At 42.9% G+C, this 72,089-nt stretch overlaps 1 protein-coding gene across 1 annotated transcript; it reads left to right on the forward strand.

The window, feature by feature from the left end:
• The first annotated feature begins 14,159 nt into the window (after nt 1-14,159).
• On the forward strand, nt 14,160-37,593 carry ISX (intestine specific homeobox). Its single transcript, XM_066549888.1, has 5 exons — nt 14,160-14,439; nt 21,947-22,183; nt 32,560-32,711; nt 36,560-36,682; nt 37,357-37,593. Exons 1-5 carry the CDS (start codon nt 14,160-14,162, stop codon nt 37,591-37,593), a joined length of 1,029 nt encoding a protein of 342 aa, XP_066405985.1.
• Nucleotides 37,594-72,089: the final 34,496 nt, after the last annotated feature.

Raw genomic sequence — 72,089 nt, forward strand, 5'->3', positions numbered from 1 at the left:
AATATGAATGCTTTTACAGGGGACAAAAGTCCAAAAAATCTTGTTCACTATTCTGTTCCCATCTTCTTCTAGGGGAGGTGGATGAAGAAAAATGAACTGAAGGCCATGAAAAGGTATAGCTGATAAACAGGAAGCCCAGGATCCTGCCAGGGTAGCCCACTTCAGCTGAGAACTTACCTACTGTAACTCAGAGCTCAGTGCTTTTGTTAGCATGCTGCTGACTCAGGGTAGACTAGCTGTGTCTGTAGAGTGCAGAGTCAGAAACACTGAAAAAGAAGTTGCTTTCTAGTTTATTCTTCACTTGCTCAGAGAGAGGGCACTGAGAACAAGGGGTTTCATCTCCCTCACTCTGGGCAGCACTATGTGTCGAAACAAAAGCCAGTGCTGAAAAAAAATAACCATCTTCTCAGGCTCACACCCAAGGACTAAATCACTTGTTTGGCAGTCTGCGTTAAAAGAAAGTTCCACAGTAGAAGCAGCATCATGGTACAGCAAAGTCCAGCACAATTCTACTTGGAGAAACCAGCATGTTTGAAACCATTCTGTACATCTCTGAACTGCATGATGCTAACATGCCCTATGCACATAGAAAAAAGTTCAGATACAAATATTGAAAGTACAGCCATGGTTTAGCTCATCTCAGTTCAGCCCAATTCCACAAATGGCAGTGTGAAGACATAATAAGATTTCTGTAGTTTTTTCCCCTTAAGATCACTGCATTAACTGGACACTTCTCATCTTACACAGAGAAGTGTTTCCTAGTTCTATTCTTTTCCAGTATCTAGCACAAGGAGGTTCTTAGGTGTTAAAAGAGAGTGAGCTGCAAACTCCGTCTAGTGCCTTGAGAAGCCCATCTGGAAGCTACATTTTGGAGCATTGAACAAGCACAGAACACAAAATCAATGAATAATATGACTACAGTATCCACAATAAAAAAATGCATCAGATCGAAGCATATTTCCAAGCAAACAGCTTCCAACTTTACTCATGTTTGCAGGCTATTGGTCTAAAAGACACACACCTGAACTGCATGGAAAGGACCCACTGTAAGGCTGAATGCAGTCATGATGTGCAGCAGTGACTGGGAAGACACAGAGCCATTCCCTTTTCCTCTGACCTAGCACGTATAGTATTTGGCCTGGGGAAAACTTCAGGTGCCAAATGAGGCATTAAATCAACCTCAATTGGAAAGCTTTGTTAACAGTTGCAATTCCAAGCCAAAAAGCAAAATCCTAACCTGATCAATATTCCAGGCCAGCCAACACCTGAATCATGTACATTGCACAATTTATAAACGTAAACTCTTTTTATCTGTTTTCCTCCAACTGATGCCACTGCACTTCAATAGTGTGATCCAAAACCGAGTGCTTTTTTCAGCCATGAACTAAGTCCATATGAGGAATGCAGAAAGGCATTAATCTTATTTCCTCCACGTGTAAAGGTCTTTAGTGCCCTTGAAATCTAGTACTTGAGCTGTGTGTGGTCCACGGATACTCAGCCATCATCCCAGGCAGGAAGCCTGACTGCATGGATCATAAAAATCACACAGATCATTTGTTCTCTGTGTTTTGTCATGCAGAGGGTGGCTAAGCATACCATGGAATCATAGAATGGTTTGGGTTGAAAGGGACCTCAAAGATCATCTAATTCCAGTCCCCCTGCCACGGGCAAGGACACCTACCAGACCAGGTTGCTCAAATCCCCAACCAGCTTGGCTTGTAACAAAAAATTACTTGTTATCACTCTCTTTATCTCTCACAAAGCAAATAAAAATACTCTCAAACTGCATTTATCGCAGTTTCTTCAAGACAGACTCAAGGCTGTGCAAGTTGTCTTTCTCTGTCTTTAAAACACACTCTCTGTATTTGGTCTTCTTAAGTGTTACCAGGAAGACTCATCAACAATTGCTTGTGGAGACAATAGCGGGAGGAGAAGCTGACCATTAGCACTGAAAAGCAACGGCAAATTGGGTAGGGATGAGCCAGGTTAAGTAACCAGCTTGTACTTAAGGTTTAGCATGTTGTTTCCTCATCTTTCTCCCTGCTGCAGCTGCAAATAGAAGAGACGTGCAAGCTAGTTTAACCTTTCTTATTAAAAAAATGGGAGTCTGTCAGGGTCCACACACTAAGGACCCAGGCGATCTCTTTGGCTTGAAGTATTCTGGATTTGATTAGCTCAGTAACAGATGGTGAAAAGTTCCTAGTAAAAAGATTTTTGTGTAAGGCAGGGACTATCCTTTTTGAAGATGAAGGTAATAAAAAGATTATGATGCAGCTCTTCTTGATTTTCTGTATGTCCATTATCCATAGGCTGGATATTAACTGTGCAGTCACCTGTGGATGCTCCACACAAACCACTATGCTATTTCCACATACAAAGGGAACATCAGCATGGTGCTACAGTGTCCCAAGTGGGGCTTTGGTTCTGCTGGACATAAGCTTCAACATGTCTGCACTGACAAGGTCCCTCACCACATCCGTTTTTCTACTGTCTCCTCCCTGCATGTTTTCCACACTATTTCAAATGCATTCAGTGCCAGCTGTCTTACTCCTTTTTGTGAATTGTGTTATGCCTTTCTGTATCACTATTACCTTGCATTACCAAGAGAAAAAAGTCCTTGCCTATGTATGACTGTTTATGTGTGTGTAATTATTTTACTGCTGTGTAGCTGTGTTGTATGAAGGTGATGCCAACTGAATATTTAGTGATTTAGCTTGTTACGCCTGAGGTGAATTTTTATTGAAATGTGGTATTTCTATTATGAGCTATAAGCCCCAAGTCCAAAATATGCATCTTCAGAACTCTTCTCAGAATATTCTCAGAAAATTAATTTCAGATGTATTTGGTAGTTGTAACACTTCTGTAATGATGATAAAACACAGATATGCTGCAAGCTTGATCCAACCAGCATTTCAATCAAAGGAACATTTTATTTTACATTTATGGCAGTCAAGGCGGGTCCATAACTTTTTAAAAATATTTAAGTGAAACTGGAGGTCTTCATGTATAACCAGGAGGATGTTTGAACACAGCATTCAAATTACTTAGCACTACACTTTGGTTTACGTAGCACAATTTCTAAATAACCATTGCCAGAACATGAAGTGGGATCTAGAGATACTTCCCATGTCACTATTGTTAGTCAAGTGACATTACATGTGTGGTTAACTGAGCACTGAACTAAATGTGACAGATTTGGATGTGTAAAAATAATGTGATTTTGCTCTCCATTTTCATCTTAGTTCATCAAAGAAGTAACAGAAACTTATTCTTTAAAACAGAAGGTGATAGGTAATAACAAGCTGATTCTTAACCACATCTCACTCCTATCATTAGTGTACTATCCTGTAAAAAAATTTAGAGAGTATTTACCCAAAAAAACCCTACCAAAGCTGGCAGTGACTGCCTTGTGTATCCAGTACAGATAGGGATGCCAATTAGTATGTAGTCTGCAGGGAAGATCCAGTGGATAGAGCACAAGGCTGTACCTGCCTTTGCAGATCCAGAGGAACAAATCTACTTGATGCCCAGGACAGATTAATGCACAGGAGTGTGCCTGGGGCTCCAGCTCTGCTTTGATGTCAACAACATTTGTGTTTTCCTTATTAAGAAATGCTTTTAGCCCTGCTGGCCATGAAGGAAAGCTGGAAATGACAACCTGTGTGTCATGGATAGAGCAACATCTGCTTGAATCTGCTGTCAGCGTCCAGCAGAGAGAAGGGCTGTATCTAAAGCTAAAAGGAAATCACAGGGACTTTTTTTTCCCTAAATAAAGAAGATTTTTCATTTTTAAAAATTCCATTTTCATGGATTCCATAACAAGAGCACTGACAATCTGAAAATATCTTCATTTTTCAAAGCTTACTCCCATAATAAGGTAACTAAATGGAATATTTCAGACAATTGTTGGGGGTTTTTTTGGCAATCTAAACTGCAAATAAGCTTCAGTGTTCAGCCAGAAAGGAAATTAACTGTCCTCTTACATTACCACTATTGTAGGCAGGAGTGGGGGGGAGAGGGAGACCCTGCACAAGCTGCCCCAAGCAACCCTCACCAATCTGTGCCCAGATTTCTCTCTGGCTGTGCAGGGGCTCCTCAGTGCCTTGTCCCGGCCATGCAGAGCTCAGTTCCCCTCTGCTATGTTGATGTGTGGTGGGGATAAATTTTCACTTTCTCCTCGGGATAGGCTGTGGAAATACTTACTGGATCATAAAATAACACAACTCTCGTAGTCCTTTTCAGCGTCTCACCAGTGACTGAGAGCTCATCAGCAAAGGAGGCTGAATGAGTCAGGAAAAAACCACAGGGAGGGGTGATCTATCAAGCAGCTCTTGTCTTTTGCTTTCTGAGCTGAGAAAATGCCCTTTCATCCCCTCACAAGTTGTCTCGACCAGAAAATTCTCACCTGCTTCCTCCTCTTCCTCCCCTTTCTCCACCTGTGGCAGTGCCATAGTGTGTGTCACAGCCGCGGTGGTTTTAGCACCTACTGGCACTTGCTGAGGACACAGACAATGGACCAAAACGAGCACAGGGAAGGGGGCTGGGGCCACCGCTGAGGAAGAAAGAGTTCATGCAAATGAATCACTTTTCAGGCGATTCATCAGTCCTGCCTGTGAGACAGATCATCCCACCTTCTGCAGAGACTCTGGCCATTTATAAAAGCTTTTAGTATGTCCTAATGCATCTGCCCCTTAATGTATGAGCAGAAGCAATCTCAAGTCTGGCATTGCCTTAGCTTTCCAGTACTTGACTCTGCAGCCTCAGCTAATAATGTTCTTTAGACAGACCTTCTGGTGTGTGATGTTATGGATAAAAAGCAGACAGTTCACTTGAAGAGAGGCTGGGTTGGCACAGAGCTACAGAAATGTTGCTTTCCTGTAACAAACTGCAAAAAAAGAAAAAGAAAAAAGTCCAACTATATATAGCCCAAACAATTTTCATAGCCTGTGCCAATGGCACATCAGAAAATACAGAAATATGTTTGAAATGTCTGTGGTTATAAAAACATGAGATGGCTTCTTGCAGAAAATTTATTTGAAGTGCATGAAAGTGGCTGTGTTAGATGTCACCCAGAGGAACCAAACTAGGGCTTTTCTGCCTCAAAGGCATAGACAGCTTTAGCAGCTGGATCTAAACTTCGGCTCAAGTGTGTGCAGTTCGTGGGCAGATCCACAGAAGGATCTGCAGTTAGCTGCAGGTCAGAAGTGCCCATTTCTCTAAAGTTTGAGTTCTGGTGCCACTACCTGAGTGGAAACACCATGATTCAAAGAGCAACTTCAGGAGAAAAACCATGCAAACCACACATTTGCCCTGTAATCGGACAGTTTACTTTGGTATGCAACTCAATTTCCCAGCAGACCCCCATGGGCCCATCCAAACCCTAACAGTGACTTGCTGCTCTCCTCCAAAGATCCTTGAGTCACAAGAGCCTCTTTCTACCCCTGCTTCTGCCACTTCAGCACTTGGCCTTTCTCTGGAAGGATGCAGCAAGGAAGCTCTTAATGGGTCCCTGTGGGGCATCACAAGAAGTCCAGGAGTGAGGAAGAACATCAGGCACATAATTCATGACCTGCCTCAGGCAAAAGGGGGCAAACAACAACAAAAAAGCTCTTCCCTCCAGAGTAGAGTAATAGGAGCTCCCACAGGAGCCCATTAAACAAAGCAAAATGCTGAGAGCCTAGGAATATTGTGCACTTCATCATTTTCTCAGGATCCCCATGGATAGGACAGGAAAAGTTGCAATGCTGTCTAAGTGGAGGGAAGGAACCTGGGAGGTGTGTGGGCTCTGCCAGGCAAGAGAGATTTGTACCTCCTTGGCAAGTGGAAGAATGTCTCTTTTGTGTGCCTGCAGGTGATATTTTTCCTTCTCTAGTCTGTACATGGATATCTTGTGCTCTCCCAAGATTTTTGCAGTCCCTCAGTGGACTGTTTGCTTGTTCTGCCATTTTGCCATCTGGCCAGCCTAACACAACTGTCCCTGGTAGAGGTTGAAATTTTGATGTTTTGTCTAAATTTGGAAGTGACATTTTCCTCAGGTTTTGTAATTAGAACTAATGAATTGCTACAGTGCAATCTGTTTTACTTTCTCTTCATGGAGTTTGACCTGAATTTTAGCACTGACAAAGATGATGTGTTGACAGGACAGGCTGCAAGAGTGATATCTCCAGTCTGCTCTGCAGATGTGTCTTGCTCCTGCCCAGAATCTTCTGCTATTAAGACTTCATTATCTATTGCTCTCACTCCTCTGTCAGAAAAGATTTTATTCTCCTCTTGAGACTACATTTGTTATGACTCTGAGGACATATCTTCATACCCTCCTGCCATTCCTATTCAGGACCTGTAAAGAAATTAGTACAAACCATCCCAGCTCATCCTGAAATAATACTTAAGGTCTTGTCAGGCAAGAGGATTCAGGATCACTTCACTCCCTTCACTTTGTGAGATAAGTATGGTTTGGGGTATTTGACAGACAAAATCACAAATTATTTTAATCTTCCCACTATAAACTTCTTAAAAATTGCATGTATAGGTGCTGCAAAGACTGAAGTTTAAAGAAGACAGGGAAACTCTCAGCATCTCTTGTGATTTCTAGAATAAGTCACCTGAAAAACAGGTTTTAGCAACCAGTCTTTAACTGATTTTAAGTTACTGGGTTTCCTTATAGATATTGGATGCTCTGTGAAGTTTCCTGAAGAGAGGAAGTGGAGAAGAAGGTGCTGATCTCTTCACCCTGGTATCCAGTGCTAGGCTGTGTAGGAATAATTCAAAGCTGAGCCAGGGAAGGTTTAGACTGAACATTAGGGAGCATTTATTCACTGAGAGGGTGGTCAAACATTGGAACAGTCTCCCTAGAGAAGTGGTTGATGCTCCAGTGTTTAAGAGGCATTTGGATAATTCCCTAAATAACATGCTTTAATTTGGTCAGCCCTGAGTTGGTCAGGCAGTTGGTCTGGATGATCACTGTATGTCCTTTCCATCCAAAACAGTCTATTCTATTCTATTCTATTCTATTCTATTCTATTCTATTCTATTCTATTCTATTCCATTCTATTCCTAAAATTCTTTCCCACCCCAAAAAACTGCAGAAACCCTTTTATGCATAAAATCAAGGTTCCTCTTGGCTTATAAATCACAGGCTTTACTGCTGTATAAAGTAACTGGAGGAGAATCCTAGCATGCAAATCAGATGGGTAAGACTACCACTTCTCATTCTGTGATATCTTTTCATCATGGGAATGTCTCGACCTAAAGTGGAAGATGAGGATGTAAGACAATTTTCACTTCCCCACTTGGTCTGTCACAGCCCTGGTGTGCTTATCCCACAGGCCATGCTGCCCTCTCCTGCTTGGCTTTGAGAGGCAGAAACAGTTCAAGCAGTGATTCCCTGATGCTGGCTCTGTCAGCCTGAACATTGAATTAATTAGTGGTAACTAAAGCACTGTTTCACAACACTGTTTGCAAAGCCCATCATGTGAAAGGTGGTTAAAATCCATGTAGGGTGTCAGAGCCAGTTGGGAACTTTATGACATGGTACTGCTTTTTCCTTGTGGAAATCACAGCAGTTTTAGAGAAAGGTAAGGTTGGCAAATCCATACAAGCTGAAATCTGTGACCATCCCAGAAATATAAAAACCCTCTTACGCATGCAGTATAGAATTTTTTTATTCCCACATAAATTATCTATGCAGTAACTGTTTTCCAGGATACCTCCCAGAGTGGACTGCTGAATTTGAGAAAAAATATCTACAAAAAAAGTGGGCTTAACAATATAATATGATAGTTAACTATGCATCCTGTTAATCAGGACAGACAGCACTCTTAGGAAAAACATACATAATACAACTTTCCCTAAATGTTTTTTTTTCTTTGCATCTATGAGACTAGGAAACTGGGTCAGCTGCAAAAATGTGCATTTGCTCTGCACACACAGAGCTCTGCACTACCAGGCTGGGGTTGTTTGGATTCACTGTTCATTAAAATAAAATATATTTTAAAAATTCTTCATGCTCTTGAAACATGCTCTTCCAATAGACTTTAAAAGGTCATTTTGCCATGTTCAAGATTACTGCTTTATTTAAAAATTAATTGATTACAGTGGAAAAGTAATTGAAAGTTCAACAGCAAGACAAAACATTTTATTATGATCAAAATGAAATGTTTTTATTGAACTGAGACTAATAGACTGAAAAAAAAAAGCTAACCCAAAACAAAAATTACATTCTTTTTTGAGTCTATCAGAGTTTGACTTTTTGTTCTGGCTTGGTGTGGGAGCTTACAATCTCAAAATCTTCCCAGCATGGGAAGGCTGCTTCCTATGAAACTGTACCCAGGCTGTGAATTACTCCTAGACCAGGCTTCACAGGAATGAGACAACAGATGCCAGCTCCACCCCGTTACTGTAACATGAACATTTCCCTCACAGCCAACACACTGATGGCCAGCTAAACCAGCAAAAGGCTGACTTCTGCCTAAGTACTCACTTGGTCTGTCTGTGCTTTTTTTTTCATGCAAACACACTGAAAAAAGCCCACCTGGTTAAGAACACAGAACAAAAAATAACTTAGTCTCACACTCCCAATCTGTGCATTGAATGGTTCGTTTGGGAGTGGGGGATGTATGTACTGTACTCCAGGCATGTAACTTTTAGACAATTAATCTACACTACTTCTTGAGGCTTTTTCTCTTGAAAATATAGGAAGAGAAATGCATCCTGAGGGGTGTTAGGTACATTTCCCTCAGACGTTTGCCTAAGGATACCTTTAATTGCCCATTGGCAGAGCCAGACTCCTCCATGGGTGCCAATAAGAGAGTTTGCCATGCCACTGTTTCAAAGAGTACCTTCTGCTGGCATCTCCTTAATGGATTAGGCTTTAACTGCAGGTACCACTGCAGGACAACAGCAGCTCAACACAGCACCAGTGATTCCTAGTAGCATTCAGTGCCTTCTCCTTGTCTTCATCACCTGGATGATGAAGAACCATTCCAGGTCACCAAGTTCATTTCCATGTATCACCACAGACATATATTCACTACCAAGCCACAACCCATTTGAAATAATGAGCTACATGTCATGGACTTTATGTTTTACTCTGTTATTGATTCCTTGGGGTTTTCCCTCCCCTTTTTTCTCTGGAGAATTGGTTTCATTTCTGTACATATGGATTCTGTAGCCTTCTTCAGTAGGTGGGGAGAGAACTGTTGTTCTCCCCCATGTTTGCGAGGATGGACCTCATTAAGCATGTTCCTTCTTTATTTTTAGCTTTCCATCAGGCAAACAGCAAAAACATCAAAGCTTGTTTATAGCCATGCTGGACAGTTCTCCATGTCAATTGCTGCCCCATGGCCTGAATTGTTATGAAAAGGACAATCTTTCATCTCTCCAACCCTTTCAACATATAACAGCTCCTGCTCCATTCAAAGCAAATTGTTCCCTATCATGGACTAACTAAAGATTTTTGATAGAAAAACCTCTGCAAAGGGCTATGGGGGGCTGGCAGTGGAGAAGAAGCATTATGAAATACAAGAATGGATTAAACAGAGGGTGAAGTTGTTAAAAAACACCTCTAAATTATGTAATCAGTGACCTGGGCTCAAACTGTTTGTGTCCTTCCTCTCTTGCAATCCTGCTGCTGCTGTTATAGGTTTTGGCTTGGGAGAAATATTTTTCTGAATCTGTTTCACCTTGATGGATTATGATGCTATTTTAAATGTCAATTGATAATAACTGTGCCATTAAAAATCACAAATGTTATCTGTTTAAACCTACAGTGTCCCTTTTAATATTATTTCTAATTTATGGGCATTTTGAGGAATCTACAGAGACCACAGGGCTAATAAATCCGAGGTGAAAGGGGCTCCAGAAGCAGGCTGTGTGAGCTTTCCACTAGATCACTGCCAGTTGTTGAACTTTGAGGAGATCAGAGCAGCTAAAGTGTCCCTGGGGAGATTGATAGAGTCCAGTAAGGCATAAAGGATGGAAGACAACCTGCAAGGACATGAGGCTTCAGAGGTGGTGTGGGCAATTTGCAGGTGCAGGTGTGTCTCTGGCTGCCTGAGCTGGCTGACTTGCTCTGAACAGCTGAGTGAGCACAGGCCCTGGGAGAGGAGCTGCTGTGAGCTGCAGCATCCACGCTGTGCATAAACACTGGACAGCTCTGACTCTTGAGTCTCATTTGTGAACAGAGTTTAAAGGAGATGCTTCAGAGGCATTGGGAGGAATATCATCCCATTACTGCCTTCATCCAGTGGAAGAGATCAGTGGGCCAGGAACAGTCCTTTTTCATGACTGACAGGGTAAACACAATTCTTCTTCCTCCTTGAGATAGCCAGTATAGGACAAAAAATTCCAAAGTATTGATCTCAAGTAGATTTTAAATCTATGCATCCAGAATTTTCCACTTTCTGAAATTCTTTAATTTATAAACCTCAGGGGCTGTGTGGACCTCTAGATTTGCCTGGCACTGAGAGGATGAGTTGAGAAAATCAACACGGCACAATTTTGTTCTAGACAGCCGCCTTCTGCTGTAAAGGGTTTCCTTCAGAGCTCAGCAATCCCAGAGGAAGATGTGTTTCCTGCCTCAAGGAATTTATAGACTAAATTAGATGGGTAGCACAATAATTGTAACAAATGAGAGTCATCTGCATTTCCAGGTCAAGCAGAAATATAAAAATATCCCTAAACTACCCTGCAAAAACCGGCATATTAGAACTTGGCAGAAAAATAACTTCTTCATTTTCCGGTAATTTAAAAGTAAATAATTTCTTGTTTTGAACTTAAATAATTTGTTACATTTCAGCAACTCAATCATTTGAGAAAGGGGGTCAACTGAACTATTTTAATTTGCAAAATGTTCATTTGCATTTCAAGGGTCTATTTTTTGCCACTCATCTTTATTTTAATATAATACAAAGCAAGGAAATTCTGGGTGAGCAGTCATTCCAAGGGCAGTATTTAATCTTTTTTTTAATTAATGAAATTGCATTTATCACTATTTTCCCACTTCTGTGTTAAAAATAGTAAAATGTTCAAGTCTTTTGGTGCTACTTAAACATTTTGATATCAAACCTGCCTTTTTTTCTGAAGAAACTTTTGTACACAAAACATGGGATTTATGCATCATTACACTGCTGCTTTCTAATCCCCTTTCAAGAGTTGTCACTTATTTATCCTATTTCCTACTTTGTGCTTGTTTTGTTTTCAAATATAGAAGAACAAAAGTATATTTCTCAGTTGACATTGCCTTCAGTTTCAATAAAAAAGTACAATACAATCAGACAGAACAAAAATAAAGCCTTCACAAGGACACTTTCAAGTTGTAAATTTGCATGTGAGCATCTAATTTAAGCACACACAGAAAATCAACTTGTCACTGCAAGCAGCAGGGAGGTTTAAAGTTGCAGGCTGAGACAGACTAGTTATACAAACATGCACAATTTGATTTTGTGACATGGGACTACAGAATCATCTCAGCAGGTGCCTGCACGGAGCGAGCTGGTGGCAGTGGAGACAGGCAGTGCAGGCACTCTGAGTATGGGGTAATGCTGAATTCACTCATGGCCATAGAATAAGTATTTATTCTATTCTGAGATGGAAACTTGGAGTCTGCCTGTCTCAACTCTCTTTACTTCAGAATTTTTTTAACATGAATGCACATGTACTTCTGCCAGAAGGCTACGTTTCTCCCTTTCAAAACTGTGTGCGTTTAACACAGCAAAAATGGAGCTGGGGCAAGGACCAGGGATAGGAGGTATATTTTTTGCCCTGAGAGTCTCTAGGCTAATTTACTCAGCTATTTTACCCAAATATTTGGATTCTCTCATGAGGAGTACTGGGATCTATCAGACTTTCCTGTGAAATCCTCCTCTTCCTCCTCCTCCTGCTCCTGCAGCAAGATATGAGCTCCTTGAACACTTAGGTTTTAATAACAAAACAAAGTTTTCCATTGCAAATGAAAATGTGGCTTTGCTTCATTTAATAATTGAAGCAGACAAATCCATAGGCTTCACTCCTGCACCAATATAGATCCTTTAGAAAAATGGACAGCAGTGGAGGCTTAAAACACAGACATCCCTAGATCTGATTTTCCTGTGCCTGAAACGTACAGTAAAAGGTAGCACAGTAAACATCAGAGAGTTCAGACAATGTAATATATACTAAATTAATACAATGAAGGCTGGGTCAAGGACTCTCAACTTGAGGCATCTGGGAAGTAAGATTTGAAGCCATTGCTGTATAGGAAGCCAGAAAGGAATAAAAGTGGCCCCCTTTTTAGTGTCTCAGGCAAACAGAGTAGGGAAAATAGGGTGTCTGTAAAAGAATGTACTAGGTTTCTCCTTGTGATTTTTCTTGGGTTTTGAATCAGGAATCACAAGGAAAAAAAGCGAAACTCTCTTATTAAATAGGCAGTTTTAATCCAGGATATGGATTCAGAGCACCTTTCTTTCCTTTCTCTCTGCACACACACAGCACGCTCACCTGTTCTCAGCCCATAAATTACCCACTCTCTCTCTAAGCAAAGAAGGGGGACACATCCCTCTTTGTGTGCCCAGCCGGGATCACAGACTCTGGCAGCAAAGCTGGAGAGGACAAAGCTTGGCTAGAGAGACGTTCCTCCAGTGCAGGGATTGAAACAGGAGGATGTTCCCTGCTTCATGGAGAGGGCCGCAAGAACTTTTGCACCCACACAACAGCTGCCACCTCATCACAGAACCAGGAAGGCACAAGATCCTCCTTTATAGAAACAGCAGAGGGATGCGAAGGGAACAAATGAAAACACTTCCCACTCTAGGGCACATGTGTTGTCAGTGTGAAAGACGCTCACTGGTCTATCCTGTCGCCTGGGGAGAAGTTTGATTCATAAAATCAGATAATTAAATGTTCTTCATCACAACTGGCTGCATCATTTTGAACCTCTTCCATTGTTCTTTTCCTCATCAGCCCCCACCGTTTTTCCAGTATCTAGAATCTGGAAAAAGCCGAAAGCCTTTCATCTTATCAGGTGTGTTTTATTGCCCCCTGGTTACACAGTAATTTTGGTCTCTGCTCCATGTAAAGGTCATATGATGGGATATCAGCTCAAGAATTGTCAGTTCGCTGGACAAATAAGGCAGGGACTGCCAATACAATTATAAGAGCCTGATAAGGAAGGCACAGAGAAGAACCAGCAGGAAAGGGAGAAACGACCATAGTAATTTAAAAGGTGAGGGGCAATCCCAGAAGAAGGCAAGAAATGCCCCTGGGGGGAGGGAGAGAGAAGGAACGGGACTGTATCTAACCACATTCTTCCCAAAATAAAAATTAACAAGAAGATAGAAGTGGCTCAGGAGAGGAATCACAGGTATTCGCCCTCATTAACCGGGAAATCTCCCGCTGTGCTGGATGCCTAATTGGGAGGCTTAAGCAACTGGTAGGATGATTATCAAGCTAGCTTGCCTCATAGCTCAGGATGGAAAGAAAATAATGTCTTCTCTTTACAAGTATAGGTGGGGGGTAGAAGGCACTAATTCCTGTTCCTACACGTGTTGCAAGGGCCATCTCTTTTTCTCTTGTGACTGATAAGATGGGATGATGTTGAAAAGCACCTGCTTGGAAAGTTCAAAGGGTTTTCACAATAGAAGAAAAGAGAATCTGAACCAAAGCTGAAGGCTAGGAGGGATGGCTGAAGGAAAACCTGGGAACTGCTGGTGAGGAAGCTTTTCATATGTGACACCTCCTTGTATGTGAGAGAAGTTTACAGGTTGTCTTTCTTGCTAGTAAATGGCCCGAGGGTCAAGTCTTTGTCCTGCCAATTATTTTCTTAACTCCATAATGGTACAAATCCAGTGGGCTTTCTGCAGGTTTCAGCCTGAAAGCAGAAAAGGAAGATAACTACCCCACAAACAGGATTTACCAACAAGAGGCAACCCTTCCCAGGGCATTTTTCTCCTGGTTCTGCAAGGAGCACACCTCCTCCTGGAATAGCCATAGAGTGTTCAGAGCTCCGTAAACACGGAGCAGGGGGAATGCTCCGCAGTGGGTGGGGTTGGGAAGACTTTCAACCCCCACTTCACTTGTAAGCCCGCAGGTGCTGGTCCCGGGGCGATCGGTAGCGAGGAGCAGGCGTGTGCGCTGAGTCGCGGGTGGCCTCTTTCTCCTCCCAGCGCTGCCGCGGTGACCCGGGCATGGGTGGGGAGGGACAGGCTCCATCCCAGCCGCGCGTCCCGCGGCCTGCTCCGCCACCCAGGGCAGCACGGCAGCGCTCTGCGGCCCACGGCCGCTGGGGCAGGAATATGACGGACCCCCGCGGGTCTGCTGGACAGAGGAAGCCCAGCCTGTCCTTTTCCATTGAGGAAATCCTAAAGAAACCTTCTGCCAGCACTGTCCCGAGCAGTGACACCAGGAACAGAAGCAGCTACGCTGAGAGACCTCCGTCCCTAAAATCAGGGTCACCGGTGGCCTTCGGTAAGTACCAGTCATAAAAGTGAATGAAAATGTTTCTTGCTTTTTGGTCTCGAAGGCTGTCAGGTTCAGTCACCTAGAATTTTAATTCTTTAACTTTTATAGGAATTTGGGATTTCCCTTATCAGGTACAAATCGTTCATTATATACGCGGAAATAATATTTTAAAAATAATTTGCTTTCAACCTCGCAGTAGCTTGAACTCTGGGGTTTGGTACATTTTAAAGCCTGGATGTCATTGGACACGTGAGTATGCAACCTGAAAAGTTATTTCAGGTAGCTCTCTTCAGTGAGAAGTGCTTATTGTAAAAAATACAGCAGCTTTCCTTTTAAAAAACATACTCTTGTTATCTAGTATGGGGGGAAAGACAAATAAATGTGTGCCATAAGGACAGGTATTCAGACTCAGGAAGTGAGCCTAAGACTGCTGCAACTTAACAAAATTTTTTGAGTTTCACTTATACCAGGAGTTGACTATTGTCTGGAATTACAGCCAAATCTTATATCAGCATCCTTTTCTGATAAATTTGACCACTCACCCTCAAGCAGGAGAAATTATCTGTAAGGGTAATGGTAGCTACCAGAGTGTTAGAACCCAGTTGCTGGAATAAGAAAAGAGAAAGCATATATGTTTAATAATTTCTTTTTATCATCATGGACACTAAGTTCTTTCATGAAGTAAATGAAAACATCTAGGAGAAAAACTTGTATGACTTTGATCGTAGCAAACCAGCAAGTGCATTAGACTTTTTGACTTCAGTTTTCACAATTTAGTTACTCTGGCCTTGAGTGAACTTTTACCCCCACAGAAATTGTCTCCTTCTTTCATTAAACAAAGAACAACATCCAGCATTTTCTGGATTAAATATTTTTTAATCTTTTTCAATCTGCATTTTCCATAAAAAATAGATACAAGCAGATCCACTTAAACAAAAAATGACCTGTACTTTTGGCACAAAATTTTCACTCACCTGTCACTCAACTTCTTTCAATAAAGTTTATTTTTCATAATATAGAGCGATATTTTCATGGATCAGGACTCCATTTCCCAGGACACTGGATGAGCCACCCTTTAGTAAGGGAGAGAGTCTTTTTCCAAATCCTGTCAGTCCAAGAAACCATTGCCTATTTACATAGAAAGCCAACAAGACCTAAAGGTGAGGGGAACTACTCACTACTGTAACTTGAGTTACTGGGGTTGAACTCAAGTACCCTAACACTGACTCTTAGTCATGCTTTGCACAAGATTTGGACTTCTTTTTGTTCATCTGTGACACGGGATAACTCATCTCACTGTATGCCTCACCTCACAGCACTGGGGCTGAACGTACCACTGCTGCCTTTGTGCCGGTAACTGTAACTTTCCATGGAAACTTGTGTTTGGGAAAGAGAGCATTTTGCTGCTTTTTCCCAGAACCATAGGATAACTGGGGTTTGGGGGGACCTCTCCAAGTCATCTTCTCAAAGAAAAAGCTGTTCCAAAGACAAAATGAGGTTGATGAAGGCTTTGGCAAATGTTGCTTGCCTGTTTTTCCACTGGTACTATTGGAGGACTGGAACATTTGGAGGTTTCCTTGAGCTGCTTTTGCCAACTGGAACTGGACAACCAGTCCTGTAAGAAGCAAGACCTTGGTAGTTTGTAGAGGTGGACAACGACGTGGCTGAGGCTCCTGCTGGTGGAGTAGGGCCCATGTGCCAAGGGTTGTGAAGGGGGAGAAATGCTGCTGTGAGCTGTGGCAGTGTGGTTTTGTGAGCCAAAAGTCCTTTCCTGAGGGCCCGTGGCAGTCACTTTGTGCCACTGGATCCAAAGTGAGACAAATAACACCACTGAAAATTCAGTCAGTGCTTGTTCACAGTATGGGCCACAGAACTGCATTTCAACAACATGAGAGTGTTCTCTGGGAACACAGACAGGACCTTTTTGTATTAAACCTTTTTGACAGTCAATATGTTGAAGCCCAGTTTCACTGTGTCTCAGCTAAGTGTGTCTTGGCCACTGCAAGTATGAGGGTCTGACAAGTGCAGGACGTGGTGGGTTCCTGCACTGCTGCCCTGCCAGTGCAGCCTCAGCCCACATCACTCCACCTGAGCACACAGTCAGTTTTCCATCTTGAAAGCAATGCAGGCAGAACCATCAGGCCTTGCCTTTGGCTTTTCTTCACCACCTTCACACCAGAGAGTCTGTAGCTGTGGCAGGAGAATATAGTGACTCTTCTCTCCCCTGCTAGAAAGCAAGGCTGGGTTCATAAACTTAAGGGAAGGTAGAATATTAACTAATGAAAACAGTATATATATATGAAGGTTCATTTAATTGTTGCTGGAAGTGGGAGAACAGGAAAGCTGTAGAAATCTTCCAAAATGTTTTTGTACTTTGTTTTTGCAATTGATCAAGGAATTAAAAAAAAAAAAGAAAAAAGAAAACAAAACCTTCTCACTATTTGTTTCTTACCTAAGAATGTGGTACCTAAATTTATTACCCTTTGCTTTCCGAGCAGAACTGTGATTTATTCAGATAAATTATATTTATTTCAGAAGTGCAGTACCCTGGGCTGTACATCTTGGGATAATTGTTGTATTCCATATAAGTCATTCAGCTTCATGCCATATTACACTGTCATTAAAAAAATTGTGTAAATAATCAGCCACATCTAGTATGGCTCAGTGCTGGCCAAGGTCAGGGAACTGAAATGAGCTAGGGAACTTGCTGGAAATTCCAGGATGGTACACAAATCCAGCTGCTCTCTCATAACAGTTCAGCAGCAGCAAAGAAGGAAGTACTACAGGTCAGGGGTTAGTTATATCTTACTAAGGTTTTAAGAACATTCCCCACAATCCTCTGTGGAATTTTTCTGACCAGAGCTATGATTCATTTGTGAGACAGGAAGATCCATATGGCACCACATAGGCTACTGTAAAGTAAATACTGAGGCCAGAAATTACTATCTGATGTCGACATCTCAGTACCAAGATCACACTTGTCCTGGAGTCTAAATCTAGTTATCAGCTGAGGAGATGAGTAGGACCAGGGGAGCAGAAGATGGAGAATGTCAGAAATGGTTGGACTTGGTGGTCTAATGTTTGGACTCAATTATTTTAAAGGTCTTTTCCAACCTATGATTCTAAATGAGGGGTGCAGACCAAGATCCCAAGAAAACTCATGGGTGCTGGATCAGATGACTTCTAGAAGTTGCTTCTAACAAATTATTCTGAGTCTTTGACAAAAAGGACATTGCGATGTACAGTGCAAGCCTCTCACAGAGTGGTATGGGAAGATCTCTAGGCCTGACTCCTGAGTTCATATGTTTTTGTGAGTGTAATTCCAGTGGGACTTGGAATAAGGAGTGTGCAGCGTTCTCTGAAGCATTTGGCTTTCCAGTTGCAGTGTTAGTCATAGCAGAGTTCACTGCACAAACACAACAGCTAGAGGACCTGGAGCTTCAGTTATTGAAGCTGTTGAAATACTTTAAAGACTCTTACCAAATTAAAAAAAAAACAATGGACAAGAAGCCATTTTAGTATGCAATCTGTGCTTTTCCTCTCAATGTTTTGTCACAATGCTTAGAAAGGGTAACCATGGCCTTTGCAAGAAACACAATTAAACACCCAGTGAGTGCTGATCTCCTCCCTTGTGCCAACTCTTTCATTTAAAACACAGAAGAATATCAGACCTATTTCAGAAAAAAAGATTGTTCTGAAATTCCTGAGAACCTGATTTTAATGTACTTGAAATTACATCTGAACTGATTGTTCATTACTCCCCTGTTTTCTGCCAGTGAGGTTTCACCAACAGGAGATCCTTTATCAAGTCAGGGAAAACTTGGGATGAGTGTTACACCTGGGAAATTAATAGTGAATGCAGTAACAGATATGGTAATTTCATCATTCTGCCTGTGTTATGCTCCATCATGTTAAGGATATGCAAATTAATAGGAATACAACCACCACTTCACACACAAATGTCAATATGGTGATTGTTCACCTTTAGCAATACTCCACCCATCTTTACCACTAAAGAGGAAACAAACTGAAGGAATCTAACTGAACAGATACCATCTGGCCAATAAGACCAATTCACCCCACCTATTGCAAAGAAAACCAATAAATCTGGAAAGCAAAAAAATAGGAAAGAAAGAAAAATATGTAAAGGAAATAGAAAAAAACCCACAATACAAATATGCTTCCATTTAGACTTTTCCCTGTTCACAGCCTTAGTAAGACCCTAAAATCATAAACCTTGTGCCCTCTCAGGTCTGTCTCCAGTGATTGCACAACAAGGCTTAAATGGAACTTAGATCATCTGAAATAACCTCTGCTTTCAAAGTGAAACCCTACTACCTTGCCTGAAATTGTCCATCCTTTCCTATGCAACTGCAAGTCAAGAAAAAAGACCATTTTGAGCAACAAGTCAAAGTAATTTCTGTGCATGACAGTAACAAGTATCTCATGTTGTGCTGGGCTGAAATGTCATTGCTTCTCTGGGAGCAAAAAAAACCAAAAGAAAACTAGATTCTCTGGAGGAAGTTTTGCCCCATGTCAGTTTATAGCTGCTTTTCAGAGCTCTTGCTGGAGTCACATGAATGTGTACCAAAAAAATTCAAGCTGACCTTAAGAGCAGTGACTTCAGGCAGGCTTTTTACTTGGTCAGAACAACAAACACCAGAGAAGGTTGCAATGCAAACAGGATTGGGGCTCCTAACTCTCAGCTATGTGCTGTAAACTCAGTATTATTAAACTCTGCCTTCAATCTTGTCCTCCTGAAAAACTCCTTGATTAATTCAGAGGCTCATACTTTGAGGTTCATACTTCTTTGATCTCAAACAACAGATCCTCCCACTCCTTTTCGCCAGTTCAGAGACATTGGCATTTTCCAATCTGCCTAGGACTGTCTTCCATTTCCTCCCTCTTCTTTCTACTTCAGTCGGTAATTGCTCTGTCCGTGCTTGTACATAACTTGTGCTCATCACTGGGGTGTGTGAGCATCTCAGGAAAAATACTGGGGAGGAAAGTTGTAAATAAAGAATAAAGACATGTGAAAAGTCTTCTATAATTTAGGAAATGCTATGTCATTCTTTAAAAGTTTTAATCACTCCCCATAAGAACACCTTGCTTAGGTACCCTCACATTTTTCATTACTGTAGGATATAAGCATCATCACTTTTGTAACATATGAATTTTCACAGCATCATATCTAGCAAAGGAATGCAACTAGTCCTTAATTTAGGGTTGGGAGACCAAGATAGAAGTCCTGGGCTAGGAACCTATGCCAGTACTGATATCGTCTGATCATCTGTTATTTAACCCCTGCCTCATGCTAGTGACTATTCCCAGGTCTATCCTTCTCCTTTATCCCACAAATATTATTCAAAACCTCACCTGTTTTCTCTCCAGAAAACTCAAAGTTAATTGATACTTAAGGAATAAAATTAGTTCCATTTTGCACAAATGCAGAGGTAGGCCAGGTTTTTACGGTCCACATGACTGTACACATGTAATTTTGTTTAGAAGGTTACTCAGATGGGTGATATTTTAGATAGCATTTGAACAATTATTCTTTATTGAAATTAGGCTTTGGCTAATTTTTGGAGCTCTTAAAACTTCGTTTTCTTCATGTAAGTGTCAACCCTCTATAAAACTCCTATTGTGTGAGCCCTTAGTGAGGGCAGAATCAGAATTAGGTACTTTGTCTCCAGATGTTACAATTATCATTGCTCCAATGCTGCTTTCAAATAGAACTTGTTTGTTTGAGAAAATAAATCTCTAACAAGTCTAAAAAGTTAGATATTTTGCCAATGCCAGACATGACAACTATATATATATATATATATATATATATATATATATATATATATATATATATACACACATAAAATGTATATTAAAAAGTGGAGTCTCTTCAAGTACAGCCTGTAGTGGTTCACACCTGCTGCCATTTAGATATGAGAAGGGAGAGAGGACCACCCACAGGTGCAGCAAACTTCAGAGTCCAGATGTGGGAGATTGCTCAGGAGTGCAGTCCACTATTGCATTAGGAGTTTAACGTTCTTTGGCAACAATAGCAGACAAACCTGTACTGTCATATTTGCTCCCAGGCCATTCAAACCATGAAACCTAAATTCCACAATGGGTACATTATGTTTATGTGTTGCTTTTTACTCTGGCTTTCCCAGCAAAAATCCAGGTGGGGAGGAGAACTAGAGCAAATTCTGGGTTTGCCATTAAAGTAGCACAGACACAGATGTCTTGTCTCTGAAGAGACAACTGGGCCATGATTTCAGTTATCAAAGGCAGCACATCAAACATTCAGCATCAGGGTTTATGGCTAGGCTGTAATACAGAAAAGGGAGGTGGGGAGTGGGGTATTTGGTGTAACTCTCTTGGGATGCTGACAGCCACAGACAACCCACTGCTGTAAACCTCGAGGCTTCCCAGCGTGTTATGTTTCAGTGCATGGCTTTGCAAGGTCTGCTTACGTTCATAAGGAGGAGTAAGAACTCATAGTACATTCATGAGGGAAGAGAAGCCATCTGGAAGATCTTTGTGGTGCCTCTAGTACACAATTGAGGTAATAAGGCAACACCATGGCTGAAGAAAGATTGTGGCTTCTGGGGCCAATTTCCTCAGCACTTGGGGTCAGGTGTCCTACCACATGACATCACTGGTTGCTGCTGAGGTTACTGCAGTTTGTTTATAATGTCCATGCTCAAATCTAAGTTAATGTTACAGCTGCACTTAGTGAAAATAGGCCAACACACACTTCTACTGTTTGTCCTGTCAACAAGAGCGTGCAGGTGATTTCACAAAGATGAGCTGGCTGTCAGTACCTTTCTAGATATCACCAGCATCACTTGTCACAAAGGCAGAGGGGAAATGTTGACAGCCTGGGCAGAGGCTGCCTTTAGAACTGTCCAATGCCTAAATCAGAGGAGCAGGCAGCCCAGATGGAGAAACAAGGACAGAGGAACCTGAATTGGGGAAGACACTGACTTTTAGCCTATTCATTGGCCCATTTTCCTATAGGGTAGATGTACATACAGGGACATTTAAGAAAGGAGCAGACTTTTAAAAGCATTTGGCAGCCAGCAAATTCCATGGCAATCTTGTTGACAGATTTTCAGAGCAGCTCAATATCCACTTTGCTTCCAAGTTCTTCCAAAAAAGTAGCCACTAATTTGGATACTGACAGGGAAGCTGAAATTTCTTGATCTTTTGGTTATGTCTCCTTATTTTTTATAGTCCTTTTTTAAAAATCTCTTTTTAAGGACAATTGAAAGTTTTAAAGTGGAAAGAAGCAGAAAACAGGCAAGATTTGGGGGTCAAATTCACCAAGATCCTGTGTCTGCAACATGGGGTAATCTTGGCATTGAAGTACAGCACAGAAGGATTAGGGCCATTTTAAATACGACCAGGTTTGAATGGTACAATATCCAGACCACTTTTTTCACACAAACTGGAAGGTGTACTGAATGGTGGCTGCTTTATTCAAAGCTGTCTTGTGCTGTGTCCTTCACAGATTACAGCAGCCAGAGTCAGTCTGACTGTGACTTATCTTCAGCCAAAATGCTTCTTCCCACCACGTGTGCTACAGCCATGGCCAAAGCAAGGAGAGTGCAGGCAACTCACTGCAGAAGACCTACTGCCAACCCAGTGTCCTTCCTGGGTGAGGACACGGGACGTGAACGTCTGGAGGGCAAAAGAAAACATGAGAAAGATCAGCAATGTGGTTTCCCAGTGGACCATCCCCTTCATGGTGAGTGCCTCTGTATCCAGACTTTCACCTTCAATGCCCCAAAACACAGCTGTTATCTTATAATTATGTATATGGTGATACCAAGCAACAGACAGCACAAGTGTTTCCATTGGCTGAGTCACAGTAGTTGGTCATAGCTCTTGGATGAGTCACAGAGACAGTTCTTCATTCTTGCCATCAAAAGCCACTATTTGAGCCAAAGTTCCAGCTCAGTCCTACCAACTCTACCAATGTTAGTGGTAGGCACTGTTTTGGGTGTTTATTGCCCTCCTGCTTGGGGTGTGAGGAGTTGCCACGTTCTGAGTCTCAGTGCCAGGGTTGTGCAACGCCCATTTCCTGAAAATGTGCGTTGCACAATGCGGGGAGAGAGGCTGGTGAATAAGCTGAGTCAGCTCACTGTGTTCTGTACACCTTGGACCCACTGTAGAGGTGATGAAGAGGTCATCAGCATGCACACAGGCAAACTGGCGACAGGCAATAGATCTGGCAGGATGGGTCAGGCACAATTTTCAATGCTGGCCATGTTGGTGAATCTGCTAATTTAATTAGTTGTGAGCATTGGTAAATAGTGGTCTATCTCCTAGCCAAAGCACTGGACAATAAAAATATTCTTTTCCAATATGTTGCACAGAAACTTCAGGCTAAGCAGGATATGTGGTACCTGAACAAGACAAGTTCCTAAGAGACAGACAGCAATTAATTAGCAGCATATGACAGAAATTTCTCTAAGTTCTTTGTGTTTGAGGAAAAGTAAATACAGACATTCATACTACACTCCAGAAAACAGGTTTGCAGCAGCAGCAGAAAGGTGTTTTTGCACAGTCTGTTATTATTTACTCCAGGGAAAAGAAGGCATTTCATTTAAGTCCATTGAAGAGGGCAGATACGGGGTTACTCAGCTGGCTTTTCTGAGATTCACACATCATCCTTGCTCCATACTCTGCAAGCTGGCAGGAGAAGCAACACTTTCTGTGAAATACATTTGAAAGAAAATCCTTGTTTCTGCCACTGCTGCCATGGTATACATGAGTCTTGTGACAAGTTGCTGTCACCTCCTCCTCCTGCACGAGACAGCCATCAGTCTTGATGCAGGAAGAAGCCTTGTAAGATAACTGGAAATTTTAGCTTTTCTCTGCCTTGTAAGCTGCACACAGCTCATGACAGCAGGGCTAAATCATGTGGCCTCCTCATAGAAGAGCCAGGGCTGTATGCATCTGGCTCTCAAGAGTTGCCTCTGAGTATAAAAGTAGAATATTCACATATTCTCTGTATGAGGGAGTCTCCAGCCAGGAGGAGATCACACCGTAGCTGGGAGGTGGCTATCCTGACTTGGCACTTAGCTTCCTTGACTAGCACCATGGTGGATACCAGTCTCATAAGTAAAGCAGGGGAGGAAGCATGCAATTATCTGCACAAAACAGAGCCAACATGAGCAGCCCCCTTCAATGGCAGCGTGTATTTTAAAGGAATTTTAAACAAAATCCCTCTGTTCCCTGGTCACAGTGAGGTTTTGAAGCCAAGCAGAGGTTTAATGATCTGCCATTTCCTAGGCTACTGGTTCCTGCAGTTGCTGAGCCTTTGATAGAAGCTGGCTGGAGAAGGAGGGAGAATCCTAAAGCACAGGATTGACGTTTTCCCTCTAGTGTGCAAACAATGATGTTTCGGATCCTGTTCATACACTATGTCATTCCTAGCAGAGAGCTGGAGGCCTGGGTTTAAAATACTTTCCTGTATCTCAAGTTTCAGCCTCCTTCTTCCACTTGACATTACAGGGAAGAGCTGGCGGCTCTTTTTCACCTGCTTCTGGCTGTGGCAGGTATCACCTTTCTCAGACAAAGCCGCAACAACACCTGCAGGAAGGATGGACTGCATCATCCCTGGAAGCAGTCTGTAGTCCAGCTGGTAGCAAATTAACTTCTGTTTGCACCTGTCAGCTGTGGGCAGCTTCAGACCTGCTTTTGGCATGGCAGCTACAGGTCAGTTACGGGCCCTCTGACAAGGCACCTTGGCAGTCCCAAATGCCCATAGTGTATCCATGGAGGTGTCCCCAGGACCTCCCTCAAACCCACACCAGCAATGCCTGTAAGCACTCAGAGGAACATCACCAACCTCAGCAGCAGGAGACCTTTCTGATGTGAAAAGACATCAGAAACCCTTAGTGGGGTATTCCCTCACCTCTCTCTCTTAGTGCACATCTATTGATAGTTTGTGAGGAAGGGCCCTGGACTCTGTCTAGACACACACATCTGTTTAGTTGTCATGGAATAGAAGAAATCAGGTGTGCTATACAATCACCTTGGAGGCAGGAGAGCTGGGCTTTGGTGCTATTTTGTATGGGAGGAGAAAGGTGAGGAGGCTTCAATGACAGCCTCCTTCATGGGCTTGTGGTCTGAGATAACAAGAGCACCCCAACTGTGACCCTGAGTATGGGATTTGGAGCATATTTCCAGGAAACTCTGTAACAATTCCCTAATTTTTTTCTTTTCCCCACAAAATGGCTTCTGCCACTAAGCGGTTTAGAAATGCAGTGTCATTTAAGCTAAATAGATTTATGTCCTTATCACAAACCACTTGCAGGAAGCAATGCCTCTTGTACTTTGAACTTAGAGGCTGCTCTGTAAGCAAAAAAAGAAGAGGCCTCATATGCTAGAGACATGCTGACACTGGCATTTAGTTTTGCTAAACCCTTATTTGAATTTGGGTGCCTTCATTCAGAATGCTGTATGCTGTCACCTGTGGCCTTCTGCATGGAAAGCTCAGCAGAGCCTTTTCAGAAAACCTGGATTCTTGGAAAGCAGCATTGATAAAGCCCATTTTAGAAGGAAAAGCAGCTTTGATAAAATCTGTTTTAGAAGGACATAATTTGAAAGAAGGCCTTACTTTGAAGCTGCAGGTACAGACTCTGCTTGGGCCAGCTTCTGTGAGATGAGTCATTGCAGCCCCTTTGCCATGTGCAACCAGCATCGCTGCCGTGGTATTCAAATCACCAGAGCAAGCAGGGCAAACTCTTGTGGTTGTTGGTCACCCTGTCAGCACCTGTCTATGTAAACACCCAAATCCTGAGCTCCCACTTTCTTTTGCTTCTCTTTGCTCTAACCTCCCTGGGACTCAGCTTGATGGACCAGAAGAGTTGAGCACTGGAGCCTGAGAGGATAACATAGCCCCATGCCTGCCTGACCTGCCTGCCTGCAGCAGCTCCTGGTGGAGATTGCCAAGTACAAGATCCCAGCCTAGTTTGGATCCTCCTAGACAATCATTTTGCAATGAGTCTTTTACACATGCTGGGTTTGATTGTATACATTGGGCAGGTGTGCACTGTAACTACATCCAGAGGCAGTGTTTGAGTGTGCCCTGCATTGCACACAGATAATGGTTCCAGTCTTCTGCTCAAGCAAAGGAGCAGCTGCTGCCTTGGAGAAGCCAGGTAGCAGCATCACCTTCAGACACAGGTGGATGTCTGGTCCTGTGGGATTTCTTCTCTGGGCAGTAATTCAAGGTCTGCATAGATCATGCTTCAATAAACAGAGCTGGCTCCTAATTCCACCAGAAACTGAGGGCTTCAGGCTGTGAACCACATATGGTTCAGAGGTTCATGTTATTTCCTGCAGTTCATGTCTTCATTATTTGCTGTAGAGGAGGCTGCCCTAATGAGTCAACATCAACCAAGTATTTCCATAGGAAAAATCTTCTGCACATTGCTGACTGTGAGCTCAGGGATCTTTTTATTAATCTAATTGTTTTATTGTTATGATAGCATCTGTGATGCCATCATACCCAAAGCATATTGATGAATTCTGGTGGCAATTTTCATAAAGGCAACAGAAAGTATAGAGATAATCTCAGTTCTGGAGGAAGTCCAGTATAAGTCATGTTCCCTCTGTACTGATGCCAGTTGCAGACATCCTTAGCTCAATGTTTATGTTTTCTCTGAAGTCATAAATTCACTTGTACTGTTCATTTGTGGACAATATGGTCAAATCCCTGTACCTCTTTGAAACAGCATGGTTTATCTCTCATGGAACAGTCTTTTCCCCAATATGCTGATTTACCTTAATGCATTTCTGAAACACCCAAGAGACAATGAAGCACTGTGCAATCACAATCCCAGATAAATATCAGCTGCCCAGACTACACCAATGGGACTGTGAGAAAGGGCACAAGCATCTCATTGTCCTGCGGAACAAAAGGAAACAATTTTAAATGAAAAGGAAAAGCAGGAGGAAATAAAAAGAAATGCCCATATATATAATTTGGCTGCCATTAGCTGTCTTACCAGCCTTTTGTTTATCTGTGTAAATGGTCCCTGCAGCCCTGTGTCTCTAAAGTGCAGTGTTCCTCTATATACACTTGGAAATGCCCCCGACCATTGACTTTGTTTTGGTGGGTTTACTTGAGGTATTGTTGCAGGCTTATTCTTTGTTTTCTCCCTTTTTGAAGATTGACTGTTTATAATGACACCCTTTATAATGATATTAAATGAAAACCTGAATCTTTTACTCTCACCGTTCAAACTCCGTTCACTGGTACAAGTAAGCATTGAATAAAGCAAACCTGCCAGCAGCTGGGGACTATCATAAACTCCTTTTGTGTTCTTTCTTCATGGGTTTTGGGTTTTGAGTTTTATTTATTTAAAGCAAATGTTAACATTCAATGCTTTCCTCAAGCAGTCCCTTCTTCTCAGGGAATTTTGGATACAAAGGGTACATTACACAGGACCCAGAGGTTAATTTGTTCCTTCTAGTCGAATCTGTATAGTGTGACCACTTGTAAAGCTGATGGCACATCATGATTAGTTTATTTCAAAGGCCTTAATGAGTATTTATTGGCTTCTCCAAAATTGTCCTAGAACTTTTTATTAAAGCCCTGGGATATGATACTGTTTATTACTGTTCTTTGAAATTGAGGGTAGGTCTTTTACCTACTCTTTTAACAAGCCTTTTATGCTTAAAGGAGAAACAGTAGAGGCAGGGATGTAAATAAACATTCCTGATTGGTGTCTAGATGTTTGCAGGTACAAATAATCACAAGGAGCAGGAATATAGAAAAAAGCAGGCTGTCTGTGCAACCTGCAATAAACTCAGGTTTCTCCCTGTTGCAAATGACTGGTTTCTTACAAGGGTTTTGGACCAGAGAGTGGTGGGGAACTTGTTTTCTTTGGTGAGAACCATTATTGGTTTAGGCTGGCCACTGCTTTTAAGGTGAGATTTGACTATGGCAAAGTTTCACTGAAATGAATGTATCAAGTGTCAAGCTTGAGATTTAGCTGCATGAGGAGCCTATACATGCATCTGCCCCAAATCCACATTGGCCTGAAGGAGTACATGAAGGTGCTGGCCCTTTGGCCTAGGTACAGATCTGATGGTTTGCTTCATCCTTCAGATCCTGTGCTGACCATTGGCTGTGCCAGAGCTATGCATACCATCATTTCAGGCAGCAGCATTTGTAAACACTGTCATTACTTTTCTGGCAGACAGGAAAGGTTAAATTCACCAGGGGCTCAAGGCTGATGGTGAGCACGACCCTCCACAACAAGCTGTCCACATGAATGGTTTCATACAGGCTGTCTACTCCTTGCCAACTCCTCTGACAAGCAGACTTAAGAAACTCCCCTGACCACCACTGTACAGCCTACTTAAACAGGTTTCTAGCCTAGTATTTTTGGCTCACACCCCTTGATGTCTGTACATCTCTGCAGTCTTGATGTCAGGTGATTGGGTGCAGTACTCATTAGGGTAGAAGCAACTCTATATGAAGGAGTTTTGGACTGAAGGGAGGAGGTCAAGACTTTAAAAGTTCGAATTGTGCTTCTCTGAATTAACTTTGGCAATGCCTGAACAGGCAGCAGCTTGATGCTATATGCTGTTTCACTAGCAGGAGGCTCTATCTGGAGCACATTGTACCCATCCAATTAGGATCAGTCTCACTGGCTATGCCAGTCCTTCTTAGGCTGAAAAACCACTTTAATAAAGATTAGCCACACTGCAATACTCATGCCTAAGTATTGCAGCACAAACTCTTTTGAAAACCATGAGCCACCTCTTCAACTAGGAGAGGGACTGCCATGGGCACATCCCTTTATACAGACAAGCAGGTTTTGTCCTGGTGCCATCAGCACTCTGTAATAACTGTAGGTTTTTGCTGTGGGGCTGTCTGCCGTGAGCAGAATCTCACCACACAAAAACAATATTCAGAAAAGCCACAAGAAGGAACTGGCTGGAGGAGCCACATATCTGAATTACGAAGAAGAGAGAGAGAGAGAGAGAGGAACTTCTCTGAAAAAGGCAAAAAAGGATGAAAGAGAAATTAACCAGACATAATGAGGCTCTTTTTCAACACACCTGAGTTTCTTTCTGAGAAAAAAATGAGACAGTCAACTTTGTTACCCAGAGAAAAATACATTTCTGAGGATATATAGCTAAAGCCACTTGCTTATGTAACTGCTTTCGCCTTATGAAAGATGCAGAATCTTTGAATCTGTCTGTTGCATACTGTGAGAGGCTGTCTGTCCAGAAATGACAAAGAGGATTGCAGCGAGATAAACTGATCCTACCAGTTTTCATCTCCCTGGATTACCTACCTCAAGGCAAATACGTGCTAGTAGTGATTTCCAGCCCTTCTCCTGTGTTTTTAATTTCTTGTCCCTCCAGTGTATGGCCAAAGTAGGCTTGATACAATCCTAGCTGCTACTGGGGTAAGTGTAAATGGGGGGTGCAGTTGCAGAGATCTCCCTGAGGCAGCATTTTTCTAACTGGTTCAGATATGCAACTAAGAAACAGGAGTGCAAGGTGTACCACAGGCTATTTGCCTACTACAAAATGTAGTCCAGAAGAAATTTGCCCCAAGTATAGCATTATTGCAGCTGTGTAGCTTTTACTTTAAAAACTGCAAATGTTAACAAACTTTTACAAGTAGTTATCAGTATTGATTTGCTCATATCTCAGATTTCTTGAAACTGTGTTATACTGGACAGTGGAAATAAGCTGCAATATGCTAAGCTAAAGCTGTGTAATAAGCAATTGCAAATCAGATGCTTTGAGCTGTGCTTAGTTTAAGGCCTTAATGCCCTAAGCTCCCTTAATTTTTAGGGAAGGAATGATGGGGGCCTTTACTTCATATGGTTATTTGGAGGTCAGAGATTACATAACAAAATAGGTTGTGAGAGGCCTCTGGAGACTGTCTTGTCCAACCCCAAATCTAAGAAGGGCCAGCTTAAATCAGTTGGCTTAGGCTTTTGACCAGTCAAATTCAGAGCATATGCAAGGACTGAAACTTCACAGCCTCTCCTGGCCCCCACATCAGACTACCCTCATTATGAAAACATTTTTTTACCTATTATGTAACCAGAATTTCCCTTGCTGCACCTTGCAGTCATTGATCTCATCCTTCCACTGCGCACCTTCAAGAAGAATCTCTATTTCTCCAAAGTTCATATGTTCCAACTTGCTTCAAGCCTGACCTAATAACAAAGCAGATCTGCAAAGAACAAATGAGCCTGATACCAAATTTAAAGGAGCTATCCTGCTTTATCAGTGTGGAGAATCTGGCCCTTCCAATGTCAACAGTAAGGCAATGTACAGACAGCTGTATCTCTAAGCATCTGAAAATGCTGACACGTTTAGCTGTCTCGTATTTTCAGGCTTGGTTTCAACAGCCAGCTAACCTGCAAATGACTTTCATGGAGCATAAAAGCACACTTGAATATCCCCAGCTTTTACATAAAAAATAGCTCAGGAAACTCATACAGAGTCTTATTTCCCCAGAGACTCTAGAGCCACATTTGAAAAGCCAAAGTTACACTTCCAACACTTCCTAGTCTTACATCTTCCACCCACATTCTTTATTAGACTGTAATTCTGAATGCTGTTGTTTGCTATGGGATCTCTAAGCTGAGGTCCCAAGGCAAAGGGAACTATCAAAGCTACAGTCAGAGAAAGTTTCATCTTACAAGAGAAAATGTTAACACAGAGTCCCAGATTTTTTGCATTTCTTAATAGTTTTTTTTAAAAATTAGAAATAGAATGACTGATTACTTATTGAAAAAATACAGTTTTCTATATTCCCTACTGGCAAAAGTCTTGATTAGTTCACAGGAGTCTATTTTGTTAGCAATTTAATTTCATATATCGTCAAAATCAAAGTTTGTCCTTCAGTCCCAAAATACAAACTGTATTTTGTTCAATGTGATGAAGTTTCAGCTTTGCAAAGTTTGGTTTCAGTAGGATTGGTACTTCTCAGCACTGTGCAGATCCTCCCCTTACATAAGAGTCTTGTCTATAATACAGTTCACCTTTCCAGAAGGAAAAATGTGGAGGGTTTAGAGTGGACTGATAGGGAGTGTCTTTTGTTCATCACCAAGTTATAAGGGTCATTTTCATATCCAAGAAGCTGGTATGAGACACCAGAAACTCACGTGTCTCTCTGAAGTGATGTTCTCTAGTCCTGGACATTTCTCAGGTGCCAGCAGGCCAGAATATAGTAAGTCAAATATTAAATAGGAGGTGAAAATCTTCCAAACAAGAAACAGCATTATGAACTGTCTTATCTACAGGAGATGTAGTGTCCTAATATTTCTACTGTCAGAACTGATATTTCCCTTTTCTTGCATATAGCAATAAACCCTCTTTGCAGTAATCTTTTGAGAAGGTTCAAGTAAATGTAATCAGAGCTTCTTAGGAGAAGGTGCCCTTTATACCTTCAGCATAAACACACACAAATATTTCTCATTTCAAATCTCTGCCCCCATAGTGCCAGCAAGATTCAGTGGAAATAACATTTTTCTTCTGAGACTGAAGCCAGTGCTGCAGTTTAATGAGTAGTACTTTGATAGGCTGGTGGAAAGTCTAATGATACAGATTTAACTGTGTTGGACATCAGCTTTATTAGGCTGTTTCTGAGACATGGTAGTATTGACAGTCATGATAAATGACACTCCTCAGTTATTCCTGCATGACTGGTTTCCTTTCAAAGTCCCCAAAAGGGTTAGAAAAGATGAAATATTCACAGTGGTATTGTGTCCAGGCTCCTTCCTACCAAGCTGATGAACAGAATATTTTAATGCTTATTTTCTGTGTCAACAGAGCCACAATGAGGTTTTGATTACAGAATGAAAAATGTCATTTTCTGGTTGGCACAGGGCTCACTTTATATTGGCCTAGGTGTTTAGTTACCTTTTCACTGTGTTAGCCCTCCAAAGGATGCTAACGGCTGAACAAAAGAGGGGAAAGGTACCAAGTCTCTTTGAGGGGCTAAGCTAACCTTGTGTGGGTAATTGTTCCCATTAGAAAGAGTATGCCTCTAGTTACATAGTATGAATTGTTAGTTGTCATCAGACCGTGGAAGACCACAAGCAGCCATGCAGAATAGCAATTTTTTATAACAACATGGTTTCATTGAGAATTACTTCAGGTCATTGAGTAGCAAGCTCATCACAGTCAGTAAAATAATATTAGAATTTTTATGCACCCATCAGATGCAGCTTTCTGAGCTCAATAGAAAAAAACCCTGTGGTTCATAATGCTTGGGGTATGGCTTTTTGTGCTGGTCACTCAGTGTCAGCTGGAAGACACTCCATTTGTGCATCAGAGAAGATTCCAGCTTTGGGATGAGGCTGAACTCCACATTCTGCAGCTGCTTCTTCCTCTTCCTTGCAAGACCTTCAGCATCATTTCAGAGCTACTGAGACTTCATTCTAACTTACATGAAGTGCTATACAGAGTTCACGATCTAAATAAAATATGCTGGTGTAGGAGGGCCTTTTCAAAACACTTGTAGGAGTGTTTAGGGAAGCACTTTTTGTGATCACACCACAACAGGTGAAGCAATGGAGCATTGGAATTCACAGCACCTAAACTTCTGCATGGGCTTTAAGGCCTTATTCTTAAGTTCTCTAGGTTAAGCTTGTTTAGAAAGTCCCCACACCACAATGGTACAGTCAGAAAAATACCTTTTCTTTGCAACAGCAGAGTTAAACTGCCGGCTATCCCTGCTGCTCTAAGAATGGTATGGGAAGAGAATAGCAGCCAATCAGGGGTCAATGGCTGGTCCAACACTGAAGGACTTTGGTGACAAATTCATTGCAGGGCTAGTATGCTAAAATACATAGGCGTTTGTAGCTGTTGACATGCAGTGGATCCTTGGAATTAGCAGTACAAATGGACACTTTTGACTCATTCCTTTCATGATAAAGGAGTGCATTCATGTTGTCTGCTAGAGAATACCAGGAGCCAGTCACCTATGATAAGTACACGTCTAGAAGGAGTTGTAGGTGCCATCCCAACTGCAGAGCAATTAACAGAAATTGCTGCATCTCTGAATCTTCTTGTGGTCCTGTAGCTTTTTCCTGTAAAAAGTAATACATCTTTCCTTGTTTTTCACAGCTGAGAGGAAAGGGAAACGAAGAATCCGGACAACATTCACAACTGAGCAGCTCCAGGAACTGGAGAAAATTTTCCAAGTGACTCACTACCCGGATGTTCATATTCGCAATCAACTGGCAGCAAAGATAAACCTCCCAGAAGCCAGAGTTCAGGTACAGTGTGTCTCCAAAAGGCTATATTCACTGCAATTCATTCATTATTTGGAAGGCATTCTTAATAGTTTATGCCTGGGTGGCAATGTTAATGAGATACGTGACCTCTCTTTTACCCTACAGACAGGGCCACTGTCACTGATCTCTTTTTACAAATAGGGAAAGAAGTATTTTTCACCCAGCTGTGACTAACCACGTGGAATTAATCAAAGGGTTAACAGAAGCTCTAAGCATACTAAATGCATAGCAAATAAGAGTTAGAGATGGTTATGAGTAACCTGTTGGACTCTGTAGCGACAGAGCAGCCATTTATGAAAATATTTATTGATCATTTATCAACCATTTATAGGTTAATATTCATCTAATACAAACTGTCATCCACATCCATCTTCCACAGGGTCTCAAAACACATGAAAATAGTTGCCAAAATGGAAGTGCTTCTTAGTGTTCTGTATTTCGATAGGACAGGCTATAAATGCCCTGGCCATAATTTCAGTGCACAGAAATTAATCTGGTTTCCCCCAGTTGTAATATAATGTTGCTGACTGAGCTAAAATTGACCCCAAATTCTAACTGCATAGGAAATCTGCTACATTAAAATATACATACCACCCTGTATTGGCATTTGTGTTGCCTACCAGGCACTGTAGTGATGATTTTTGCTTGAGGCAGTTTCTGCACTTGCTGCAATGCTATCTATAGTCATTGGTGTACTTCTTTGCATATGTCCCTCTCTAACAATCAAAGTTCAACACAGAGCTGTTTATTGACTATGACATGCCTGGGACTATTGACTAGCCATGATTATATTGCTTCATCGTTAGGTGACAGGGAGAATTAGACCTGCATTGCCACAATACGCCCATCAGTACTCAACAATGCATTTCCAACAGCATAAAAGACAAGCTGAGCTGCCAGTCAGTGCTCTCCACAGAACAATGAATCACATGAAAGAATAAGGTATTTTTCTGTTAAAAAAGAATTGTTTATAATCTGTATAGGGAAAAATAAAAATGAGTTATTACAGGAAACATCAACCTGAGATATAAATGAAAGAAGTAAAAAGTCCCTCATGTATGAAGTGCAGATTGCAAATTCCCAATTCAGACAGTGTTATACATGACACAGGAAATTCTGTCTTTGACCTCATTCTGGCTGATAAAGGGAAATCAGCCACAGAACTAAAAATTAGCAGTAACTTAGGTTCAAGTTACAAGTTATAGTTTCAATTGACTGCATTTGTCACACAAATCAAACAGCACACAGAGAATTTGCATATGCTTTTGCTACTTTGAAATAGTTTTCACAAAGCTTTGTGTAAGTTAAATCACCTCAGAAATATAACTTAACTATAAAAAAATTAAGTGAACAACCAACCATTTGGTAACCAAATGAAACCTTTCATAACTGTGAAAAATCTTGTTTCCTCCAATCAAGAAAAAAAAGTTATGATTGCTGTGAAACATCTTAAAGGTATAGATGAAACTGTATAACTGCATGTGTTACACATAAAAAGTTAAGAATCCTGTATAAGTAAACATGAGAAACAAGAAATTATAAAAAATAAATTAGCAAAGCAGGAGGGTGCAGGCCAAAGCTTTGGTCAGAAAAATTAAAGATCAAAAACTCAATAAAAGTCGATTAAGAACAAAAAAAAAGCCCAAAGTAATCAATTATATTGATCTGTTACTTTGTAGAAACAGTAGGACTGTCAAGGATAATGGATAAATGGCAAAGATGTTCAGTCATAATTTCTGCTCTATCCTTGGAAATACGTCAGGGAGCACTTTCTAAAAGGATAATGTTGAACAGCAGCTGCTACAGACAGGTATTTTTTAATCTACACATCTAAGTAACTTACCTCCAGTGGTTCTGAAAAAGCTGCTTGAGATGTAGTTTAGGTCATCAGTGTTGATATTTAATCAGTTCTGGAGCATGAGAGACATTCCATTCCAGGGGTCTTGAAGAAATCTAATGGGTCAGTATTTAAAGGGTAAACAGGACAACCAGATAATGACTGGCCTGTCAGACAAACATTGGTTTTTGGCAAAAACTGTGAAAAGAAGTGCATATTTTGTTAATGGAGAGTTAAAGAAAAGATAACATATTTAATGCTTATCAGCACTGGTTCATGAAAATAGACACTGCCAAACTCATCTTTTTTATGGTGAGATTATTAGTGACAGTTTTAAACTGAAAGAAGGTAGATTTACTTTGTGTATGAGAAAGAAATTCTTTGTGGTGAGATTGGCAAGACACTGGAACAGATTGCCCAGAGAAATTGTGGGTGTCCCATCACTGAAAGTGTTCAAAGTCAGGCTGAATGGGACTTATGAGCAACCTGGTCTAGTGAAATATGCCCCTGCCCACAGCAGAAGTGTTGGAACTAGATTTTCTTTAAAAGATGCATTCCAACCAAGAGTAGTCTATGGTTCTGTGCATTTGGTTGATAAATGTAGACAGAGCATGAGGAATAGGTTTAAAAGACAATTGAAAGGACTCATGCTGCGTATGGAGAAATCATTTTAGATGTAAGGGTGCTGGAGAGCTGGTTGGGAAAAAAGAGCAGTTTGGTCTGAGAAGTGTTAAAATCTTTGCCTTTAGTTAAATAAAGTAAGTCCATGAAGTGAGAACTTTATCCCATGTGCAGATTTTAGAAGGAGCTCTTCAGAGACTGAATGTTGGCTGGAGTGCCCCCTTTGCCCTCTATCACACTGTGAGTGTTAAATGCTGCTGTTTCACCATATAACTGCTGCATGGTAGAAAGAGAATGGAAAAGTTCATACAGACTAAGCAGTTTCCAGACACATGCAAACACAGATAAACAAAACTGTCCGTTCAGTAACGCCAGGTACTTCTAGCTATCAGCAATATAGCAGCTAACTATCAGCAATATAGCAAAGGGCTCCTGACATTCCCATTACTTCTTGGGTGAGAGATGCAGAAATAACTGAGCTGCTCATTATTTGGCTTAAAATACATATCTATTTACATCCAGTAGCACCTGTCTTCAATAACCAACACTTTGTGTTCATGTGAACCACTTGCTTACATTCAAACAGCAAGTCCCTTAGCAAGCTACAAACTACAATTGAAGGGGGCTTCAACTTTTCACAGCAGTGCAGCAAGATGCACAACTGCAGCTGCACAATAAATGCATTTATGCTTCTGCCAGAAGGCAGACTGGTCAAATCAGCTGACAGATGAAAGGAACTCCCCAGAGAAAATTAGTTGTTTGCTTTCCAGTGCAAATGAAACAGCTGACAGCATACTCAGATTGCTGAGTGATCCCCTTGGGTCTTTCACTTAGGTCCCTTATGTGAATTTCCAAATGCTACAAGCTAAACATAGGCAGAACCTTTTACTACATCTCCACTGGTGACACACTTTTATTGCAGCCCAGCAAAACATCTAGGTGGATCTTTTCTCAGTCTATTCACTTGGAAACAGGGTGGAAGAGCTCTGTCATGAGATGTCACACCTTCTAGGGAAAACAGAATGCTGTGTGCATTGACTACTGCACAGCTTTGTTCACAGAAGGATCTGCTCTCCCCAGAGAGCCCTGGGAAACCTGCAATACTGTCTTTCCTTGAACAGGGTGATCCTGTTTCTTCTGTGAGCCACAATAGAAAACAAGGTATCATGGTCCAGAATTCCCACATGCTATGTAAAGTGTGAAAAGTGCTCTGTCAAACCCAGTGGTTTACTTTAGATTCAGCCCCTGGTTCTGCTGAGCTGAACGTCAATGTTTTCTGATGCTCAGAGTTTAGGGAAAGTAGTTGGCTGTGAGAAGTTCTTCCTTCATCTTCTGTTAATTTCTGTACCTTTTCTTTCTTGCCTTTATCCAGATCTGGTTTCAGAATCAGCGAGCAAAGTGGAGGAAACATGAGAAGTTCAGCAACTTTGGTGCCCTTCAGTATCTGACAGAAGCAGAAGTTGATCTCATTCCTGCTCCCAAGTCAGATATCACAGTGAGTATTGGACACTTTGTGTCAAAGCCAGTGAGGGAGAGCCAGCTATCCTTCACCAGGTAGTCACTTCACCAGTAGTGCCACGGGACTATCCCAGAAAAGGAGCACTGGAAAAGACAAAACAAGCAATATGACAGAAAATCCCACCATCAATCCACTGATCAAATAACACATTTCTTCATAGAATTAAACCTGTTTCGTTAATATTCTGTGAGGTGTCTCTTGTAGGGTCCTTCCCCATTTTGCTTCTAAATCACTTCCCTGTAAATCATACTTTGATTCAGAATGTCTTTATAATCAGAAATTTCCTAGAGAGGAAGACCTAAGACATTTGCAGACACAAAGCCATGTCCATTTAGAGACAGAATCTCTTTACAACATCCAGCCTTGGTTAGGCTGACCAGTACCTTGACCTATGCTTTAGCAGTCCAGGACTGTTATTTTTTAGGCTGCCACACAGGCTCTTTCCCTGACAGGAGTTTTTTCAGTCTAGAAAAGAGTGTTTTGCTTTGTGTCCTGGGTGACAACACACCACTGGGGTTTAGGAAGTCTGTTTTTCTAAACTTTTCTTCTTAATTACTGATCACCAGGGAAACAAATAAGGTTGATTGTTAATTTCATCTAAGTAGAAGTCCATATTGATTCACCTGAGACTATGCTTTTATTCTTGAAAGGCTCCTAGCTTGATGCCAAGAAAGCTCTCTGCTTCCTATCCTGCCGTGGGATACTACTCACCGCTGCAAGGACAGCTGACAACTGCCTGGCTGCCCAGCACGCTCTCCTTTGCTCCCCACCACGTGGAGCTGCTGCCCTTCCCAAAGCCATACTTGCTCTTCAATGTCCTGCCCCCTTACAGTTCGCTGCTACCCCACAAGCTGGAAAGGAGCAGTATCTGTGCCAGCTCCTCATAGAGCAGGACACGGGGCAGGGGGGGCTTTGGAGATGCCTTTCTCTTCATGTCCTCCGTGGAGTTGTGCGGTTCCTCTCCTTGAACAAACCTGCTGGGATGATGGGTGGCACAGGTGCCATGTCACCATGCTGGAGGAGGGGTGCCACAGCCCAATGGATGAGGGCAAGAGGCACCAAGGATGAGAAAGGAGCTTCTCATCTCCCTGAGGAGCAGCATGCTCCGTGGAAACCCAACCCTTCAACCAAGAGCCTCTCCCCAGGGGGACAGTGCACCAAGCAGCCCTGTGAAAGGATTTTCTGGGATTTTACTCAGCCATGAGACATTGGATGACCCTATTGCACCGATGGCTGGAGGCAGGAAAGACGCTGGGGATAAAGCGTACATAGGCCTAAGGGCCAGCCAAAAGTGCTTTTCTCTGCAGGTTTTGGTGACTTTGCTCATACATTCTGGTCTTCATGTACTGGGCTGCTGCAAAGAACACGTTTAGGTCAAAAATCAAACTTTCAAGATACTTTTTTTTTCCAAGTAGTCAAATGGGGGGGGAGGAGGGTTGATTTGCTGTCTGTGTTTTTGACTTGAATAAGGGGGAACAAACAGAATCTGAGCTGAAATATTACAGTCTGAGCTCTGGATTTGGTACTTCAAGTCTCTGGGGGCAAGAGAATTCTTCAGCTGGTTAATTAAAATGCTTATGAGGAAGCCTCTCATTTTTTGACCTAAATTAAGAAAGCTCCAAAACTCCCCCAGAAACAATAACAAAAAGAGACAGCCTGAGTTTAATCTGCAAGGTCTAATAGGATGATATGACCCCACAGTTAATTTAATTGTAGATAAATAATGAGATCGGCCTGCCCATTTACAAAATGTCTCTATCCCTGTTATTTACATAATACTCATCCCCTTCCAACATATGGTGCTTTTCTCTCCCCTGCTTATTCAGGGTCCAATCCTGCTTCCACTAAGGTCTGCACTGTATATACTGTATCTGTTCTCTTACGGGTCTTCCACAAGACCTTTCCTCATGCCTGCTTGGATCTGAATTCTCTATCATCTTCATCCCTGTCATCTTATCAGTCACCTGAAGGACACTCAGGTCAGACACGGGGCTAAACTTCAGCTCCAGCAAAGAGCTTCAACACCTAACTGATTAGAATCAACACAAATTAGTTCTGGTGTTCGCCTCATGCAAGTTCAGATGACTACATTGTAGCAACACACACACACACTCAAGTTAAGGACCTTGAGTTTACTTAAAAGAAGAAAAAAGTGATCACACTAAAGTTTCTGAATTAGGTGCAGGTCACTCATTAGTGCAGTTTCCAGAATGTGAATTCTCCTTACTCAATGATTATCTGAAATATAGGCATCATAATCATCTAAAGCTAAGGGGACACAACTCTGCACAATAGCCCAGGACTCAGGCCAGCACCTGCATTGAGATAGCTCTTCCTGCATGAATATTTCATAGCCTAGAGGAAGATTCTGGGATGATCACAACATGACCATTTTCCTTGGTCAGGATATGGAGGTAAGAAGCTTAGGGTGCTACTTTTACATTGTTTCATACTCTGATATTTCCACATAATGCCGGGTTGGACACACCAGTCCATGGGACATCCTCAACTCTGCAGTTCTTCAGACACACAGGTTGGGTTTGGCAAACATGTCTTAAACCTGACAAAGAGTTGCTTGAGGGAGAAGTCATCCAAGGAGGCTGACCACACAAGACATGAGTATGGAAATGTAGTCACAGTTTCATCCTAGCCTTCTTCACCTGACATCAAGTGATTCAAGTGACAGGGTTTACAGGCCCCCTGGGGGGGACTCCTGCAGTCTCACAGCTCTCCATGACATTCCACTTGCATTTTCCATATGACAGCTTCAACCTTTAATCTTCCCTAAAACCCCTTGTGACCTAAACAATTTCTTCCCCTGGCTTATGGCCTTGATTTCCATTTTCACATTGACTTTTTGGTAAAAGAAAGAGAGTAAGAGCTAGAAAGCTTTCCTTTTATGGTTGCTGCTGTTTGTTTTTTGGGGGTGGCTAGAAAAGACAGCTGGGGTTTTGAGGGGGTTGTCTACTTTTAAAGGTTTCTCTTCTTCTTGTCATGTGTTTACCATATGTTTTGATCACAGTCAAAAAGAGAGCATGCAAAGAGGGTGATGCCTGCTCTGCAATTCCATGCAGGTACACACTAGACCTTGGGTCAAAAAAAGCTGTGATTCAAAGCAGCCAAATGTCTGGTTCCTCATGCTTTTTGATCAAGCTCTACGTCTCCTTCCTACTCTATGCTCTGACCTGACTTTGCTGAGTGATTGTAAAATACCCTTTCTCTCTTCCTTAACATCTCCCCTTAGCCTGGACAATGGGTCTCACCTAATGGCCTACTCCTGTTTTCTTGCCCTGCTCACATTTTGCTCTGTGTAGTTTGATTTGGCTTTGATATGAGAAAACAGTATCACTTCTAGCTCAGAAACCATCAAATGAAGCAATGTCTGTTCATCTCAGGGAATTAACCCAAAAGACTTGGCGTAAATAAGGGCTTAATTCAAAATAAAATGGTCACCAAATTAATTCAGATGGGCTTTTATCCAGCCAGGAGAGTTTGGCTCTTCCAAAGGTCTTCTGTGACACTTCCTCCCTGCTTGTGTCCTTATGCAAACCTGCTCTCTTCTGGGACAGCATTACCCCACTTCCAGGACTTGTTCTTGCTTCTGCTGGAATTCGTAATTTACAGTGTCTATGCAAAGATACCAGCACAGAATGATTTTATTTTCAATTGGCTAACAATAAAAACTCACCTCCTGACCACATGAAGAATGGAGAGGGTAGGAAGGGAAAATGCCTTTCATTGCAGGTCTTCAGGGCTGGAGCTTCTGAAAGGACTCTGGAGTTTGATCAAAAATGAACCTGATGTCAAAGCCACGAGATGGGTTTAGATTAAATACTTTAAAAGGAAACCCAAACAGGTTTGGTTTTCAATAAGCTAAAAAAAAAAAAGAAATCTGTGTCTCAAAGTAGCAAGTGATTCATTATTCCAACAGCTATTAGATATATATTATCTGTCATGGGCATTTCAAGGAGAGGATGTCCCCTCATGGGACAGCTTGCATTGGCTCTCTGACCCTTCCTGGAGCCATCATATCAAGCGGTACATGTTGGCCACCTGAAAGATCTGAAACCTGTTTAAGAATGGAAAGAGTACCAGCCAGCAGCCACATGCCAGGAATCTGTAGTAGCTGTCCCTTTCTCTGCATTTCAAAACACTCATAGTCATGTTCTTTGCCATCACGTTACTCGTCTTTGTCACATGGCTGATGTTGAGCTTACAGGACAGAAATTCACTGAATCCTTCATCATCTTTGATTAAATATGGATGCTGCTATTTGCAGCATTGCAGAACCTGGGCCTTGTCGGCTGTAAATGCATTCTAATGCTTCCAGTAGCAGAAAAGAGACACTTTGTCTGTCCTTCCATAATAGGATAAGCCAATTTAACTCTTTCTTTCTCTGCAGGAAGCACATTCCTGACTGTAGGGTGACCTTTCCTCTGCTTTTGACTACTGAAGCTAGGAAAACTTATGGCTCTCAGCAATACCAGCCTTGTCTATCCCTAATCTTCCCCTCTCAGAAGCCTTGCTATTCCCTGCCTTCTTTCTTTTGTCTCCCACACACATTGACAGGACTAATGCCCTTGCTACTTTTGCTTTATTCCCTCCACTAATATCTTTTTGCTGTTCTGAATTTACAGCTGTCCCATACCACACTGCCAGGATTTCCCAAGCAGAAGTAGGTACACACTCTTTTAGGGGTGTCTGGCAGGGTAAACACCTCCTGAGAAAGGACTACCATGAAAATCTTGCTGGTATAAGGACCTACTCAGAAGGGCCTTTTTCCTTTGTTTTCATGGAGCAGAAGTAAATAGATGTCTGGTGTTCAGGGGCTATCATATGAATCCCAAGATTATCTTCCTTATAGTTACAGAAAAAGCAGGTCCCCACCAAGGGGTCTTAAAGCTGAGCCTGCATCACAGGTGTTAGTAATCTTTTATTGATTGCATTTTACAGCACTCCACAGTGCAATCTGGCTGCTCTGAGACACTTGGAATTTCAAAAAATTTTAACTTTCAAATTTTGACATTTTTCTGTGTTATCTGTCTGCCTCAGGCCAATGTCTTAAATCTAAGCAATTCAGTCCCTGAGGCTGGGGAAATTGTGCTTTTTAACTCAGGGTGACAAAATTTTGGTGCCCTTTTGAAAACAGCACTTGGAGCAGGAGCTTGAAATCTGCCACAGAGGTGGCCTTTTCTGTTAATTTTGCTCTTTGCCATCACTGTCACCAACTACTGTTATCTGGCCAAAGTATTAGTCTTTGAAAAGTATTGGTTTGCACAGGTTTATTCTGTATCCTTTAGATGAGAGCAATTGCATTCCTTACGGAGTTGATGCTCCCTAGGAGTGTTTACTCTGATGGCTCAGCACAGTCACCCCCCACAAGTTCAGTTCTTGGCTTGCTGTGAACAACACGTGGCCCAGACTCTCATGAAAGCCAGCAGGGCCCTTTCCCCTTGCTTCTTGAATGCCCCGCTGCCTCCATCACAGGATCAGGCTGGTGGAGCAATCTGCTCAAGCCTAACAGTGAAACACATGAAATAAATAATTTCCTATGAACACTTGCAAAATATGTGGGGTGCTATGGGGCAAACACTTTTGATCTTTACCTTGCAAAAATCTGCTGTTCAGCTCTCTGTAACTGGGGCCCAGGAATGTCTCCAGGAAGGATGTAGGAGTCTGGTTCAGTCTTTGTTGTTACCAACAGGAAGATGTCAATCTACCTTGGCAGAACCAGAGATTGGTGTGTGCTGGGAAAAAACACCTCTAACACACATACTCACTAGAGAAAACTGCAGTCAGAGGCCTGTTTATGTTGCACAGGGAGTTATTCAAATGCAGACCAGCATTAGCATAGCATTCCAGGAGTTAATATAATTCCAGGCAATTCAGTGCTCTCCAGTATTAAAGCTGCTGTCCTGACGAAAACAACAGCATGCGGTAGTATCTTATGTTTTCTGTGGTTAGCTGAGCTACTTCAGACAAGCTGTTTTAATAAAGTCAGATTTGTGCTTCTGTTATAGTGAATGATAATGCTGAAGGAGCTATGAAGACTAGAAACTCCTCTTCTGGGAAGCCAAGTCTTCTCAGCTCGTGTAGGATCTGTTGCAGCACACAGCACTAGCCCAGGAAATGTTTTATCATACTGTCATAAAATAACTGCTTCTTAGTGTAAATGTTTACTAGGAACAAAATTAATCTTGTGCCTTCATTTTCCACGGGGAGGATGGGATCAGGTAGAATATTCCTAGTCCTGCTTCTCCCAGCAGATCAGTAGATCCTACTTGGGCTCTTTGATTGCTCTCCTGGCCCCACAGCCTTTGCATTCCTGCCTGCACCATGCCTGAAAAGGGATCGCCCTCTTTGCCCATACCAACCAGAGCTGTGCATCCCATCTTCCTCAAGGCAGAGAAAACTGAGGGTGCACATCCTGGTGAGTAGAAGCTGTGATCAATAGGTCTTGGGTCCAGCTGTAGCTTTTGGCCTGGGAATAGCAGCAGTGGGATCACACCCTCAATATACTAGTGGTAGCAGATTCCCTCAACAATGCTGGCTGTTCCCACCTCTGAGAAGAATTATTTTGAAGTGATAGGGGCTTTTGAACTTCAAATATGCCTAAATCTCTCCACAGAGTCTGCCTAATTCAGGCAGTCTGGATGCGGCCACAAAACTATGGCTCTGCAATGCCTACCTGTATCAGGCACGGTCTGGATACTGTCCTTAATGTAAGGTAAATATCTTAACAATACTCCTTTTCTTAGAAGGCTGTCTTCACCATCCAGCATGGGAAATAAGGGATGCAACACTATGTGTACTCATTCAGACTCACAGAACACCTGCTCCTGAACCACACGTAAAGAAAGAGGGAGAAAAAAATCTTAAGAAAATTAAAAATCAGATGAGGATAGCTTAATTAAAACATAAACACAAATGAAATCACAACAATCAATGGTAGTTCAACTCTAATTGAATTTTATCATCAGCAGAGCTGCTGTTGTTTTTCCCTTCCTCCCAAAATGAGAAGCTCTGGAAAGGAAATGTCCCACATCAAATTTCACATTCAGTTGAATTAGTCTGGAAATCTTTTAATAAAATTTTAAAAAAGAAACCTTGCCAGAAAACTTTAATTCCAGCCAAGGCCCTTAAACCAACCACCTTGTGCCAGAAAGTTCAGTGACAGAACTGGGGGTGTCAGCACTAATCATCTGCCCCTGTTTTCTGAGGGTAAATTCAGCATCTGTCTCCAAGCTGGAGAGAAGAGGCCCTGGAGTCCTCGAAGGAATTGGCTTGTAATTCTGATGTGATGGCATCAGCTAATTAGCAGCTCTAACAAACCTCACCTCCAGCCCCCCAGCCCTCTCTGGATTTTTCTTCAATTATGGCTAAGAGTGCAGCTTGCAAGGAGGGGAGCTACTGAAGGTTAGACAACTGCATAGAATAAAAATGACTGCAGAATTTAATGACACTCCTGTTTAATTCTGACAAACAGGAGTATTAACATCCTGCAAATAGGGACAAATTAACATGGAGGATACTGAGCAGAGACAAGCCCCAAAGCCCTTTCTCTGGCCCTTTGCACAGAACTAAATTTTACCAATGCCAATTTTTACCAATTTTAGGGACCTGTCAGCCTTTGAACATGATTACTCCTTCACATATTGGTGTGACTATAAATACATAATTTCCTTGAGGTTCTGCTTTATTAAAATTATTAACTGTAGGGGTTTTCTTGCTGCACTCTTTTCTCATACATATCATACAAAACAGCAAATACTGTTTACCACAAGAAAAATAATCACTTACAAAGGCAGAAAACACTTTAAGTGCTGTCCTCAAAAGAGTTTTCTGTTATGCTCAGAAAGTTTGGCTGGTTCTTTTATCCCTCGGTGGCATTGGAAAATTTTCCCACTGAAACCAGTGTAGTCCATTTTTCATTGAAATCCCAGCATTTCCCAACTGCCATAAAATGACATTATTTTAGAAATGCCATAAAATCACAAAGAATTTTACGAACACCATAAATGTGGCCATGGAAAGAGTGAAAAATGTTCAAAGTGTGGTTCCATCTCTCCCAAATAACTGTGACACACCTGTCACAGTACAAAGCTTTGGAACAGTTATATCGCCACACATAGCAATGTAAAGCACAGATGATGACACAAAACAAATGCTCAGTGCTGACACTTAAAAGAGCAGCTGTAAAAAATAGCAGTCCATGATAAAAAGCACAGCATCAGCCAGTGACTTTATGCAAAATATTATTTACTGTACAAACATACTGGGCTGCAAAATATAGCTAATAAAATAAGTGATTTCCCTGCCTGCTGCTTCCAAAATCACTCACAGTCTCCAGCAGGCACAGTTCCCTAGGGGTGATGGAAAATATTTTCTAGCAGTTGACAAGAAACTCTTGATGAATTTTTTTCTGTTTTGCTGGCAGTGAAGAGCCACCCTTGACAATCTGATTTTAACTCACTAAACTCATTACATCTCATTACAAGTCCCAAGGTTTAATTTTTAAAAAATTAAAAGCAGACACTCAGTTGCTAAATAAATCAGATTGCACCTCCCAGAGACAGGACCTGTTCCTCCAGCTCCACAGTAGCCAAATGGTGTGCCAACATTTTCATGCAACACAGAGAACTGGCATGGGTCATGCTAAATGTCACCTCAGAGCAAAGTGACATGACAGCTGAGGTGTTCTGAGTTTTGGCCAATGCAGAGCAATAATGTGGTGAGACACCAACCAGGTTCAGCCTGCAAGTTACTTAGGGACACCTACCCAGGAGCTGCACCACAGTAAAGTCCCCTTGGTGGGGAGGAGCAGATGGAGAATCCTCAGGTATCCCACAGGTGGCTCCCTGGGCACTGAATGCCTCTGTCACACATACATCCTTTCTTATCCCCATCTCACCTGCACTTGGAATGAATAAAATCTCTCTCTGCATGGGCCGTCAATTTTGAGACATATGTGCCAATAAAGATCAACTTGAAAAAGCCCTGGGAAGATCAGGCAGGCCTCACAATTTCTCTACTGACAATGATGGGTTTTGCTACCCAAACACAAAACAAGAAGAAAACCTTCTGGTGATGCAGGCCATGTGACTGAACAGAAATAGAAATCCTTTTCCTTGGCTGATTGCCAAATGATCTTGTTTCTTCTTAACAGGTTTGTATTCACTTTCATTTCCCCCCCTGTTCAAGGAAGCCTTTCACCAGAGAGCCAGGCTCCAGAACAGGAGAGGGAGAGATGTTAGGAAGAGTTTCTTCCCACCAGCTCTTTGCTACAGAAAAGCAGTCTGCATTCACCAACTACACAAATTGGAAGCATTTTACACAATTTGGATTCTCAATTCCTTCCACAGTGATTTCACTCTGGCATCACTATATGGGCACAGATCCCTCAAAATGGGGGACAGCTTAGGCAAACACCTGGACTCGCCACAGACGCACAGCGTGTCAGATGTGGACTGCCACTCACTGCTCCAACTCAGCTTTTCTCTACAGAGAGCTGCCTCACTTGGGAAAGTAATCAAAGAATCACAGCATCGTAGGATGGTTTGAGTTGGAAGGGACCTTAAAGATCATCCAGTTCCAACTCCCCTGCCATGTGCAGGGACATCTTCCACTAGACCAGATTTCTCAGAGCCCCATCCAACCTGCCCTTAAACACTCCCAGGAATGGAGCATCTACAACTTCTCTGGGCAAGAATCAAAATATGTGAAACACACACTGAGGTGGTTCATGGTTTCCTACAAAGGCTCACAGAATTTTCCTGGTGTAAATTAACTCTGACATTTCAGGCAGAGTCTCCTGGGAGCACCAAGAAGTGAGCACAGAATGAGGGGACAACAAAGCTTGAAAAATCCAATCGAAAACAAAGCAATATCCTTTCTGGGTAGTCTTTCTCAGACAAACTCCATTTTTTCCACTTGGGAGTTTCCTTGTTAGTTGTTTTTTTGTTTTTTACTCTCCTTGTTTTAAAATCCTGACACATTGACAGATGCTTCCCATATATTTCCATCCTGTAGTGTATTAAATCTTGATGCTGAAACAGCTACAAGTCATTTCAAGGGATTATTTTTTTTCATTGTTACACCTGGGTCATCTGAAAATCTAAGGGGGAAAAGACACATTCTCCACTGGCTCTGTGTTTAAAATTATTTATCTTGCTACATCTTGCAGCATCACAATGAGCAGAATACCACCACCCTGTGTGGTACAAACTCCTGCACAAGACTCTGCTAATGGTTTCTTTTTCCCAAGCAGGAATGGCTTCAAACCCCCAGAGTTTTCTCCTTAGGCTGGAAAAATACCTGAGCCAAACTCAGATGGAATCAACACACTAGGTAGGAGCTATATTAAAAACTCAGAGCAACTTTTTTTCTCTCTTATTAGCTGGGCAGTGCAAAGGCAGCCTGGGCTGATGACAGCAGGAATGTGTTCATTAACCAAAGGCATCACGGTTGCCTTCCTATTGCTGAGCTCTGCAACTCCTACCCACAATCAATGCTGCTTCAGTAGCAGAGTTTAATCTAAGCTTTGCCCCATTTATCCTAATAAAGACTAAAGATTTATCTCACTTTTTATGTTACTTTTCTTTTCTTTGTGGCAAAATTCAGCTAAAAATCCTGATTGCTTTATCACTTGCTCTAAGCAATGGTTGCATTGTGGGCAATGCCCACATGCCAAAAATGCCATGGAGAAATAAAATCACAGTTTTCTGGTTGATGGAATTTTCCTTTGCAAAGGAAATATTTTGTTGCCCCACATCTTGGGTTTCCTGCCATGTGAAAGGCCGTTCAGCCTGATATTTGGCCCTCAGCATTTGCAGAAATTGTATGCAATACATCTCTGTCTCCCCACATACCAAGAAACACATGCCAAACACAGTCTGGCCCAGAATCATCCTACTTCTTGACAGATGCTGTTCCTAAATACCTCCTCTGGAAAGGCAAAATGCTTAGAGGGGACTGGCAGTCATCAGGGAATTTTGGTGCAAGGTCACACACAGTGAGCATTGTCAATAACAGTACCAGGTATGACACACATCTCCCCCAGTCCTTTCTTTCATGTTCCCTGAGCAGCACCACGCACTAGCTGTGATCCTGCCTCAGAGCCTGGCTTCACTTCTGCCACTTTTTGCCATTTCCCTATACTGAAAGAGGTACCTACACAGGCCAGTGCATGGAACTGGACAGCTGCTTGTCTCTGCTTCCCAGGTATTGTCTGCTCCTGTAGCTGATAGCACCACCCTGCTCTGCCCATTTGGTGAAAAAAGGAGGAATAGGAAGCTCATTTCATCAAATGATGAATGCTGATAGCATAGGTTTTACTACCTGGGACCAGCTCAGGAGAATCACAGCTCCCCCTGGGCCCAGCTGGCAGAGTGGGTGCTCATGAGAAAGTGCAGTTTAGCAGTGACCTGCAGGTACCACACACTCCACTTGGAGTTGCACTTAAAGCTCCTCAGTAGTGCCAGGGTATGAAGAAATAAAGTTGAAAAATAGAATTATTGTGGATTTACACAGAGGCTGGGGACCATCACGAGGCTGGAGGGAGTACCTGACAACCATATCCCCCTCCTGAAGGAAAGCACCTCCCAAACCCTCTGAGAAGACCCAAACTATTCAAAAGCTCCAGAAAGCCGCTGAGCCCCATAGACTGGAAACTGGTATCTGACAGACTGGGCAGGCCAGCAGCATTTGCATTTACTTTTTTTAATCAGCCACCTGCTACATGACCCCAGTTCTGCACTGTACACGTGAGATGGGAGCAGAAAGACCTTCCTGCTGTCTGCATGAGACAATCAAGTCACTTAGCAGCAATTAGCCTCCCAACCAGCTTAGCTCATTTACAATTGTACTATGGTTCCTGACAGCTCTGGACTTCAAGATGTTGTTTGAGGGAGGTCATAAACCAGTCTGGGTTTTGGTGGTGCTGAAATGGAGCATGGAGCTAAATAAGGGAATATAATGTGGCCCATAAAAAGGTTTAACCCTCAAGTGCCACAATGGAATCCATTGTGCCATTTTAGGGACAAGCGAGAAACAACCACCCTTTCCAATCAAGTGATATAGCGTGAGGAGCTAACCAATGTTTCCAACTTCTGCTTCTGTGTCTACACAGAAAATAGGAAAAATCTTCTTGTCTTCCTTCATAAAGAAAGGCATCATTTTTTTCAATTTCCTGAGAAGCAGTGCTGTATAGTGCATCCTTGCCATTTGCTGTAAGTGTGATGTTATTTGCATTCATCTCTCTGGTATTTTTAATGTATTGAGATACCAGGACCCCTGATGGTGCTGTGGCTGGCACTTAACCTCATGTATTAGGTACAAATTCATGTTCTTTCTACAGGTCAGGCAAAGACATGAGCCCCACTTCAGTTGCTCTAAACCACCTCATGCAGAGTCTTTCCTGATTGCAGGGGGAGCTAATTTTTTTAGGTTAAACTGACCCACTGCAAATCCACCACAAAAAGCCCTGAAGATGCAGGGATTCAGTATCTGCTCTCTGAACCATAATGTTTTCTTGTTTTCCCCTTGCCAGTGTTTTGTCCCCCTTGTCTGACATCTGTCATGCTAGGAATTAAAACCCCACCAAGCCCTAACAACAACATCAGTAGCCCTGGTTCTCATCACTGATCTCCACCTGCAGGTTCTGATGCCCAAGGTGGTATGAGCTACTGCTGGGCTGATAAGTTCTGATCTCTTGTGCTGTCAACAGCTTGCTCACTGACTCATGATGTCCTGGGGGACAGGAGGATGTGGATAAAATTCTGCAGCCAGTTGTTAATCTGCTTCAGTCAATGCTAAATTTGTACTATAAACATTTGCCCTGAGTGCGTGAGCCATTGTGCATGCAGTGCTTTTTGTGCCCATTTGTGAAGCTGAAGAAATTGTTTTGTCCCAGTTGCCTCATGCAGTAGTGGAGCTGTTCATTTGAAGAAATGAGGCTCCCTGGGGATCCCTGGAGGATGCAAACTCTAGATGGTTTTGCTTGTCTTCTGCTCCCAGGGTCCAGTCTTAGGGCATCTGACTGCACTGACAAATCTTGTAGTTAGCTGCAAGACTTTACTGAAGGAGGGTAAAGACATGTATGAGAAAAAGATGCCAAAATTTGGTTACTTGTCAGGAAGCAAGTAATTTGGGGGTTAACCATATCCCTGACAAATGCAGGGCCAGTCCCTCTGTTGCCTTGAAGGCCACAGTTCTGTCAGTAGCAGCACTGTTCAGCTCGCTTGAGCCCTGAAAACTGGGCCAGGGATCTTTTCCCAGTAAACTGCAATCTCTAGATTTACTCTGCTGCACCAGAAGCCCAACACACTGATCTCTCATCCCAGGCAGGCAACAATTCTTGATCCATGTGTCTCTCATCTGATGATCCTCTTCCAACAAGGTTTGAAGGTGTTGTAGCCAGTAGGGCTGGCATCTAAGGGAGGCCAGCACAGGGAGCGAGACACCAAGCCCCTCCAGGCAGCCAAAACGCTGACTTTCTCTGCCTTCCAGAGAACCTGTCTTGCAAACCTGCTCTGTGTCCAGCACAATTTCTTTGCAGGTAAGACTGTGTAAACTCTCAGAAGAGGTCAGCATGGGGCCAATCCAGAGATGCCCTTTTTTTCCAGCCAGTGACCCTGTGCTTACTTTCTGTGACCTGTCCTTGAGGAAAGAGCTGGGTGGTAGAAAGCAAATCACACCAGGAATTAGGACTAAATGAAGAAAGAAACAGCACAGAGCACAGGAAAAAAAGAGAACAGAGAGAGGGAGCAAAGCAGGTAAAAAAGTAAAACTGATAATATGTTAACTTCCACCAGAACAAAAGATTTTTCTGATTTTTTCTCAAACAAAACCCTAAAAGAACAGCCTGGCAACATGAGAAGCCAAGCAGAATAGAGAAGCGATCCTCACTTTCACCAGTCATAGGTTTCAGCACTTTTCTAAGCCCCTGTCTTACCACAGTGTCCCCCAAGTCCCCTGGTAGCCCATCAGAAATCTTCTCTGGGCAGCTGGTTCCCTGCTGCATGTTAGTGCAGAGGACAACATGGGAAAGGATGCTGTACTTGTATGCACAGAAGGAGTAATGGGCTTTTTGCTAGGGAATTCAGCTGTTTGCCTGCCTGCTTCAGCACACCAGGCATCCCAGAGTGTGGAAATAGCACAACACCAGAATGGCAGCCTGTGCCAGTGAGAGTGCAGGACATTTAGATATGTTTTGTGCATATTATTATTACAGGGAATCTCTTCAATTCCCAGGAAAAAACATGACTGTTTGATTGACTTTGAGGAAGTGGTGACATTTCTTCAGATAGGGCGGTAACAGGGGCTTGTTTGGGAGCACACCCGTGATTCACTTGAAGCAGTTTAGATTGCCAAGGCTAATTAAGTTTAAAAGTGCCAAAGACCATGAAATGCTAAAGTTCTTGTGTTGCATACATCATAGTTATCACATTGCTGCTAGCTTGCTGAAGAAATTGAGTCCTTTTTTATTGAGAGAAGGTACACTCTGTTTAGTACTCCTCACATTTTCTAATAATTTGTTCTTAAAAGAATAATTACGAAATGAAGCATAGGGCAAAGTTATCTTCTTATCCAGTAAGCAACCTTATAACTTGTCCCCATCATTAGGACAAAGTTCAGGTGGGATGTTAAGTAATGCAGCAGTAGAAGCAGAACTAACAACAGCTGTGGGGTTCCTACCTCGTTCCTGTCTCAGTGCCATGGGCTGGCATCACATGGCAGGCAGGACCTGGAGTTTAAAGTCAGCCACCTGATGTGCTTCGTGCAACTCCTGAGGCCTGGGTTTACTAGCTTTTATTCTTACCAATAACCAGTAAACAACAGAGGCACAAGAAGACGGGCTCAATCTCTTAAGAACCGAGCATGCGTTTTATGCTTTGGCATGGTGAAGACATTTAACAAAGTTGTTGCCCAGCTTAGAATGGCTACATGTAGTAAACAGCAGTTGCTAGAAAGTGCTGCTTGCTAGAAATGGCAGAAACTGCAATATAAGCAATGTACATATAAGTATCTTAATGATAATTGCATCTAAGTCTTCTTGGTGGAGCGCTAGCTGCCAATGGAAACAGCCCAGGCTTGCTTGTGTTAAGAACTTCCCTCCAGGTAATGCCAGTGGTTTCCATCTGTGATACATCATGCGTATCATGTCTCAACTAAAAAGTTTATTTGCCCTTCACTGGGCTTGAGTGGCACCATAGAGAAATTTGGATTTCTGTTGTCTCTGCAGTGACCTTTTCAGCCAGTTCTCGCTACTACCCACTGAATAACTTGACCCATAGAAAGTGCACTTCAGAAGTAATAAACTTGAACAAGCATGAACTCAAAAATACAAGTGGAGCTGTTGAGAGCAGTTCTGCTCTTTCCTTACTGGTACCATGTCAATAGGGGATTTGCTGTTTGTCACAGGAAACTGCCAGGAAACATATTTAGATGCTGAACTTCTGAACTTCTCCTTTCACCTGTGTTTGAACCCTGCTAAATGATTTTACAACTATTATTGCTTTACAACCCATGACTGTAAATTCTTCCATTAGATTTTATTACTTAAGGATAAAAATGTGTGCCTGGGGTTTGTATTTATATTTAATAATATGTGTATGAGCTCCCACACGAAGTGACTGATAGATAAGATAGAAGGGAGAAAACGGCGGTTTGCATCTGAGAGCTGCGGCGTCCCTCGCTGGGAGCTCTGACAGGGCTGCAGCGGGGAGATCTGAGACACTCAGCCCCCAGTCACCTCCCCAAAAGGCCCTTGGAGACCAGGAATGCTTCATGCTGGAAAAGAAAGAAAATACCAGTTTTGCCAGCCTCAAGCAATAAGAAAATTTTTATTATGGCCCTATAAAATCTGTGGAATGTTTAAACGTACCATTTATTTATAACACGAGTCACTTGGTTTTGTTCCCTTTTCTGAGGCTGCTGGTCTAACAATTTCAATCTCTCCTCCATCTTTTGAAGGGCTATGCTCTCCTTTCATTTTTTGACAAACACTGAGACTATGCTATAATAGCAGGACTCAAAGGGCCTTATGAGGAAAACAAGCAAATGAACATTGTAAACAACTGGGATAAAAATTATGGGAATTGATATCATCAAGTTCTCAATGCTTCTTCTATACACACTCACTGTCTGTCATATGATGAACTTTTGAGAGACAAAGCTGTTTCCTTCTTTTGGTTTCTTTATTCCAGTTTAATTTTTGTGGGTTGTTTCCAATCAGAAATATCAAGAAGAGGTGAAGCTTTCTAGCAGGCTCTGGCTAGGGAAAACTATGAGTGCTGGAAAGAGAATTTTCTCCAGCTCCATCACTTGTCACGGAGCCAAAACCTTGCAGGGTACAGATGGGAGCCCTGGGCAGGAAAGCAAAGGCAGTTGCCCAGAGCACACTGTGTGTTGGAGCCACAGACTAACAAGCAGGGAGTGCAAGGAGAGCACAGAGGCCGGAGAGCCTGAGCGCCAGACACACCACAGGCTAAGCCTTCTGACAGGGATTTTTCTGCTGCTGGTACAGGGCTAGTTTTGCCTCAGGACAGCTTGACATCATTCAAAGGCCTCCACTTTGCCTCCTTAAAAAGATGTCTGCAGGGGCTCCAGCCAAAAATACCCACTTCCACTGACAGAAGACCAAATGTCCTGCAAAGATCTCAAAGGGCTCACTTGAGAGAGAGGTCTAAAGCACAGAGAAGCTCAGCTTCAGCCTGAGAAATAGGTAGCTGTGAAAGGGGTGGTAGAAGGGTTTCTTCTCTTCCCAGAATAGTTCTCCTATGTCTACCAACACTTCTTTGAGATAAAATCAGGTTGAAAAAAAGAAAAGTGTTTTCATACAAGGCTTAAAAGAGAATATTGACTCCAAGAGAGTAGGGAAAGTCTACTCCCTGATGGAGAAAAAAAAAACATTTAAGAAGGGGCAGGAGTCTGGATGGACAGAGAAAGTTTGGAGAGTGATTCAGGGTGTTTCAAATTCACCAGCATGACTCCTGTTTCAGATGATACAGAACTTGTATTTCACAGTTGTGCTCCCTGTTTCTCCACCTCATCTGTCTCCATTACTCAGTTGTTCCAAGTAAAACTCTAAAGGTTTTGCTCTGCAAAATGAAGAATGGGTTTGGAAGATCCCAAAAGACAAGAAATGTGCATTGATAGCATTTTTTAAATGGTATTATCACTCTGCTTTAACAAAGTTTAAGGCAATTAACTCCCTAAGAGCCTCAGGTGGCTGATTTCCCCGATTACTCAGCCAGAGGGAATGTCATTGCAACTGCAGCAATTAATTAATTAACTCACACCAATTGATTGAAAGAGTCACTCCATTATTAAGCCCTTGCTTCAGTCTCTTGTCACTTTTCTGACACTGCTGGGAGTTTTGTTAAGGATTTCCTGGAGTTTTGCTTCAGCTGGAAGGCAGACTCCTTTTAAGAGTTACAGTCAAAGCAATATGTCAGCTATTTCTTTTTCCAAGGATGAAAAAGCCTGGGCACAGGTATTAGGTGACCACCAAGTGTGGTCAGACAATGCAACTCAGTCCTTAGAAACTGGGAAAAGCCAACTTTTGGGCTCCTTGTCCAGCTGGGATTAATCAAACCCACCCATGATTTCTCACCACAGCAGCACAGGGAAAGTGATGGCATAATGGCCAGATTCAGCCCTGCTGCTGGAGGCATTCCCTTCTGCAGACAGTGATTTTATCTGAGACAGCAAGGTGGGAAGACAGAGCCAACCACTGCACAGAAGGTTTGGAAAGCATGAGGAGCCAAGCTGGTCAGACTGTCCAGTCTGGGTGGGAAGGACATAGATTTTCCCTCAAGGATCAGCAGAAGAATGGGGCCTTTGTCTCCAAGCTCTTTGCTCCTCTATGCTGAGCTATGATTGTGCTTTCTTACTCTGGGAAGCTATCTGAGATGCACAGGCAGTTGTCTCCTGCCAAGAAATAGTGGTATCAGGACTGCATGCCATAATTTTTCTCTCTCATCCTTTCCCACACTGATGGCAGGTTTCAACTTTTTGGGCTCTTTTCCAGTTGCCGTCAGAATTCTTTGGTGTGCTAACCGATTTCTTTGGGGTTTTTTCCCCTGCAAAAAAGGACAGCACAGAGAGCACAGGCAGGAGGGATGTCCAATCCTGATGCAAGCACTGTCCCAGGGACATCACCATGTTGCCAAGCCAAGATGGCTCCAGGCTGGGCAAGAACTATAGGGAATAAAAATACAGTGCACTTCCACTGGCTTCTGCAAGCATGCAGACAAAACAGTTCGCCTCTAAATTTTCTTCAGACAGGCATACTTTATATGTGGGTGGCATGACTGGAGAGCCTGTCTGGTCCTGTAGTGCCTGTTTCTCCTCATCTGGCAGCTGGAGCCCACCTCAGGATCAGGCAGCACTGCAGGAAACTATCAGACAAACACCACAGACTGTCCTACAGGTCTCACGATGGCTCACAGTCCAAATGTGATTGCATCCAGACTGGACAAGGCTCATCCACTGCTCCATGAGCTCCTGTCTGGTTTCTCCTCCAGCCCCAGCAGTTCATACCCCTGCCCTTACCATCCCTGGTAACTTGGGCAGGGAGGGCAGGGGGCCGATCCTCCAGAGTGTGAGCCTTCCTTAAACTCTTTGGAAAACCATACTGAGAAGGGTCCCTAAAACTCCCGCAAATTATGGCCCTTCTATTTTAAGAAAATTACAAAAGCTATGTTCCCCAAAGCCAAAGGAAGGTGACCAAATGGCCTAGACAGAGGAGCAGCAATTCTGTGTGAGTTCTGCTCTTGGTACAGCTAGGAGCTAGGAACCACTTCTGTGTCCCAAAGCACAGCCAGAGCTGTAATTCTCTGTCCATAAACTCGGACCCTTGCTTACTCCCTCTGTGCTGGTCCAAAAAGACAGGCATGAGTAGGAAGGACTGAGCCAGTCATGAAGGGAATGCCTCAAAAAATGCCTAATGTGTCAGCCCAGCTTCACACAGAAATATTTGTGAGCAGTCTGTATGATGCTACAGCTGTGGCAGTAATGATTCACAGCAGGGTTTAATCCAGGCTTCTTCACTGCCATCCTGTGAAACTGTGTTAAGCTGCTTGCAGCTTAAGTCTTTCCTTGTAGACGGCACCAGGGACTAATTAGTCCTTTTAAATGTGCTATGTCAGTAAGTGCTGAGCTCCTTACTTATGACTGACTTGGATCTGATTGATGTATGAAAGTCTCTTCCATGACAACAGCATCAGGCACTAGCCAAGGCTGCATTGACTGCTGCTGATGATGGTCCCACTGGAAAAGCCAGTTCAAACTTCCCCAATTCCCTGCCTTCTCAGTTGTCTGCATGGTCACTAAACCTCCAGATTAGCCAGTCTGCATTTTTGTTTCTGCTCCTAGTAACAACACCAAGCCTGTGTGAATAAAGCTGGCCTGCAGTCCAGGAACAACACAGGAGCCATAGTCACAAGGAGGCAGTGACAAGAATGACTTAAAATTACTCTGGCAGTGACCTGTTGTGTGTTCTTGGACATGTGTATTTCTACTTCTCTTGACATAGTTTCTCTAAAGTTCATTCTGTGTCTCTTTTGGTCTCAAATGTTTTTGGGTAAGGACTGTCTCCAGCTCTGGGCTTGTAAAGCTCTTAATGCAACATGATCTTGACCAAATTCTCCAAGCACTCTAAGTAAAAATATTCAATTCATAGGGCTGTATAAACATCAATAATTATTTCCATATTTTACAGAAGAATGGTTACGCTGCCCACTTTGAGGTAGGGCTGTATTTCAGGATGCTGTCATTATACTTAATTGATCATTCCTTCAGCACAAAAAAAAAAAAGAGGCCCTGCTCTTTTAATCTAACCCATTCTTATTGTCATACTTGCAAACCCTGTTTGCTGCATTGTCAACAGCTATATTTAATTTTTATCTTTCTATATCTAATAGAGCCTACCAACATCCATCACAGAGCAGGACTCCTGTGCTGCTACATGAGCACAGAAAAAAAAACCCCAGTCTTTGCCCCAGAGAGAGATATAAGTGCTTATAAAAACAGTGATAATTCTTTCTCCTAACACTTCAGTGAAGTAAGCAGTATGATTATCAACCTCATTTTACAGACGGGGAAGTATGTCACAGAAAGGTTAAGTGATTTATCTAATAACATGAAGCATGTCAGTGACAAGTAAAAACTGGAACTCTTGATCCCAGACAGACTTCTCTAGTCTGTAAAGCAGATCTTTAGCAGTAAAACCAGAAATGAGGACCACAATTACTGACACAACAGTTTTTAAAATGCTCAGCTATTTTTGAGACAGAAAACTATGAAAGAAGAATTTCCCAACATTATTTTGATCTTTTGTCAATAACTCAAGTCCCTAAGCTGAGAAATCTTACATTTCCTAAAACTGTTCCTAAATAAACCCATGTCTCCTAACTATGTTCCTTCTTTTTTATTACTCAGTTTTCCTCATTTCAAAACCTCACCTCTAAATGTATTTACCTAAAGTAGCAAATGGTAAACCAGATTCTTGTTTCTTATTTTTTCTGGATAGACCCAAGCAGCCCCTTGTGCTCTAAGAAGTGTTTCTGAAATGTATCCCACATGGGTCCAGCCAGAGTCAGCCTCCAGGGCAAGTCTGGTCCCTTGCCTGTGCCTGATGTGATTTCCTGCATGAAAGGAATAGACCCTTTCTCACTGCTGCCACAGGTAGCCTGGGACAGGGACAAGCTGGTGCTGAGCTCTGCACCACCACTCCTTTGATGAGATACCTTGAGGGTCCTGCTTGAGGTGTGGGACCTCTGGGCAGTGGGCTCCAGAGCAGCATTCCCACACCTGTTCTGGCACCAGGTTCACTCCAGCTCGGTGCTGAGCTGTGCTGCAGCCCCTGTCCCTGCAAACAGGCTCTCCATCCTCAACCTCAGGTGTGCCACCACCACCTGGGAGGGATATATATGCCTCCTTTTTCTTTGTAGCTGGCTGTCATCCTAAAGTCAGCTGGCAGAGGAGCCACAAACACTCCTCCAGCTTCAGGCCACAAAGAAATGTTTCTCTGTTTTCTGAAACATGATTAATATTTAACTAAGTAAGATTCCAGCCTAGCTGGCAGATGTGAAACCTCAGGTGTATCTGTCACCTGTCCAGCTGCCCGGCAGAATGAGGGAAGGCAGGAGCCCTGAGGTGCCAGCCTGCCTTTCCTGCCTGCTCACAGCTCCCATTCCAGCTGGAGAAGTTTCCCTGGGAAATGGAGTCCAGAAATGTCTCCTCTGCCACATCCCCCAAAGGGCGTAGTAGTTAATTCCCTCTTTACCTTTTCACCTCTGCTTGACCTGTTTGTAATGTGGAGTTTATGATGTAATTATATCTCACGCAGCTGAAATTGTCCCTTGATCACCAGACTGATTACATTTAACAAGGCATAAACTCCCTCTCTCCTTCTCTGCCAGGAGTCCAATTTTAAGCTCTAATTGTTTTATAGGCCTTTTGCACTCGGAAGAAAGAAAAAAAAAAGGGAGAAAAAAAAAGAAAAATTAGTTGCCATTTACACATGTTGTAAAGGCACATTTTTCACCCTCCCATCCACACAAATGCCTCTTGGGGACTGCCCAAATGACTAACAACCCAACAGCTTATACACCTCAGTGCTTTCCTAATGATTGCTAGAAGCCTCAGCTTTTCTCTGTCTCAAGTACAAATTGTTTCTTAGAGGTGAGCAGCAAAGGCCCCTTTCCAGGGCAAGAGTTTCTGCTCAGGGTCGCCAGCAGCTGCCTGCTGGCACATGGGGCTGGTGACAAGCCAGAGGGCACCAAGCTCTGCTCAGACCTCCTCCTGCAAGGGCTCACCAAGGGCACCTTGTCTTGAGCTGAGGGAAGGTGTGCAGTGAGTTATTGTGGCTCAGCTAGGACAAGCTGAGTGATTTCTCACTCTGTAGGAGAGTGGCCCTGAGATTTCACTAGCAGCAGCCAGGTTATGCACTGGGCACTCCTGACATCTTCTGAAAGCATTTTTCTTTTGAGGGGTTTTCCTGCTTCCCATTTTCCTCTTTGAAAAAGGAGGACACACAGTGTTAGCTACAGACACAAGGCATCATGGTATTACTGTAATTTACTATCTTGTTCCAAGCAATACAACCCAATAGATTTGTTGCTTTCAGGAGGAGATTCACCAAAAGAAAAGGGGCAATGGGACCTGAGGAAGGGAGGGAAGAAGGTAGAGGAAGGAGGAGCCCATGGGGTCAACTTTCCCAGCATTAAGGACAAGGCTCACTACCTCTCAAGTTGCCCGTGCTCTTTTTTAATAGCAGTATTCTGCTCACAGTCTGTATCGACTGGTAGCAGGTGGTGTGCAGGTTTCTAAGATAAGTTTTTGGTCTTTTTGTGCATGTACAGCACTTTATACAGTAAGAGTCTTGCTACCTGAGGAGAGACGCTGCTGAAATACAAGAGAATGGGGTGTGACCCAATACTAAGAATAAGAGCTTGTATAAGGACTAGGTGGACCATCAAAATAAGGAGGTGAGAGATCTCTGCAGAGAGTACAATTGATGACATTTTCAGAGTACAGAAGTCCATGCTGACGGTCTTCTCTGTCTCATCTGGCTCTTTTCCAGGTCTTTTGGCTGCTAGAGCTGGCTTATTCCACAGTATCTCTTGTTTTTTCCTTTTCCCTCCTTCATTCCCCAAGCTCACTTGGGCCTAGGGACCTTTAATGCCCTATTTGCAGTCCAGGCAAATGGTCTTTCATAAAATCCCAGCCAGATGTCCAGCTGGTGAACAAATCATATAGCTTCATTGATTTTTGTGGAGCCATAACAATTTATAGCAGCTGAGGCTCTGGTCCTATAAACTGCAGCAAGCTTGGAAGGGAACTGCAAAGGGCTGCATACACCACAGGTTAAGGATGTATATTGGTGTTTGGGGAACTGGGAAAGGTTTGGAGATAAATGTAAAGCAAAGCTGAGGAGCACAAGCAAACCAAGTGGGCTGCCAAGCAAGGTATAGAGCAGCACTGTGTGTTAGGAGCATTGGGAAATGACTGAGCACATTGGGGTACACTGGCTTGCATTCCTGACACACTAGCTAAAAATATTATGATGGAAAAAGAAAATGCACCAGATGCAGGAGGAAATTTCATAGAGCAACTTCAGAGTTCTTACAGAGGCAAAACAAATTCATGGAGGCACAGATGTGGACGTAACAAAGCAAGAACAAATCTGCAAGCCATGCCCAGTGGCATGTCCCCAGTAAGGGGAGCATCATGAGGGGTGTTTCAGCAAGGCTCTTACTGTTCCATAGTTTATTCTGGTTTTATTAATATCTTCATTTGATATGTGGAGTAGTTGGGGGGGAAGACTAGAGAGGATATGGGAGTCTACTTTCAAAGGCAAGCAAGGAGGAGAAATAACAAACTGGGAGCTGGAGAAATTGAAACAACAGGAAGAAATTACCCAAATGAAACATTAAGCTTAGGCGAAAAAAGTAATTATCTGAAATCAGGGAGGGAGGAGGAAAATAACCCAAACCACAGGTGCTTAATGGCAAAGATGGCTGCAACACTGGAACACTAAGGGCTATAATAGAGGGCAAATTGCATATGACTTTGGCAAAACAATGTAAGCCCCTTGTTTGTGTACAGAAGCACTGTACAGATTATGCAGCAGCAAGGCATGCTCTTCTTTCTCTATGGATGTCACATCTAAACTATTGTTCTCTGTTCTGGGCATTTCAATACCCAAAAGCTATTGACAAAGCAATATATATTGATTACCAGAATAGAGATATCTGATTACAAGAAAAGGTGGAAAGAGCAAAGTTTGTACCAGTTCACTAAGCAGTGCCTAAAAGTAAGTAGGATCATTTCTGATAAGGAGGCAAATATAAAAGAGGGACAGCAAAATTACTGGAAGGAAGAGAAACATAAGAAGGGATGAAGAAATCAATTAATATAGAAAGTCTCAGAAAACTTTACCAGGAAACATTAGTATGCTACTTGGTGTAACAGGTTTCTCCAAGGGAAGGCAGTGCATCCCAGTGACCTGGGATATTGTAAGGTGCCATAAATCACTAGAAGTGTTTTGTAGGCAGCTTGTAGGGAAATTGACAGTTGCTAATGCCAAGTTTTCCTGATGTTTTTTCAAACATTTATCCATGTTTTGGGTTTGTGGTTTTTTTCCTTGATGCAGACCATCCACACATTTTTTAAACGCTACCCAGGAGGTGGCATGAGCTTCTTATTGTTAGACATTCTTCAAAGGGCATCTTCCAAACCCAGACCCACCAGGCCTGCCTGTTTCCCATTACCCTTGAACCTGCTGAACTGCTATTGTTTTTCAGCAGCATTACAGTTTCCTAACCCATCAGTTCGAGGAAGAAAAGCAGGACATCCCATTTTACTTTCAATTACACAAGACAGCAGAGGGTTAAACTGAAAGTGGAGTGAAAGAGAGAAGTTGGCTTTATTCTTCCCTTCATACTCCCAGCTCTCCTCTTCATTTTGCTATTACAAGAGGCCAGAAGGACAGAAAAGCCTATATATTTCTTCTACTTCAGCTGATATGATCTGTCCCCAAGGGATTCCTCTACTTTGTATTACCACAATTCCCAGGCCCTTCTTCCTCTGAGCTTTCCTTTTCCATTATTCCTCAATTATTGTGTCTGATAAAAAAATCAATTATTCCGTTCAGTCTTCCCTAGACAGCTCCAATTTCAAAATGGACATGCCTAACCTGTTACCAGTGGGTGCTAAGCACTGCTGCTAAAGAGAAATCTCTAAAACCACCCCAGGAATCTGGGAATCACACACATACACACCCCATTTCACAGGGGATTGCACACTGTTGTAGCAGGCAGATTTATTTTTCCAAACATAATGATCTGAACTGTCATGCAGGAAATATGAACTTCATTTCCTTTTCTCTTAGTCTTCCCCCCTAATCCCCCTCTTTTTTTTTTTTTTCATAATTGCCTGAAAATTTAGTAGCAACTGGGTGCCCAGTTACAGGCAGAGTGGGGAACTCAGCATTAACTCAGCATGAACCCTGGAACTCTGGTAGCTCTGATTTGCTGCCAAGAGAAACAAATTAGGTCCTGTTCTGCTAATAGGACTGTGTGTACAGAACATGTTCTAGTAAGCAAAGGCATTATCAGGGAAATGGGAGAATTCTCAGGGCCATTTTAAGGATGTGCTGATTCTTCAGTGGCAGGATCCCATCTTTGATGTTGTCTTTGAAGAACACCTGGGACAACAGCAAACATATCTGAAGGCAGAATTGCAAATAAATAGCAAATAATTAGTGTATACCCACAAAACACAAAATGTAGCTCCATCTTGACTCTTTATAAAGCACTAATAACTGCTTTGATTAAATCTTAGTCTCATTTTCCCTTTCTATAAATGCACAGAAAGCTTGGAGCACCAGAAGCTGTAACATGTGTTGTCCTGCACAGGCTCTGTGGCACAGAACTATCTTCCCAAAAATCCTGCCCTGCACTCTGCCACTCCCTGAGACAAGTAGCTTAACATGACACAAATCCTTGAGGCCACAGAAGAATATCAGGTCACCCAAGCATTGCAGACACCTCTTTGCTGTATCATGGAAATAGAGGAGCAGAGAGCTCTATTTTTCACCCACAAATTGATGAATCATGTAATCCCTCAGGTATGAACTCATAGTTTTGCACCTCTGTAATTTTGCATGTGTGCTTACCTGTTGCACACATGGGTATTTACATTGCCAGTGAAGGCCCATCAATGTACTGAGAGTCCTGCAAGAGGCCACCAGTTAGAAAATTCACCTCACTTCAACACTGGTCTGTGAACTTCAGTTCTGTGCACAACATCTGACAATGGCTGTGGCAGTCAATGAGCAGTTCTTCCTGCTTTCCTTGCTAAACCACTGAGGTTTAGGCATTGTTCATCTCTTATTCATTAGCCTGTTGACCATGACAACCGGCCTGGTTGCACAGGCAGCTGTACTGTCCCCTCTCTGGAGGACAGTGTCCTGGTTTCAGCTGGGACAGAGTTAATTTCTTCCTAGTAATTACTAGAGTGCTGTGTTTTGGATTTAGTATGAGAATAATCTTGAGGACACACTCATGTTACAGTTGTTGCTTAGTAGTGCTTACTCTAAGTAAAAGACTTTTCAATTTCCCATGATCTGCCAGTGAGGAGCTGCAGAAGAAGCTGGGAGGGGGAGCATGGCCAGGACAGCTGACCCAAACTGGCCAAAGGGATATTCCATACCACAGAACGTCCTGCTCAGTACATTAACAGGGGTGAATTGGCCAGAAGGGGCTGATCACTCCTCAGGGACAGTCTGGGCATCAGTCATTGGGTGGTGAGCAATTGGGTTGAGAATCACTTGTTTCTCTCATGTTTTATTCCCCTCTCTCTCTTCTTTACATTACAATTATTATTGGTATTATTAGTATTTGTTAGTAGTATTATTATTTCCCCCCCAATTATTAAACTGTTCTTATCTCAACCCACTATGTTTATCTTTCCTTCCCAATTCTCCTCCCTACCTGGGAAGGTGTGAGTGAATTGCTGCATGGTGCCAGCTAGGGTTAAATCACTACAGCAGCTGTGTTTCAGGTGCAGTGTCACCTGCTAGGCAGCACAAATAAAACCATCTCAGGGTAGCAGGGATGATAGTTTTTTATGTTATGTTGTCTGGGAGACCTTGGGCCCTGGAGGCACTGGTGGGGGTTTGCTGGTGTTAGCTGGAATGCGGATGGAATGCAAGATTGGAAACTTAGCAGAAGGCTCAGGGACAAACATTTGGATTATAAAATGGATCACTTCAAATTTCCAGGGAGAAAGACTTGAAAGAGCCCCACCTACCCACCGCTTTTTATGGGGGGCATGATTTTCACAAATCAGCAATCATTTGCAACCATAACCTGCAGGGAATATTTCCTTCAGATACAGCCATCCATAAAGATTTTGCATCAAGAGACATGGGTATCTGCAAGCACCATCTAATTTTGAAAGCTGTCAAAACACCAGCATCAATTGCATTTAGTCAGAAAACTAAACTTTCCCACAGCTACCCAGCATCTCCAGCTCTTGCACTGGATTTCCCTGAAGACAGGATTCAATTCATAGGCCTGACCTTGTAGACTTTCTAAGTCCTCTCATACTGGCCTTTATGTGGAAGCATATATTTTTATGAAGAAAAACATTTTACAGAGCTTCAGAGGACAAGCTGCAGTTGAGCAGCCCGACAGAAAGAGACATCATTACAACCACATCAGCAGTAGACTGTGTTGGTAGCTCAGCAGCCAGGGCTGTGCACTGTGCTGATGCTGCACACTGTACAAAGGCAGCCTCTGAGCCTCATTCCTCTGGTCATGCCTTCCTGCTGCCCTGGTGACACTCCCTTACTTAGTTGTGTCTGTGCCCTTTAGGTCCTGAAGTGACAGCTATTGCAAGCAGCAGAAACGTGGGAGAGGGAAAGAGGACCAACAGACCTGGAGAGACTGCAGTCTGGAATGAAAAAGAAATCAGTTCCTCCTTGGATGAATATTGCAAAGAGAGTATGGAAGGGGGAAAAAATAGGTGTTCTACAAAAGATATGCAAAGGGAGGGAGGAAAACCCATAAAACAGTGAAACTGAAGGAGGCTTAGCAGTGACAGATCATAAATTCATACACAAGCAGGCCATGAATTACAGCAAGGACAAAAAGCTGGAGGAACCTTGCCTCCAGCTGTGGCTGCTGCAAAGGCAAGGAGTTGCTGCTATTAAATTCAAACTCGTCCTCTCCTCCTGCAGCCTCCCTTGCTGGTGCCAGCAGTGGGACTGGGCTGAGCCCTAGTGCTGGAACAGGTTCTGGTGAAAACCATCTGCAGTAGCAGTGGGAAAGGCAGTTTTTTCTATCCATGGAAATCTGCTGCAGCTGTACAGAGGAGACCTCTTGGGTGGAGAGCACCAGCTAGCCCAGGAGGATGAAGACAGCTACATGGTTTGCAAAAGCTGAAGTTGATGGTCAACAGTTTAGAGCTCCTGCAGCAGTAGATCCCTTTCTTCCAATCCCTGAGATGCTCCAGGAGGTAATAGCCCTTTCCCGCCAGACAGCACCCAGAGCTGAGGGATTATATTCTGCTTTCAGCATCCAAGAGACAGAAACATGCCAAAGTGAACAGATTTCAGAGGAGAGCAGTAAAACATGATAAAAGGGTCAGAAGAGTTGATTTACAAGGAAAAAATAAAAGAACATATGTTTAGCTTGGCTCAACAGTTACTGTGGGGAGATCACCAGATAGCTGAGAAAGATTTGAAGGACACCGTCAACAAAAAGGGATCTGAGGATGTGGAGACAGATAGGCATGACAGCCCTCTCCCTTGTAGAGGTATCCCTTAAATGGGCTATGATGAGGTCTTCTCAAACTCTCACGGACTGCGAAATCCTCCTTGGTCATGGTGAGTTCCCAGCATGCTTTGGAATCTCATATAGATTTGTTGGGACCAATTATTTTTTTCCCCTTTGTACCACCCCTGCTTTTCCCCATAAAACCCCCAGTTTCTACCCTGTTCAGGAGAGAGCTGTTGTCCCTGGCCTCCTTTGCAGGGTGCTGGAATAAAGGCTACCTCTGCAGAGCAACCACACGGTGCTCCTGTCTCCTTGGCCCTGTGTTGGCCAGGGTACACCTTGAAGGCAGAGCTGCAATCACTGCTAAGAGCTGAGCTGCCTGCCCCTTGCTGAGGTTACCCAGCAGCAGAAGGACTGCCTAGGACTCCTAGAAAGTTGTCTCTTGCCTCTTTTGTCTCTCTTGCCTCTCTTGTCTCTTGTAATAGGTAGAGTCCAGGGACCTCTCCCTGGGAAGGTTGGAACGTCCAGGTCAAGCCATCAGATGCCTGATTGGCCACCTTTACATGAGGGTAGAGAGAGAAGGGAAGTGGCACTGCTTCTTGATCAAGAGGCTTTCATTAGTAGTAGCAGACTGAGAATCTTCAGTAGAGATGGCTACTAAGAGAAGGCAACCACTGCCTAACAGAGATGTGCTGCTGTCATAGCCATCAGATGTGAGCAGGCTGCCCCTCTTCCCTGCCCCTACCACCATTAAACAAGGGTGTCACTTCCCAACAGATGAAAAAGGTCATTCCTCCTCTGAATTGACACTACAGACAGTTGTGACACTGTCCGTAATAAAGACACTGACTTCACCAGAACTGAGATTCATCCTGCCTGACAAAAGCAGTTACATAATATTGCAGCAGTAAAATGCATCTCTCTTCAGACTGTGCCAGTATTAGCAACCTTCATCTCAGTTGTCATCCCACTGCAGAAATGTTTTGTGGAAGCTCCTGGACTCCAGAGGAAATTGCCCAGAACATGTTTCTGGAGGAGTATTCTGGCTTAGCTAACCCCAGCACAAGGTGTTACAGCTGATGCTGTGTGTCTACAACTCTGCCCTTAGCATATGATAAAGTAGTTTGCCCAGATATAAGAACAACAATACAAAAGTTGTTCTGTGGATTTGCTTACCCTGCTACATATTCAACTGTTGTATATTCCAGAGGACATGGAGATATATTGCACCTTTTCCCAGTCCCCTCTATTTCTGGACCTGCTTACTGGCAATGAAAAGCAATTCAGAGTGCGTATACTGCTCATTTCAGTTTGCTGCTTGTTGGCAAGAACGAGCAAGCAAGCAGGCAAAAGCATGATGGATTCCACTTTGCACAGGTGGTTCTCCATGAGCTGATGCCCAGTGGAACGTAGCAGTAACTTCCGTGACATTTCCACCCTCCTCTGCTTGACAGTGTTCCCAGATTTCAGTCCAGCTGAACAGCAAACAAAAGCATAACAGCAGGAGAGGGTCGGGATACTCACTTTATATGTGCTTTCCAGTCACATCACAGCTCTCATAGAACAGCAGAGATATTTGTGATTTTGCCCATTGAGTTATATATCCTCTCTCCTTTTAAAAAACTGTGTGGTCATTTGAGAACACTGAGCTGGAAACTGGAATTATGGATACTGGAATATGTAATAGGATTATGGATTATGGAATATGTAATAGGTAGAGCCCAGGTTATCCCTCACCCACAGCAGGTACCCAGCCCCCTGCTCTGGTTTCTGCTGCTGCAGACATCCAGTTCTGGATGAGGGAGAACCTTTTGGCAGATCCCTCCAGTTGTACACACAGAGACATATCCACACTGCTATAGCTGGCAGTGTCCTTTCCCAGACCAAGCAAGGTGGCACCATTACCTCTTGAGGAAATTAGAGAAGTTAACCAGAACAATGACTTTGGAAGGTATCCAGAAGGCCATGAGAGGTAAGAGCTCATGTTTCACTGAAATTATAGTATCTATCAGCCTATGCAAAGGGCTTTAAGAAGCAAGAACACCTTCATAGGAAATACAGCATGTGTGCAGTGCAAAGCACATATGAGAAAGCTAGTTCCATACTCTGGAAAAGTATCAGTACTTATTCACTGAACAGAAGGCACAGATGAAGAGAGAAAGAATGAGCATTAAAAAGTCAGACAAGGTTTTTTGCACATAATATATGTCCAAAATGCTGTGCACCAAAGCACTAGGCAAAATGTCTCCCATTTGGATATACAACCAATTCATTCCTCCAGAGACGACACAAAATCCAGAGAACGTACACTTCCATGAAAGACAAGATCACAACTTCACAAAACCTACAGTATACATCCAGCTCAAGCATAGTCCAAAAGCATTAACCAAGCCTGTCATTTCACATCACCTTCATGACTGCCCATGGCATAGAAGATATATGGGACTGGTCAAAATCCTTTGAACACCCTGAGACCAAGTACTCTTGGAATGAGGTATTCTGGGAAATACTTCATTCTGTATCCATGTCATTCCTTGAGCAAATCTGATGTTCAGTCCGTCTCTGGACACATTCCCCATCTTAGTGTTGGTAACAGCAGGCAAAGTTACAAATTATGCTGAACTTCCTACTCTTTCTCACACCTGTGAGAGCCCAGCATGAAAGCTCATTCATGCACCTCCGTTTGGAGGGCTGGAGGAGGCAGGCAAAGGCATCTTCTCCTCCCAGGCTGAGCTCCAGCCAGGCCCTCAGTGACATGGCAGTGAGCATGGCTGGCAGCCTGGCCCAGCTGAGCTCAGCACAAGTAAATCCCTGTGCCAGGAGGAAGTAATGAAATTGCTCAGAAAAGTCTGCAGACAGCAGGGTTTTGCACAGCATGAGGGAAGAAGATTTTGAAATTAAGATGGTCATTGCCTGCCTGTGTGCAACAGGCAATCAGTAAGCCTGAGCAGGTCTCTCTTACCCCAGGTACCTCACCTGTCTCCCAATCCTAAGCAAAGATGTGCTGTGAAAACCAAGGTCCCTTAGCCCATGTACTTTTACCTGCTGCCTCAAGTCCCTGTGTGGGCACTGAGGGGGACTGGAGCCAGATGCTGAAATACTGCCATGCTGTGAGTGTCCCTGCCTCTGTTTCACCTCATCTCTCCAGGCAGTACTGGTCCAAATGGGCTTGGCATGATGGCGCTGTAAAACAGCTCCCTAACCAGGTCAGCTCACAGCAGCCACCAAAACCCACCTTGCATCTCCAAACCCAGTCCTAACAACTCCCTATCCCCCAGCAAACACGGGTCAAACCATGTCTGCATCTCATTTGGAGCTTAGGAAGAGCACTGCAAGGAGAAGAAGCCCTCAGCCAGTGCCTCCCTGAGCAGTCTGTCTGGAGCAGAGAGCAGGGAGAGAGGATGGTCTACACAACACTGTGGGCAGCAGCACCTTCCCTGTTGCCTGACAGGGATCTCACAGTTCCTAAAGCAAAGTCAGCAAGGGGACCCACAGCCTTTCCCTTGCAGTGTCTGCACCAAATTACCGATCCCCACATAGAAGAAAGCTGAGCAGCATCTGAGCCCCAAGGGAACCAACAGGTGAGCAAGCTTTTGGTGAGTTCCCCTTCCTTCTCCAAGCTGGCATCTCCCCAAGGAAAAGCTGAACCACATTGCCAGAGAGCTTGTATTTCCCTTCCTATACTGCTCCTACTCACTGGAAGCAAAAACTTGGTCAAAACAGGGAAAAGAGGGATCCCACAGCACCAACCAGACAGAGGGAAAGCTGCTTCCTAAAGCCAGGCAGAAGTTCAGGAATTTGCTCTTTCATTTCTAGCAGAAGAGGAGCATCTGTCTTCCCACCTGTTCCTCTTAAACATAACTCCTGGATTTCAGTTTCTGAAGCTGACAGCTTGCTATTAGTTAAAATGCATTCCCATCACAACTAAACATAATACCCAGCAATTTTAAGTCAGCACTGGTTTAAGGGAGTAATTTTAACCACATTAATTTATACCTGGAAGGAAAGCAGTCTGCTTCTAAAACGTACATTTCTTTGGAAGAAAGGCTTTGATAATAAGGGAAATTAAACTGAGGCAAACTCCCAGAGACTGCTGCACTGAGGGGTCAGACCAGTTTTCATCACCTGTGATTCTTTTTTCATTAATTTTTCATAATTTTTATGTGTCAGTTACTGGTAAAACAGCATCATGTGTTCAAACAAACTCACGTCTTGCCAGCCTGTCTTTGCATCTTATTAGATCCAGCAGTCATCATGCTAAATTTGTGCCTTCCTGTTTATTTCCACTGCACCAGATTGGAAGGAGCTGTTGACTGCGTGTTCTTATAAATAATGATAGCACTTTGCATTTATATAACCTTCCATCTGTGGATCAAAGAGCTCCACAAAGCAAGGTTTGATGTTCACATTTTATTATCATCTTCTCTTCTTGCACAGGGAAAAGAGGAAGCACAGAGTGAAGAGCTCCCATTCAGAAGCCAGTTTCATTGACTAGGGAACAGCTCCTTTTCAGGCCCAGTTTTTAAGCCCAGGATGGCTTTCAAGACCCTAAGGCCACACCTGAACTTAAGAGGAAAATATAGGTACCCAAAACCCTCTTGACTCCAAGGTTACCAAAAGCCCAACATGATGATGCCTGTGTGGGTTATCTTACCTGGAGAAGACAAGGGAGAATCTAAATTCTCTATGTGGGCAGATACTGGGTCATCTCCAGCAAAGTGGGAGCAAGACAAATGTGCTAGCCAGGATGCTGGCCATAGTGGACAGGCTGTCTCTCAGAGGGGCTTGGTGAGGTGGATACCTGCTTAATTTTAGTCCACTCAGGGCATGAACCCTCAGAGAAAAGGGCAAAGCAGCAAGGACAGAGCCTCATTAAGTGGCTTTACTCCAGGAAGACTTTCAGAGTAAGCAGTGTAGGAGTCTCTAGAGAATTAGTTGCTAGAAGTCAAATACCAAGAACAGAACAGACAGACAGAGCAAAACCAATGCTCCTCAAGGCCAGGCCTGGTGTGGCCAGTCAGTCAAGTTCATGTAACATTTCTGGCTGCCACCTCTGTCCTTGCATGCACAAAATAACTTCTGAGTCCGCAATCACCCCCTATTCCAACAGCCTTTCATCACTGCCTAGTTGTTTCCTCCCTCCAGTACACACAGCTTAAAGTTGCTATGTCAGGATACAGCACCTCAAGTGCCTGGAAGCTGCTCAAGGTGCTGTTTTTGTGGTGACAGTTTATTTTTACATGTCCTAATGCACAAGGAAGGTCCAGGCTCGGTGAGAAGGGGAGTGGAGATGTCCTGCAAAACATCAGCAGCGGTTTTTAAGTCTCTGAATGGAATTTCAGGGAGAAAGGAGCAAAGCAGTTGGCAGAGACACCTACTTTTAGTCTAAGAACTTGCTTTCATGCTGGTTTCTTTAAGTCCTCTATAAAAAAATCTTGTGATGCTCCCTCTCCTTAAGATATTTAGACATCACTTTTCCCTTTGAAAACCTACTGCGCAGTGATTCTGAGCAGCTCTTCCATTATCTACTGGTTGGAGACATATGCCAAACAAATACTCTGTAGCCCCTCATGTATTCTTACCCATCAATGAACAAGCATGGCTTTAGGCAGCACGAAAGTGATTCTGCATTTAGTACTGTGTCCTCCTTCTTGCCTTCTTACCACCTGGACCTACTGAGCAGCCCCCACTCTCATACACATGCACACTGAGGCACAGACTTTGTCTTCATGGCATGGAAGACAAAGTCAAAAAAGTCCATTTAAATATGGCTGAGGGAAATGCAGAAATAAGGAGCCTGCAGGCAGCTAATCTGTGCATAGAACCTCCATGCAATATTCTTCAATAAGAAGAATGGACTTCAGGGCAATGGATGTATTAAGTCAAGAACATACTTTTAACTTGTTTTCCCAAAATATGTTAAACCTCCAGATATGTTACATATGTGCCAGCACACTGATCCACATTGGCTTCATATGACCCATCATCCTACACTTTGTAGGTGGAATGCCAAATCCCATACGCTCCTAAGCCAGTCAACCCTGGTTTTAAGGGACATTCCCAGCTATTAATTTTTCAGAAAATTATGGTCCAAAATTTTGAAAGTTTTTTGTATTTTCTAAAAATAATTATTTTTGCTGCTCAGTGAAAACCAGTCATTAACCCTCTTTTGCCAACTAAGCCAAAATACATTTGTGACTGTGTTCTTGTATTCTCCACTTGATAAAAAATAAAAGTCATGGGTTTGTGATTTTTATAAAGGTATTGAAATACTATTCCTCTAAAGCAGAGGAAATGTACTTTCTGTGGCTTATCTGGAAGTTGCTAGGGTGCAGCACTAGACACACATGCAGGGCCCTTCATATGTCTCTGCAGCATTGTATTGCTTTCACCTTTCTGACACCCCTCACACGAGTCATTTCCAAAAGCACACTGAAGTCCAGGAAAGGGCTAAGGACACCATGTAAGCACAGAGCAAGCTTATTCTCTCTCCTTCCTCAAAATGCTTTAATCCCACATGAGAGATGCACACACAGCTAGCTCATGTGTCAGACCTCAGCATTCTCTGGCATCACAAATCCTTCCTATTAACCATTTGTTATTGATTTTGTTTTTATAAATGGAAATCTTGGCTGGAGAAAGGCAGGTCTTAGGTACCATAATAAACAAAAGAAAAACAAGAAGAACCCCAAAGGTGGTAGCTACACTGCTCATCCAGAGTGGTCATGGGCCTGGCCAGAAGCCACATATTCAGGGGGGCCTCATAAGTAACAGTACATGTCTGTGGAGGCTGCCCTTCCTTCCACTTCCATGCACCACCATCAGCCCCAGTTCCTCTTTGCTTGGAAAACCCTACTGTCCTAACTCAAGGCAGCAACCAAGAAGAGATGCAATGCTGATGGTGATGAAGGCTGGATACCTCCACACCTCTCTCAGTCAGTAGTGTGAGGTACCAGCACCAGGCATCACACCCCCATCACAGCCCCTGATCAGCTACACCTCAGTGAAGGTGACAAAACCATCATGGAAAACAACAGAGAAAAGGCACACACAGGGAGAGAGAGGGAGACAGGAGAGCTGGCAGGCAGCTCCCC

The sequence above is a fragment of the Molothrus aeneus genome, chromosome 5 (genome assembly GCF_037042795.1).
Source record: "Molothrus aeneus isolate 106 chromosome 5, BPBGC_Maene_1.0, whole genome shotgun sequence".
Classification (NCBI taxonomy): Eukaryota; Metazoa; Chordata; class Aves; order Passeriformes; family Icteridae; genus Molothrus; species Molothrus aeneus.

Coding starts and splice junctions, on each gene's coding strand:
- ISX (XM_066549888.1), top strand. CDS start 14,160: ATGGGTGGGGAGGGACAGGCTCCATCCCAGCCGCGCGTCCCGCGGCCT. Junction 32,712..36,559: donor TCCCAGAAGCCAGAGTTCAG/GTACAGTGTGTC, acceptor GCCTTTATCCAG/ATCTGGTTTCAGAATCAGCG. Junction 36,683..37,356: donor CTCCCAAGTCAGATATCACA/GTGAGTATTGGA, acceptor TATTCTTGAAAG/GCTCCTAGCTTGATGCCAAG.